The sequence below is a fragment of the Callospermophilus lateralis genome, chromosome X (genome assembly GCF_048772815.1).
Source record: "Callospermophilus lateralis isolate mCalLat2 chromosome X, mCalLat2.hap1, whole genome shotgun sequence".
Classification (NCBI taxonomy): Eukaryota; Metazoa; Chordata; class Mammalia; order Rodentia; family Sciuridae; genus Callospermophilus; species Callospermophilus lateralis.
In genome coordinates, this window is record NC_135325.1 from 42,484,545 (window position 1) to 42,554,830 (window position 70,286).

Genomic DNA, 70,286 nt, shown 5'->3' on the forward strand with positions numbered 1-70,286 from the left:
AGGTTAGTGTTAGTTTTATGGTTAAGATTAGGGTTAGGTTCAGCATTAGAATTAAGGTTAGTGATTGGATTTGGGTTAGTGTTACAATTAGGGTTATTTTTGGGTTATCTTTAGGCTTATGTTTAGGTGTAGGGTAAGTTTTAAGGTTACTGTTAGGGTTAGCGTTAGAGTTTGTGTTAGGGTTAGGGTTAGGTTTAGTGTAAGTTTTATTGTTAGGGTTTAAATTAGGATTATTGTTAGGGTTAGAGTTAGTGTTTGGACTAGTTTTAGGGTTTGGGTTATTGTTAGAGTTAGGGTTAGTGTTAGGATTAGAGTTATTGTCAGGTTTAGTGTTAGGTTTAGTATTAATGTAAGGATTAGGGTTAGCTTTAAGATTAGGATTTGGGTTAGTGTTAGAGTTAGAGTTAGTAATTTGGCTAGTTTTATGTTTTGGGTTATGGATAATGTTAGGGTTAGGGTTAGGATTAATGTTAGCGTCAGGTTTAGAGTTAGGTTCCGTTTTATTGTACGGGTTAAGGTTAGGTTTAAGGTTATGTTTTAGGTTAGTGTTAAGGTTAGGTTTCGTATTTTGATTAGGTTTCAGTTAGGGTTAGGGTTAAGGTTATTTTTATTGTTAGGGTTAGGGTTACTGTTGGCTTTAGTTAATGTTTAGGGTTAAGGTTATGGTACTCTTACGTATAGGATTAGTGTTAGGCTTAGGGTTAGGTTTACGGTTAGTGTTAAGTGTTTGGTTGGGGCTAGGGTTAGTGTTACATTTAGGGTTAGTTTTAGGGTTACGTTTAGGTATAGAGTAAGGTTTAGTGTTACTTTTAGGGTTAGGGTTAGAGTTCATTTTAGGGTTAGATTTAGAGTTCGTGTAAGTTTTAGGGTCAGGGTTAAAATTAGCGTGACGGTTAAAGTTATGGTTAGAGTTTTGGTTAGTGTTATGGTTACTGTTTGTGTTTTACTTAAGTTTAGGTTTAGGATTAGGTTTAGGATTAGGGTCAGGGTAAATTTAGGGTTAGGATTAGGATTAGGTTAGGGTTAGGGTAATGGTTACGCTTAGGGTTTATGTTAGGGTTAGTGTTAGTGTTAGGATTAGGGTTAGGGTTGTGGTTAGGATTAGGGTTACTTTTAGGTTTAGGGATAGTGTTAGCTTTAAGTTTAGATTTAGTGTTAGGATTAGGGTCAGCATTAGGTTAAGGTTTAGGTTTAGAGTTATAAGTAGAAATAGTTTTAGTCTTAAGGTTAGGGTTTGGGTTAGTGTAAAGTTTAAATTAGGTTAGGGTTGTGGTTAGAGTTAGGGTTATTGTTAGGGTTGGGGTTAGATTTGGGTTCAGGGTTTGTGCTAAGGATATGGTTAGGGTTAGGTTTAGGATAGGGTTAGTGTTTGGCTTAGGGTTTGTCTTAGGGATAGGTTTAGGGTTAGTGTACGGTTTAGGTTTAGAGTTGCTGTTAGGGTTTGGATTACGTTTAGTGTCAGGTTTAGAGTTAGGTTTTGTTTTAATGTAACTCTTAGGGTTAAGGTTTGGGTCAGTGTTAGGGTTAGGTTTAGGGATCGGATTAGGTTTCAGGTTAGGGTTAGGATTAAGAGTATTGTTATTGTTGGGGTTAGAATTACTGTTAAGTTTAGGTAAGGGTCAGGGTTAAGGTTAGGGTTAGTGTTATTGTTAGGATTAGGGTTTAGTTTAGGGTTAGGTTTACTGTTAGTTTTAGGTTTTCGGTTAGGTTTAGGGTTAGGGTTATTGTTAGGTTTAGGTTTAGGGTTAGGTTTAGGTGTAGAGTAAGGTTTAGGGTTACTGTTAATGTTAGGGTTAGATTTTCTATTAGGGTTAGGGTTAGTGTAAGTTTTAGGTTTTGGGTTCAATTTAGGGAGACTGTTAAAGTTATGGTTAGAATTTTGGTTAATGTTATGTATACTGCTTGTTTTTGAGTTAAGTTTAGGTTTAGGATTAGGGTTAGGATTAGGATTAAGGTAAATTTGGGGTTAGGATTAGGGTTAGGGTAGGGTTAGGGTTATGGTTAAGCTTAGGGTTTATGTTACAGTGAGTGTTAGTGTTATAATTAAAGTTAGGGTTGTGGTTAGGATTAGGGTTAGTTTTAGGTTTAGGGATAGTTTTAGCATTAAGGTTAGGGTTAGTGTTATGATTAGGGTCAGCTTTATGTTAAGGTTTAGGTTTAGGGTTATAAATAGAGTTAGTGTTAGTGTTAGGGTTAGGGTTTGGGTTTGTGTAAGGGTTAAGGTCGGGTTAGGATGGGGTTGGAGTTAGGGGTTTTTTTTAGTGTTGGGGTTAGATTTAGGTTCAGGGTTTGTTCTAAGGATAGGGCTAGGGTTAGGTTTAGAATGGGGTTAGTGTTTGGCTTAGGGTTCATGTTAGGAATAGGGTTAGGATTAATATAAAGTTTAGGTTTATGGTTATTGTTAGGATTAGTATTAGGGTTACAGTTAGGGTTCGCATTAGTGATTGATTTAGTGTTATAATTCTGTTTAGGGATACTCTTAGGGTTAGGATTAGGGTTAGCGTCAGGTTTTGAGTTAGGTTTAGTTTTAATGTAAGGGTTAGGGTTAGGGATTGGGTCAGTGTTAGGGTTAGGGTTAGGTATCATGTTAGGTTTTGGGATTGGGTTAGGATTAAGGTTATTGTTATTTTTAGCGTTAGAATTATTGTTAGGTTTATGGAAGGAATAGGGTTAAGTTTAGAGTTAGTGTAATTGTTAGAATTAGGGTTAGGTTTAGGGTGAGAATTACGATTAGTGATAGGTTTTGGTTTAGGTTTATGATTAGGGTTATTGTTTGAGTTAGGTTTAGAGTTAGGTTTATAGTTAGAGTTAGGTGTAGGGTAAAGTTTATGATTACTGTTAGAGTTTGTGTTCGGTTTAGGGTTAGGTTTAGTGTAAGTTTTAGAGTTAGGGTTAGGGGTAGGGTTAGTGTTAGGATTAGTTTTAGGATTAGGGTTAGTGTTAGGTAAGGGTTAGGGTTAGGGTGAGTTTAGGGTTAGGGTTATGGTAAGGGTTAGAGTTTGTGTTATGTTTAGGTTTAGGGTAGGGGTAGGGTTAGTGTTAGGGTTAGTGTTAAAGTTAGGATTAGTGTTAGTGTTAGGTTTATGTTTAAGGTCAGGTTTAGGGTTAGCGTTAGGTTATGATTAGAGTTATTGTTACTGGTAGGGTTAGGGTTAGGGTGACTGTTAGGGTTAGGGTTAGGATTAAGGTTAGTGTTAGGTTTAGGGTTAGTGTTATGGTTAGGGTTAGTGTTATTATTAGGATAAAGATTAGGGTTAATTTAGGGTTAGGATTAAGTTAGGGTTAGGGTTATTTTTAGGATTAGTGTTAGGCTTAGGGCAAGGGTTGGGGTTAGATTTCGTGTTAGGGATAAGGTTAGGGTTAGGTTTAGTTAGGTTTACGGTTAGGGTTATGGTTCATGTTAATGTTGGGGTTAAGGTTAGTTTCAGATTTAGGTTTAGTTTTAGAGTTAGGCTTAGTTTTGCTGTTAGGTTTAGGGTTAGATTAGTGTTATATTTAGGTTTAGGTTTAGGGTTAGACTTAGTGTTACTGTTAGGGTTAGGGTTAAGGTAATGTTTAAGGATAACATTAGGGTTTTGATTACAGTTAGTATTGCTTTTAAGGTTTTGGTTATGTTCAGTGTTAGGTTTAGAGTTATGTTTAGGGTTAAATTTAATGTTTGGTTTAGGGTAAGTTTTATGGTTAGTTTTACGGTTATGGTTAGGGTATGTGTTAGGTTTAGTTTTAGGGTTAGGGTTAGGTTAGGGTTAGGGTTAGGGTTATTGTTAGTGTTAGGTTTAGAATTAGGGTTTGTGTTAGGATTAGGTTTAGGTTTAGTGTTAGGGTTAGGGTTAGGTTACTATTAATGTTAGGGTTAGGGTTAGGTTACTGTTAATGTTAGGGTTAGGGTTAGGTTTAGGTTTAGTTTATGTAAGGGTTAGGGTTAGGTTTTGGGTTAGTGTTAGGGTTAGGTTAACGGTTTGGGTTATGGTTTATGTTAGGGTGAGAGTTGGAGTTTGTGTTAGGGTTAGGGTTAGATTTAGGTTTAGCTTTATGGTTAGTATTAGGTTTACCATTAGTGATAGGTTTAGGGTTAGTGTTAGAGTTAAGATTAGGCATGGGGTTAGTGTTAGTGTTAGGAATAGGTTTGGGTTTAGTGTTAGTGTTAGGTTTAGTGTAAGGGTTATTGTTAGGTTTAGGGTTAGGTTTAGGCTTATGGTTAGTAATAGGGTTAGTGTTAGTGTTAGGGTTAGGGTCAGTGTTAGGGTTACAATTAGTGTTAGTGTTAGGTTTAGGGTTAGGTTTAGGTTTATGTAAGGGTTAGAGTTAGAGTTAGGTTAGGGTTCAGGTTAGGTTTATTGTTAAGGTTAGGGTGAGGTTTAGTGTCAGAGTTAAGGTTAGGTTTAGAGCTAATGTTAGGGTTAGGGTTAGGGTTAGTGTTAGGGGTAGGGTTAGGTTAGGTTTAGTATTAGTGTTAGTGTTAGTGTTAGGGTTATTGTCAGGGTTAAGTTTAGGTTTAGGGTTAGTATTAGGGTTAGTTTTAGGATTAGGGTTAGTGTTAGGGTTAGATTTAGGGTTGCTGTTAGGTTTAGAGTTTGGGTTAAGGTTATGGTTTGTGTTAGGATTAGGGTTATGGTTAGTGTTGGGGTTACAATTAGGATTAGGGTTAGGGTAAACTTTAGGTTTAGGGTTAGGCTTGACATTAGAGTTAGTGTTAGTGTTAGAATTAGTGTTAGGGTTATTGTTAGATTTCGATTTAAGTTTAGAGTTAGTGTTAGTGTTAGAAATAGGGTTAGTGTTTGTGTTAGGTTTAGGGTTTAGGTTAGTGTTAGCTTAATTTTTTTTATTGGTTGTTCAAAACATTACAAAGCTCATGACATATCTTCTTTCATACATTTGATTCAAGTGAATTATGAACTCCCATTTTTACCCCAAATACAAATTGCAGAATCACATCAGTTACACATTCACAATGTTTACATAATGCCATATTATTGACTGTTGTATTCTGCTGCCTTTCCTATTCACTACTATCTCCCTCCCCTCCCCTCCCATCTTCCCTCTCTACCTCATCTGCTGTTGTTTAATTCTCTCCCTTGTTTTCCCACCCTCTGCCCTCACAACCTCTTATATGTAATTTTGTGTAACATTGAGGGTCTCCTACCATTTCCATATGCTTTCCCTTCTCTCTCTCTTTCTTTCCCCCCACTTGTCTCTGTTTAATGTTAATCTTTTCCTCATGCTCTTCCTCCCTGTTCTGTTGTTTATTGCTCTCTTTATATCAAAGAAGACATTTGGCATTTGTTTTTTAAGGATTGGCTATCTTCGCTTAGCATAATCTGTTTTAATGCCATCCATTTCCCTGCAAATTCTATGATTTTGTCATTTTTTAGTGCTGTGTAATACTCCATTGTGTATAGATGCAACATGTTTTTTTTAATCCATTCATCTATTTAAGGGCATCTAGGTTGGTTCCACAGACTAGCTATTGTGAATTGTGCCACTATGAACATTGATGTGGCAGTATCCCTATAGTACGCTCTTTTTAGATCCTCAGGGAATAGTCCGAGTAGGGCGATAGCTGGTTCAAATGTTGGATCCATTCCCAGTTTTCCCAGGAATCTCTATACTGCTTTCCAAATTGGCTTCACCAATTTGCAGTCCCACCAGCAGTGTACAAATGTACCCTTTTCCCCACATCCTCACCAACACTTATTGTTGTTTGACTTCATAATGCCTGCCAATCTTACTGGAGTGAGATGGTATCTTAGGGTGGTTTTGATTTGCATTTCTCTGACTGCTAGAGATGGTGAGCATTTTTTCATGTACTTGTTGATTGATTGTATGTCCTCCTCTGTGAAGTGTCTGTTTAGGTCCTTGGCCCATTTGTTGATTGGGTTATTTGTTAACTTATTGTTTAATTTTTTGAGTTCTTTGTATATTCTGGGTATTAGCGCTCTATCTGAAGTGTGAGCAGTAAAAACTTGTTCCCAGGATGTAGGCTCTCTATTTACCTCTCTTATTGTTTCTCTTGCTGAGAATAAACTTTTTAGTTTAAGTAATTCCCATTTGTTTATTCTTGTTATTAACTCTTGGGCTATGGGTGTCCTATTAAGGAATTTGGAGCCCAACCCCACCGTATGTAGATTGTAGCCAACTTTTTCTTCTCTCAGACGCAGTGTCTCTGATTTGATACCTAGGTACTTGATCCATTTTGAGTTAACTTTTGTGCATGGTGAGAGAAAGGGATTCAGTTTCATTTTGTTGCATATGGATTTCCAATTTTCCCAGCACCATTTGTTGAAGATGCTATCCTTCCTCCATTGCATGCTTTTAGCCCCTTTATCAAATATAAGAAAGTTGTACTTTTGTGGATTGGTTTCTGTGTCCTCTATTATGTACCATTGGTCCACCTGCCTGTTTTGGTACCAGTACCACGCTGTTTTGTTACTACTGTTTTGTAGTACAGTTTGACTCTGGTATCGCTATACCTCCAGATTCACACTTCCTGCTTAGAATTGCTTTTGCTATTCTGGGTCTTTTGTTTTTCCATATGAATTTTATGATTGCTTTATCTATTTCTGTGAGAAATGCTATTGGGATTTTGATTGGCATCGCATTAAACCTGTACAGAACTTTGGGTAATATCGCCATTTTCATGATGTTAGTTCTGCCTATCCATAAACAGGGTACATTTTTCCATTTTCTAAGATCTTCTTCTATCTTTCTCTTTAGGGTTCTGTAGTTTTCATTGTATAAATCTTTCACCTCTTTTGTTAGGTTGATTCCCAAGTATCTTATTTTCTTTGAGGATATTGTGAATGGAGTGGTTTTCCTCATTTCCATTTCAGAAGTTTTGTTACTGATATACAGGAATGCCTTTGATTTATGCGTGTTGATTTTATATCCTGCCACTTTGCTGAATTCATTTATTAACTCTAGCAGTTTTTTTGTAGACCCTTTTGGGTCTGTTATATATATTATCATGTCATCTGCAAATAGCGGTAATTTAAGTTCTTCTTTTCCTATTTTTATGCCTTTAATTTCTTTTGTCTGTCGAATTGGTCTGGCTAGTATTTCAAGAACTAAATTGAAAAGAAGTGGCGATAGAGGGCATCCCTGTCTTGTTCCAGATTTTAGAGAAAATGCCTTCAGTTTTTCTCCATTTAGGATGATGCTAGCCTGAGGTTTAGCATAGATAGCTTTTAAAATGTTGAGGTAAGTTTCTGTTATCCCTAGTTTTTCTAGTGTTTTGAACATAAAGGGATGCTGTACTTTGTCAAATGCTTTTTTCTGCATCTATCGAGATGATCATGATTCTTGTCTTTAAGTCTATTGATGTGGTGGATTACATTTATTGATTTCCGTATATTGAAGCAGCCTTGCATCCCAGGGATGAATCCTACTTGATCATGATGTACAATTTTTTTGATATGCTTTTGTATTCGATTTGCCAGGATTTTATTGAGAATTTTTGCATTCAAGTTCATTGGAGATATTGGTCTGTAGTTTTCATTCATTGAAGTGTCTTTGTCTGGTTTCGGGATCAGGGTGATGTTGGCCTCATAGAATGAATTTGGAAGAACTCCTTCTTTTTCTATTTCTTTTTTTGCTTCCTTTTATTTTTTTTATTTTATTGGTTGTTCAAAACCCTACAAAGCTCTTGACATATCATATTTCATACATTAGCATACATTAGCTTCAAGTGAGTTATGAACTCCCTTTTTTACCCCAAGTACAGATTGCAGAATCACATGGGTTACACATCCACATTTTTACATAATACCATACTAGTAACTGTTGTATTCTGCTACCTTTCCTATCCTCTACTATCCCCCCTCCCCTCCCCTCCCATCTTCTCTCTCTACCCCTTCTACTGTAATTCATTTCTCACCTTGTTTGGTTTCCCATTCCACTTACAACCTCTTATATGTAAATTAGTATAACAATGAGGGTCTCCCTCCGTTTCCATGCAATTCCCCTTTTCTCTCCCTTTTCCTCCCACCTCATGTCTCTGTTTAATGTTAATCATTTCTTCCTGCTCTTCCTCCCTGCTTTATCTTAGTTGCTCTCATTATATCAAAGAAGACATTTGGTATTTGTTTTTTAGGGATTGGCTAGCTTCACTAAGCATAATCTGCTCTAGTGCCATCCATTTCCCAGCAAATTCCAAGATTTTGTCATTTTTTAGTGCTGCGTAATACTCCATGGTGTATAGATGCCACATTTTTTTAATCCATTCATCCATTGAAGGGCATCTGGGTTGGTTCCACAATCTAGCTATTGTAAATTGTGCTGCTATGAACATCGATGTGGCAGTATCCCTGTAATATGGTCTTTTAAGGTCTTCAGGGAATAGTCCGAGAAGGGCAATAGCTGAGTCAAATGGTGGTTCCATTCCCAGCTTTCCCAGGAATCTCCATACTGCTTTCCAAATTGGCCGCACCAATTTGCAGCCCCACCAGCAATGTACAAGAGAACCCTTTTCCCCACATCCTCGCCAGCACTTGTTGTTGTTTGACTTCCTAATGGCTGCCAATCTTACTGGAGTGAGATGGTATCTTAGGGTGGTTTTGATTTGCATTTCTCTGACTGCTAGAGATGATGAGCATTGTTTCATGTACTTGTTGATTGATTGTATGTCCTCCTCTGAGAAGTTTCTGTTCAGGTCCTTGGCCCATTTGTTGATTGGGTTATTTGTTATCTTATTGTCTAATGTTTTGAGTTCTTTGTATATTCTGGATATTAGGGCTCTATCTGACGTGTGAGGAGTAAATATTTGTTCCCATGATGTAGGCTCCCTATTTACTTCTCTTATTGTTTCTCTTGCTGTGAAAAAACTTTAAGTTTAAGTAAGTCCCATTTGTTGATTCTTGCTAATAACTCTTGTGCTATGGGTGTCCTATTAAGGAATTTGGAGCCCGACCCCACTATATGTAGATCGTAGCCAAATTTTTCTTCTATCAGACGCAGAGTCTCTGATTTGATATCAAGGTCTTTGATCCATTTTGAGTTAACTTTTGTGCATGGTGAGAGGAGGGGGTTCAGTTTCATTTTGTTGCATATGGATTTCCAGTTTTCCCAACACCATTTGTTGAAGATGCTATCCATCCTCCATTGCATGCTTTTAGCCCCTTTATCAAATATAAGATAGTTGTAACTTTGTGGATTGGTCTCTGTGTCCTCTATTCTGTACCATTGGTTCACCCGCCTGTTTTGGTACCAGTACCATGCTGTCTTTGTTACTATTGCTCTGTAATATAGTTTGAAATCCGGTATCGCCTTACCGCCTGATTCGCACTTCCTGCTTAGAATTGCTTTTGCTATTCTGGGTCTTTTATTTTTCCATATGAATTTCATGATTGCTTTATCTATTTCTACAAGCAATGCCTTTGGGATTTTGATTGGCATTGCATTAAACCTATATAGAACTTTTGGTAATATCGCCATTTTGATGATGTTAGTTCTGCCTATCCATGAACAGGGTATATTTTTCCATCTTCTAAGATCTTCTTCTACTTCTCTCTTTAGGGTTCTGTAGTTTTCATTGTATAAATCTTTCACTTCTTTTGTTAGGTTGATTCCCAAGTATTTTATTTTTTTTTTTGAGGATATTGTGAATTGAGTGATTTTCCTCATTTCCATTTCAGAAGTTTTGTTGCTGATATACAAGAATGCCTTTGATTTATGCGTGTTGATTTTATATCCTGCTACTTTGCTGAATTCATTTATTAGTTCTAGTAGTTTTTTTGTAGACCCTTTTGGGTCTTCTAGGTATAAAATCATGTCATTCACAAATAATGATAATTTAAGTTCTTCTTTTCCAATTTTTATGCCTTTAATTTCTTTCGTCTGTCTAATTGCTCTGGCCAGTGTTTCGAGAACTATATTGAATAGAAGTGGTGATAGAGGGCATCCCTGTCTTGTTCCAGATTTTAGAGGGAATGCCTTCTATTTTTCTCCATTCAGAATGATGCTAGCCTGAGGCTTAGCATAGATAGCTTTTACAATGTCAAGGTAATTTCCTGTTATCCCTAGTTTTTCTAATGTTTTGAACATAAAGGGATACTGTACTTTGTCGAATGCTTTTTCTGCGTCTATCGAGATGATCATATGGTTCTTATCTTTAAGTCTATTGATGTGGTGAATAACATTTATTAATTTCTGTATATTGAACCATCCTTGCATCCCAGGGATGAATCCTACTTGATCATGGTGCACAATTTTTTTGATGTGCCTTTGTATCCGATTCGCCAGAATTTTATTGAGGATTTTTGAATCTAGGTTCATCAGGGATATTGGTCTGTAGTTTTCTTTCTTTGAGGTGTCTTTGTCTGGTTTCGGAATCAACGTGATGTTGGCCTCATAGAATGAATTTGGAAGAGCTCCCTCTTTTTCTATTTCCTGAAATAACTTGAAAAGTATTGGTATTAATTCTTCTTTAAAAGTTTTGTAAAACTCCGCTGTATACCCATCCGGTCCCGGGCTTTTCTTGGTGGGTAATCTCTTGATTGCTTCTTCAATTTAATCCCTTGATATTGGTTGTTCAAATTGTGTGTATCCTCCTGACTCAGTCTGGGCAAATAATATGTCTTAAGAAATTTATCGATGTCTTCACTATCTTCTGTTTTATTGGAATATAGGTTTTCAAAATAATTTCTAATTGTCTTCTGTATTTCTGTAGCATCTGTTGTGATATTGCCTTTTTCATCCCGTATGTTAGTAATTTGAGTTCTCTCTCTTCTTCTCTTCGTTAGCATGGCTAAGGGTCTGTCAATCTTGTTTATTTTTTCGAAGAACCAACTTTTAGTTTTGTTGATTTTTTTCAATAGTTTCTTTTGTTTCAATTTTGTTGATTTCAGCTCTGATTTTAATTATTTCTTGCCTTCTGCTGCATTTGCTGTTGTTTTGTTCTTCCTTTTCTAGGGCTTTGAGATGAAGTGTGAGCTCATTTATTTGTTGGTTTTTCTTTTTTTTGAGGAATGACCTCCAGGTGATGAATTTCCCTCTTAAAACTGCTTTCATTGTGTTCCATAGATTCCGATAAGTTGTGTCTGTATTTTCATTTATCTCCAAGAATTTTTTGATTTCCTCCTTTATGTCTTCTGTGACCCCTTGATCATTCAGTAACATATTGTTCATTTTCCATGTGATATAGGATTTTCCCATCCTTCTTTTATCATTGATTTCCAGTTTTATTCCATTATGATCAGATAAAATGCATGGTATTATCTCCACCCCTTTATATTTACTGAGGGTTGCCCTATGGCATAATATATGGTCTATTTTTGAGAAGGATCCATATGCTGCTGAGAAAAAAGTATATCCACTTGATGATGGTTGATATATTCTATATACGTCAGTTAAGTCTAGGTTATTGATTGTGTTATTTAGATCTATAGTATCTTTATTCAACTTTTGTTTGGAGGATCTGTCCAATGGTGAGAGAGGTGTGTTGAAGTCACCCATAATTATTGTGTTGTGGTCTATTTGACTCTTGAACTTGAGGAGAGTTTGTTTTATGAATGTTGCAGCACCATTGTTTGGTGCATACAAATTGATAATTGTTATGTCTTGATGGTGGATGGTTCCTTTTAACAGTATATAGTGTCCTTCTTTATCCCTTTTGATTACCTTAGGTTTGAAGTTGACTTTAGTCAATATGAGAATGGCCACTCCTGCTTGCTTCCGAGGGCCATGTGAGTGGTATGATTTTTCCCAACCTTTCACCTTCAGTCTGTGTATGTCTTTTCCTATCATATGAGTCTCCTGAAGGCAGCATATTGTTGGATTTGTTTCTTTAATCCAGGTTACTAGCCTATGTCTCTTGATTGGTGAATTTAAGCCATTAACATTTAAGGTTACAATTGAAATATGGTTTGTACTTCCAGTCATGTTTATTTATTTATTTATTTTAGATTGGCTAGTTTTTCCTCTTTGGTTATATTTCTCCCCCTTTACTGAGATACCTCCCACTGTTAGTTTTGGGCACTATTTTTGAATTCCTCTTCTTGTAGTATTTTGCTCAAGATGCTTTGCAGTGCTGGTTTTCTGGCTGTGAATTCTTTTAGTTTTGTTTATCCTGAAAGATTTAATTTTATTCTCAAATCTGAAGCTTTATTTTGATGGATACAGTATTCTTGGTTGGAATCCATTATTTTTCAGCATTTGGAATACGTTGTTCCAGGATCTTCTCGCTTTCAAAGTCTGTGATGAAAAATCAATCGTTAACCTAATTGGTTTACCCCTGAATGTAATCTGCCTCCTTTCTCTCGTAGCTTTTAATATTCTCTCCTTGTTCTGTATGTTAGCTATCTTCATAATTATATGTCTTGGAGTTGGTTTATTATGGTTTTGGATGTTTGGGGTCCTCTAGGCTTCCAGGATTTGGCAGTCCATTCCATCTTTCATCTCTGGGAAGTTTTCTAGAATTATTTTATTTAATAATTTATTCATTCCTTTGGTTTGATCCTCTGTGCCTTCTTCTATCCCAATGACTCTCAAATTTTTTTTTGTTTTTTTTGAGATCCCATGTCTCTTGGATAGATTGCTCATGAGATTTAAGTATCTTTTCTGTGTTGACTATATTCTTTTCAAGTTTATAAACTTTGTCTTCATTATCTGATGTTCTGACTTCTACTTGATCTAGTCTATTTGTAATATTCTTGTTAGAGTTTTTAATCTGGTTTATGGTTTCTTTCATTTCTAAAATTACTGTTTGGTTTTTTTTATAGAATCTCTATCTCCCAGTAAAGCTCATTCTTTGCAGTTTTAATTTGTTTGTTGGGTTCGTTTTCAAAATATACTTTCAATGCTTGGACTTGCTGTCTCATGTCTTCTCTAATATTCCGTTCCATCTGAGTTAGGTATGCCTTGACTTCTTTCCCTGTCCATGTTTCTGATGCTTCTAGGTCCTCCTGTAGGTTTAAGTTGTCCTGCATTGTTTGTAGTCCTTTTTTCCCTTGTTTTTTCATGTTGTTCATGTTACTTTCCAGCTCTGTTTGACTGCTTTGTAACTGCTTTCTCCTATACATTTGTTTTGGCTTTGTATATCTCTGTTGTCTCTCCTTTGTGGTGGGAGATTATGTCTAGAAATGTTGGGCTTTATTGTACTTTAAAGCTGATTCATTCAATTCATAAAAGGCTTCCAGGTTCTGTATGCACATAGTGATTTGTGGTTTGTTCTTAGGACTATATGTTTAGGTTAGGTACTATGATGGTACACGGGTTAAGGACTATATGTTTAGGTTAGGTACTATGATGGTACGCGGGTTAGTATGTCTTGGCTACTTTCGAAGATTGCTCTACTGAAGGTGGATACTAACAGGCAATTGGATCAGGGTGTTCGTAGTAGCTAGGTATTTAGGAGCCCTATAGACAGCCTCGAGACATTCACCTATTTGCATTTAGACAATTACACGTAATTGAAGACGTAATGCTTGGGATGAAAGTTGGGGGTAGGGGAATGAAGGTGCTCTTAAAACTAAAGAAGGAGAGAGAGATAGATAGATTAGAGGAGAATAAAAAGAACAATAAAACTTGAAATGGGAAAGAGAGAGATAAGGAAAAGGGGAGAAAGGAATAGAGAGAGAAGAAGGAAGAAAATATTGAAGTCTTAGAGATCCATTTTCTTCTCTTCCAGTAGGGAGAGCTGTGCCCTCCAAGCGGAGCTTCTGCTCTCATCCTGCCCATAGCAATCCCTGTAAGGCATCTCCTGGGAGTCTCTCAGACTTGTCAGTCCAGAGCGGTTTCACTTCTCTGGCCCTTACCCCCCTTCCTTCTGTCAGCCATCCAGCCAGGTCCTGTTCACCAGAAGTGGTTCCCCAGAGATCTAGTTACACTTGCAGCCCCACCGCGTGTCCCATTTAAGCCCAAGTGCTGTGGTAAACTGGCGGCTAAGACCTTGGGAGTCACTGCTGGTGATTTGGGGGGTTGGGGGTCGGGGATCCCCTTTGCTTCCCTACAGACACGACCCCTGTGAGGACCATGAAGTTTTCTGGCTGCTTGTATCTGGATGGGGAGGGAGTCACACACCTGCTAAAGTGGATTCTGCTGGGAAGGAATTCCGTCGGCTGAACTCCGATGACGTCACCTCTCTGCTATGGCGGGCCCGAGGCTTCTTGCCTTATTGTCAGGATCAGTGTCACTGATTAGAGTTAGGGATAAACTCGAACTAGGGCTAGGCTTAAGGCGAGGTGTAGTGATAGGTTTTGTGTAAGGGTTAGGGTAAGAATTAGGGATACGTCTAGTGTCAAGTCTAGGATTATGTTTTGGTTAGGGTTAGGGATAGGGCTTTGGCACAGTTTTGTTTTGCAGGTAGGGCTACTTTTAGAGTTAGCCGTAGTGTTAGTCCTAGTTGTATGGTGAGGTTTAGGCTTAGATTTATTGTTATGGTTAGATATAGGTTTAGGGCTATGGCTTGGTTTAGACCTAAGGTTAGTGCTAGTGTTAGGATAATTAACAGATAGAGTCAGAACTAGAAATAAGACTAGGGTGAGAGTTAAAGTTAGTTTTAGGGCTAGGGTTGGGACCTAAGGTTAGTGCTAGTGTAAGGATTATTAACGGATAGAGTCAGAACTAGAAATAGGACTAGGTTGAGAGAGTTAGTTTTAGGGTTAGGGTTAGAGTTAGTTTAAGGGATAAATTAGGGCTAGATTTAGGCTAAGATTAGTGTTAGGGTTAGGCCTAGCGTTAGGGTTAAGATTAGGGGAAACTATGGCATTATAACTAGGTTTAGTGCTAGGGCAAGGGTTAGAATTAGGGTTAGGGCTTGGGTTAGGTTTAAGGCTATGTTAAGTCCTAGGATGAGGATTTGTGTTAGAGCTATGGCTTGGATTAGGAATAGGGCTAATGTCAGGTCTAGATTTATTGTTAGTGTTAGTTTTAGGGTTAGATTATAGCTCAGTCTAATGTAAGGGTTAGGTTTATTTAAGTGTCAGGTTTATTTTTTGGATCAGAGTCCAGGTAGGGATTGGTTTAGGTTAAGTTTTAGGGTTAAGGATTGAATTAGCTTTAGGGTTAGGATTACAAATAGGGTAATGTATAGGATTAGGTTTAGGGTTCAGGTTAGTTTTAGAGTAATGTATCAGGTTAGTGTTAGCAATAGGCATAGCGTTACTCCTAGGGTTAGCATATGAGTTAGGCTCATCTTTAAGGTAATGGATAGTGTTAGAGCTAACTTTAGGTCTAGAGATAAGGTTACAATTAGGGCAAGGGTTTGGGTTAGGCCTAGGGTTAGTGTCAGGGATAGTTCTAAATTAAGTATTAGCATTTGAGCTAGGGTTAGGTCTTGGGCTAGGGTTAGAATTAGAGTCAGTGCTAGGGTTAGGGTTATGTTTAAGGTAAGGGTTAGAGTTTGAGCTAGGTTGAGGGCTAGGGCTAGTGTAGGATTAGGCTTAGCTCTGTGGTTATGGTTAGGGTTACAATTAGGGCTAGGTTTAGGTACAGGATACGGGCTAAGTTTTGTGTGAGGTTTACTGATAACATTAGGACTATGGGAAATATAAGAGCTAGGAATATGTTTATGGCTAGTTTTAGGGTCAGGGTTATGGATATGTCTAGTGTTAGGGTTAGGTTTTGGGTTAGGTTAAGTTTTATAGGTAGAGTTTGTTTAGGGTGAAGTGTCATTGTTCAAGATAGGGTTATGTTTAGGATGAGTTTCAGAATTACGACTAGCATTGGGTCTAGAGATACGGTTAGTTTTTATGTTAGGTTAATGGTTATTGTAAGGGCTAGTGCTATGTTTTTGTTTAGGGCTAGGGCTAGATTTATGACTATATTTAAGATTAGGTTTTGTCTAGTGCTAGTGTTACTGTTAGGTTTAAGTATAGGTTTACCAGTATGGGAAGTGTTAAGATTTGGTTTAGTGTTAGGGTCAGGTTTAGACTAAGGTTAGTATTAGGGTCAGAATACAGGTCAGGGTTAGGGTTAGGTTTAGAGTTAGAATGAGGGCTAGGATAAGACTAGTAACAGAGTTAGGGTTTGGGGTAGGCTAAGGATTAAGTTTAGGACTAGGGTAGCATTATGGAGAGGTTTTGGCTTAGGAAAAGGGATAGGGTTTAAGGTAAGGTTAAGGTTAAAGTTAGGTTTAGGGCTAGAGTTAGGGTTAGGGTTAGAGATAAAAATAGAGTTAGGTCTAGGATTCGGGCTAGGATTTGTTTTATCATTAGGGCTACGGCTAATGAAAAAACTAGGTTTCTGTTTAGGGTTAGTTCTAGGGTTAGCGTTAGGGCAATGCTTAGAGCTAGGGTTAGTGTTAGGGGCCGAGTTAGGTTAAGGTTATTTCTAGGGTTAGGGTTAGGATTCAAATGAGGGCTAGGTTTAGTGCTAGGTGTATCTTTAAGGTTTGGTTTAGGGTCAGGGTTAGGGTTATGGCTCGGTTTTCTTTTAGGGTTAGGGTAGATTTAGGGCTAGTTTACTAATTAGTATTAAGATTAAAGCTAGTGTTAAGGTAAGGTGTATACTTAATTTTAGTTTTAGATGCAGTTTGAAGCCTTGGACTTAAGTTTTGGGCTAGGAATAGGGGTAGCCTTTGGGTTATAGTAAGATATGTGTTTACAACTACGGATAGAGCTAGGAGTAGAGTTAGAGTTAGTCTTAGGGATAGGGATAGGATTAGGTTTAGTGCTAGCGCTAAATTAGGTCTAGGATTAGTGCTAGGGTTATTGTTAGATTTAGGACTAGGTTTATGGCTATGGTTAGGATTAGCATTAGGGTTAGGGTAAGGTAAGATTTTAAAGCTATGTATAGTGCTAAGACAAGGGACAAAATTAGGGTTAGGCTAGGGTTAAAATTAGGGTTAGGATTAAGTATAGGCTTAGAACTAGGATTAGAGCTAGGGTTAGGTCTAATTTCAGGTCTAGGTTTAAGGTTAGGCTAGGGTTAGTGATACGGTTATGGCTCAGTTTTGTTTTAGAAATAGGCCTAAGGTTGAGGCTAGTCTTATGATTAGTAATAGTGTTAGGGCTATGATAGGGTGAAGTTTAGGCTTAGATATATTTTTATGGTTAGGTCTAGATTTAGGGCTATGGCTAGGGCTAGTGATAGGGTTATGGTAATTGATAGGGTTAGAACTAGAAATAGGGCAAGGGCGAGAGTTTGAGTTATCCTTTGGGCTAGGATTAGGGGTAGGTTTAGGGTTAGGGCTAAATTAGGGCTAGGACTAGCGCTAGGGTTAGTGTTAGGGTTAGGCCTAGCATTAGGGTTAGTGTTAGTGTTAGGGTTAGGATTAGATTTACGGGAAGGGATAGAGTTATAGATAGCTTTGGGGCTATGGCCGGGGTTAGAATTAGGGTCAAGGCTAAGGTTAGGGATTGGGTTAGGATTAAGGCTAGGTTTATGGATAAGCTGAGAGTTTATGTTAGGGCTAGTGCTAGAATTAGGGCTAGGGCCAATGTCAGGTCTAGGTTTATGGTTAGTATTAGTTTTAGTGTTTGATTATTGCTATGTCTAGTATAAGGGTTAGGTTTAGGGTAGGGGACAACATTAGAGCTAGGTTTATTATAAGGGTCAAGGTCCGGGTAGGGTTTGGTTTAGGATAAGATTTAGGGTTAATAACTGTATTAGCGGTGGGTTATGATTAGGGTTAGGGTAATGTATAGAATTAGGTTTAGAGTAATGGATAGGGTTAGTTTTAGTGATAGGGTTATCGTTAGGCCTAGGGATAGCATTTTGGTTAGGCTAATATTTAGGGTAATGGATAGGGTTATAGGTAAGGTTAGGGCTAATGTTAAGGTTAGGATTAGCGTTAGGTTTAGGGTTAGGCCTAGGGTAATGTTAGGGTTAGGTTTAGGGTAAGTGTAGGCATTTGAGCTAGGTTTAGGGCTAGGGCAAGGGTTAGGGTTTGAGTCAGGGCTGGGGTTAGGTTTAGGTTTAGGGTTATGTTTAGACTAAGGAGTAGAGTTTCATGTACGATTAGGGCTAGGCTGAGGGTTAGCATTAGGGTTAGTTCTAAGGTTATGGTTCGGATTATGATTAGGGCTAGGTTGAGGTCAAGGATAAAGACTAGGTTTTGTATGATATTTAGGGATAATTTTAGGGCTATGGGTAATGAAAGAGCTAGGAATATGGTTATGGCTAGTGTTATGGTCAGGGTTATGCATAAGTCTAGTATTAGGGTTAGGTTTTGGTTTAGGACAAGGTTTAGAGCTGGGGTTTTTCTTAGGTTAAGTGTCATTGTTGGGTTAGGGTTAGTTTTATGGTTAGGGCTACAATTAGGACTAGTGTTTGTTCTAGTGATTGTTTTTCTTTACGTTAGGTTAAGGGTTATTGTTAGGGCTAGTGCTAGGTTGTTGTTTAGGGTTAAGGCTAGATTTATGACTCTATTTAGGATTAGGTTTTGTTTAGTGCTAGTGTTACTGTTAGCTTTAGGTTTAGGTTTACCAGTAAGGATAGTTTTATGGTTCACTTTAGGGTTAGAGTCAGGTTTAGATCTAGGGTTCGTGTTAGGGTCAGGGTAGGATTAGGGTTAAAGTAGAATGAGGCATAGGTTTAGGACTAGTAATAGAGTTAGGGTTTTGTGTAGGCTAAGAATTAAATTTAGGACTAGAGTAGCATTAGGGAGAGAGTTTGGCTTAGAGTAAGAGATAGGGTTAGAGCTACTGTTAAGTTTAAGGATAGAGTCAGGGCTCAGATTAGGCTAGGATTTGTGTTAGCATTCAGGCTATGGCTAATGAAAGAACGAGGATTCCAATTAGGGCTAGTTCTTGGGTTAGCATTAGGGCAATGTTTAGAGCTAGGGGTACTGTTAGGGTCCAACTCAGGGTCAGGGTTATTTCTTAAGTTAGGGTTAGGACTCAAATTATGGCTATGTTTAGGGCTAGGTATAGGGTTAGTGTTTGATTTACATTAAGGGTTAGGGTTAAGATTATGGCTGATTTTTTATTTTAAAGAGAGAGAGAGAGAGAGAGAGAGAGAGAGAGAGAGAGAAAATTTTTTTTTAATATTCATTTCTCAGTTTTCGGCAGAAACAACATCTTTGTTTGTATGTGGTGCTGAGGATCGAACCTGGGCCTCATGCATGCCAGGTGAGTGCACTACCCCTTGAGCCACATCCGCAGCCCTGGCTCAGTTTTGTTTTAGGGCTAGGGTAGGGTTAGGGCTAGTTTTCCAATTAGCATTAGATTTATGGCTAGTGTTAAGGTAAGGTTTGAGCTTAAGGTTAGGGATTACAAACAGGTTTAGGGCTAGGGTGATGGTTAGAGTCTGGTTTAGGGCTCGGGAGAGGGCTAGGTTTTGGGTTACAGTAAGGGATAGGTTTTGAACGAGGGATAGGGCTAGGGCGAGAGTTAGAGTTAGTCTTAGGGCTAGGGATCTAAATAGGTTTATTATTAGGGTTAATTTAGGGTTAGGATTAGCCCTAGGGTTAGTGTTAGGTTTTGGCCTAGAGTTAGAGCGAGGGTTAGGGTTAGGGTTAGTGTTAGGGTTAGGGTAAGGTATGATGTGACAGCTACATTTTGGGCTAGGGCATGGGATATAATTAGGGTTAGGGCTCTGGTTAAAGTTAGGATTAGGATTAAGGCTAGTTTTAGGGCTAGAATTAGGGGTAGGGTTTGTGCTAGGGTTAGGGCTAGGATTAGGTTTAGGACTAATGTAAGTTCAAGGGTTATGGTTAGGGATAGTTTTACGTTTAGGTTTATGGCCAGATCTATTGTAAAGATTACGTTGATGGTTAGGGTCAGGTTTACAGCTAGGGGTATTATTAGGGTCAGAGTCAGGGTTAGGGTATGGATTAAGTTAAGGTTTAGGGTTAGGTCTAAAATTAGCAATTGGGTTAGGGTAATGTATATGGTTAGTTTTCAGTTTCAGGTTAGGTTTAATATAATGGACAGGGTTAGGGTAAGGCACAGGGTTAGAGTAGGCCTAGGGTTAGAATTTGGGTAAAGATATGGTTGAGGTAATAGATAGGATTAGAGCTACAGTTAGGACTAGAGTTATGGTTAGGTTAGGGCTATGGTTAGGGTTAGGCCTAGGGTTAGAATTTGCTTAGGGTTATGGTTAGGGTAATGGATAAAATTATATCTAGGTTGAGGGCTAGTGTTATGGTTAGGAATAGGCTATGGTTCGGTTTAGGTTTCGGGTTAGGGCAAAATTTAGGTTTAGGGTTAGGGTTAGGTTAAGTGTTAGGGCTAGGGATAGGGTTAAGGCTATGATTAAAACTAGGGTTAGAGCTCGGAGTAGGGCTAGGTTTTGGGTAAGGTTAGAGCTAGTGTAGGACTATGGCTAATGTAAGAACTAGGGTTACGATTAGGGCTAGTATTAGGGTTAGCATTAGGACTAGATATAGTGTTCATATTAGGGTTAGGTTTAGGGAGATCATTAGAGATAGGGTTAGTGTTAGGGTCAGAGTAAGGATTAGTGTTACTTTTAAGATTAGGGATAGGACTCGAATTATGGTGAGGATTAAGGCTAGGTGTAGAGTGAGGATTTGTGTTAGGGTTAGGGTAAGAATTAGGGATAGTGCTAATATCAGGTCTAGGGTTGCTTTTAGGTTAGGGTTAGGGTTGGGGCTATGACTCAATTTTGTTTTAGAGCTAGTGTTAGGGTTAGGGCTAGTTTTGGGATTAGGGACAGTGTTAGGGCTAGTAGTAATGTGACGTTTAATCTTATATTAATTGTTATGGTTAGATCTAGGTTTAGGGCTAGGGCTATGGTTAGGGCTAAGGTTAGGGCTTGTGTTACGGTTATAATAACAGATAGGTTTAGAAATAGAAATAGGGCTAGGGTGAGAGTCAGAGTTAGTCTTAGGGCTAGGGTTGGGGTGGCTTTAAAGTTAGGGCTAAATTAGGGTTAGGATAGGCGGTAGGGTAAGTGTTAGGGTTAGGGCTAGGTTTAGGGTTAGTGTTAGTGTTAGGGATAGGTTTAGGTTTAGGGAAATGGATGGGGTTATAGCTAGGTTTAGCGATAGGTTGAGAGTTAGAATTAGGGATACGGCTAGGTTAGGGTTCGGGTTTTGATTAAAGCTAGGTTTAGGGCTAGGCTGAGGGTTTGTGTTAGGGCTAGGGCTAGGATTAGGGCTAGGGCTAATGTCAGGTTTAGGGTTATGGTTAGGGATAGTTATAGAGTTACTTTATGCTAGGTCTAGTGTAAGGATTACGTTTAGGGTAAGGATCAGGTTTAGAGCTTGCTCTATTATTAGTGTCAGAGTCCAGGTAGGGTTTGGTTTAGTTTAAGGTTTAGAGTTAAGGGTGGAATTTGCGTTAGGGTTAGGTTAGACTTAGGGTAATGGGTAGGGTTAGGTTTAGGGTTCAGGTTAATTTTAGAGTAATGGAGAGGTTTAGTGTTAGCAATAGGGTTAGTGTTAGGTCTAGGGTTAGTATTTGAGGGTAGGCTTATATGTAGGATAATGGATAAGGTTAGAGCTAAGGTTAGTGCTAGGGTTAAGGTTAGGATTAGGGCTAGGGTTAGGTTTAGGTCTAGAGTTAGTGTCAGGGTTAAGTTTAGGGTAAGTGTTAGGGTATGAGATAGGGTTTGGGCTACGGCAATTGTTAGGGTTAGAGTCAGGGCTAAGATTATGTTTAGGATTACAATTAGGGCTAGGTTTAGGGATAGGATAAGGTTAGGTTTGTATGGTGTCTATGGCTAGCATTAGGGCTATCAGTTAGGGTTAGGGTTAGGGTTAGAATTAAGGCCAGAATTAGGACTAATGTGGGTCTAGGGATAGGGTTAGTCTTTGGGTTAGGTTAAGGGTTATTGTTATGGCTAGTTCAAGGTTTTTGTTTAGGACTAGGGCTAGATTTATAACTATTTAGTGTTAGATTTGGTCTAGTGCTAGTGTTACTGTTAGGTTTAGGTACAGGTTTACTGGTAGGTGAGGGGTAGGATCTGTATTAGGGTTAGTGTGAGGTTTAGTTCTAGGGTTAGTGTTAGAGTCAGAATGAGCGGCAGAGTTTGGATTAGAGTTACAGCTAGGATGAGGGCTAGGGTTAGGACTAGTAATAGAGTTGGGGATTGGGGTAGGCTAAGGATTAGTGTTAGGACTAGGTAACATTAGGGTAAGGGTTTGTCTTAGGGAAACTGATGGGTTTAGAGGTAGGATTAGGGTTAGGGATAGGTTTAGAGCTACGGTTAGTGTTAACGTTAGTCTTAGGGTTAAACCTAGGGTTAGAGCTTGGATTAGTGCTAGAATTTGTATTAGCTTTAGGGCTATGGCTAATGAAAAAACTTGGTGTCTGATTAGGGCTATGTGTAGGGTTAGCGTTAGGGCAATGTATAGAGCTAGGGTTAGTGTTAGGTTCCAAGTAAGGGTCAGGGTTACTTCTAGGGTTAGGTTTAACACTCAAATTATGGCAAGGTTTATGGTTAAGGTTCAGGGTTATTATTTGGTTTAGGTTAAGGGTTATGGTTAGGGTTATGGCTCAGTTTTGTTTTAGGGCTAGGTTAGGGTTAGGGCTAGTTTTCCAATTAGCATTAGGGTCAGGGCTATTGTTAGGTTGAGCTTTAGGCTTAAGGTTAGGGTTAGATCCACGTTTAGGACTAGGGCAAAGGTTAAGGCTAAAGTTGGGGATAGGGATAGGGTTAGAGTTTGGGCTATGGTAAGGGATAGATTTAGAACTAGGGATAGAGCTAGGTTGAGAGTTAGTCTGTCTTAGGTCTAGGGATAGGGTCAGGTTTAGGGTTAGGGCTACATTAGAGCAAGGATTAGTGCTAGGGTTAGTGTTAGGTTCAGGCCTAGGTTTAGTGCTAAGTTTAGAGTAAGTTATGATGTTAGAGTTACGTTTTGGGCTAGGTCAAAAGATAAAATTAGGGATAAAGCTATGGTTAAGATTATGGTTAGGATTAAGGCTAGGATTAGTGCTCGAATTAGCGCTAGGTTTTGTGTTAGGGTTAAGTCTAGGATTAGATCTAGGGCTAATGTCAGGTCCAGGGTTATGGTTAGGGATAGTTTTAGGGTTAGGTTTATAGCCAGATCTACTGTAAAGATTGAGTGTTAAGGTCAGCTTTACAGCTAGGGTATTATTAGAGTCAGAATCAGGGTTAGGGTATGTGTTATGTTAAGGTTTAGGGTTAGGGATCAAATTAGCATTAGAGTTAGGGTAAGGGATATGGTTAGGTTTAGGGTTCAGTTTAGGTATAGGGTTATGGACAGCCTTAGGTTTAAAAATAGTGTTAAGGTTAAGCCTAGGATTGAATTCAGTTATGGTTATGGTTAGGGTAATGTATAGAATAAGAGCTACAGTTAGGGCTACGGTAATTGTTAGGTTAGAGCTATGGTTATTGTTATGCCTAGGGTTAGAATTTGGTTAGGGTTATGATTAGGGTAATAAATAAGATTAGAGCTAGGGTTAGGTCTAGGGTTATGATTAGGATTAGGGCCATGGTTCGGGTTAGGTCAAGGTTTAGTTTTAGAGTTAGGTTTATGTTAAGTGTGAGGGCTAGGGTTAGGTTAGGGATAGGGTAAAAGCTAGGGTTAGGGCTCAGATTATGGTTAGGTTTTGTGTTAGGTTACGGATAAGGTAGGAGTACGGCTATGGTAAGAACTAGTTAAGATTAGGGCTAGTATAAGAGTTAGAATTAGTTCTGGTCTAGTGTTTAGATTAGGTTTAGGTTTAGGGAAATGATTAGAAATAGGGTTAGTGTTAGGGTCAGAGTCAGGATCAGTGTTACTCAACAGTGTTAGGCATAGGACTCGAATTAGGGCTAGGATTATGGCTAGGTGTAAGGTTAGGGTTTTTGTTAGGTTTAGGGTAAGAATTAGGGATAGGGCTAATGTCAGGTCTAGAGTTACCGTTAGGCTAGGGTTAGGGTTAGGGCTATGGTTCAGTTTTGTTTTAGAGCTAAGGCTAGGGTTCGGGCTAGTTTTAAGATTAACAATAGTGTTAGGGATAGTGGTAGGGTGAAGTTTAGACTTAGAATTATTGTTATGGTTAGATCTAGGTTTAGGGCTAGGGCCTGCATTAGGGTTAAGGTTAGGGCTAGTGTTAGGTTTATGGTAACGGATAGGGTTAGAACAAGAAATAGAACTGAGGATCTATTAGAATTATTCTTTCGGCTAGGTTTAGGGGTAGGTTTCGTGTTAGGGCTAAATTAGGACTAGGATAAGCGCTCGGGTTAGTGTTAGGGTTCGGCCTAGGTTTATGGTTAGTGTTAGTGTTAGGGTTAGGGTTAGATTTAGGGGATGGCATGGGGTTATAGCTAGGTTTAGAGCTAGGGTATGGGTTAGAATTTGATTTAGGGCTAGGGTTAGGGTTTGAGTTAGGATTAAGGCTAGGTTTAGTGCCAGAAATAGAGTATGTTTTAGGGCTAGGGCTAAGATTAAGGCTAGGGCTAAGGTCAGGTCTAGGGTTATTGTTAGGGATAATTTTAGGGTTAGGTTATGACTAGGTCTAGTGTTAGGATTACGTTTAGATTAAGGGTCAAGATTGGAGGTAGGTGTATTTTTTGGTTGAGGGTCCGGTAGGGTTTGGTTTATTTTAAAGTTTAGAGTTAAGGGTTGAATTTGCATTAGGGTTAGGGTTAGAGTTAGGGTAATGGATAGGGTTAGGTTTAGGGTTCAGGTTAATTTTAGAGTAATGGATAGGGTTAGTGTTAGCAATAGGGTTAGTCTTAGGTCTAGGGTTAGCATTTGAGATAGGCTTATCTGTAGGTTAATGGATAAGTTTAGAGCTAAGCTTAGTGCTAGGGTTAAGGTTAGGATTAGGACTAGAATTAGCTTTAGGCCTAGGATTAGTGTCAGGGTTAGGTTTAGGGTAAGTGTTAAAGTATGAGCTAGGGTTAGGGCTAGGGCGATGGTTAGGTTAGAGTAAGGGCTAAGGTTAGGGGTAGGGTTAGTTTTATGATTAGGGAAAGGATTAGAGTTTGAGCTAGGTTTAGGACTAGGGCGAGAGTTAGGGTTAGGATTAGGTCTAGGGTTATGGTTAGGGTTATAATTAGGGCCAGGTTTAGGGATAGGATAAGGGCTAGGTTTGTGCAATGTTTATGGCTAGCATTAGGGCTATGGGTAATGTAAGAGCTCTGGTTATGCTTATGGCTAGTTTTAGGTTTAGGGTTATGGATAACTCTAGTGTTAGGATTAGGTTTTGGGTTAGGATAAGGTTTAGAGCTAAGGTTTGTGTTAGGGTAAGTGTCAATGTTTGGGTTAGGATTTGGGCCAGAATTAGGAATAGTGTTGGGTTTAGGGATAGGGTTAGTCTTTGTGTTAGGTTAGGGTTAGTGTTAGGGCTAGTTCAAGGTTTTTTTTAGAACTATGGCTAGATTTAGGACTCTATTTAGGATTAGGTTTTGTCTATTGCTAGTGTTACTGTTAGATTTAGGTATTCGTTTACTGGTAGGCGTAGAGTTAGGATCTGGTTTAGGGTTAGTGTCAGGTTTAAATCTAGGGTTAGTTTTAGGGTAAGAATAAGTGTCAGGGTTTGGGTTAGGGCTAGAGCTAGAATGAGGCCTAGGGTTAGAACAAGTAGTAGAGTTAGGTTTTGGGATAGGCTTAGGATTATTGTTAGGACTAGGGCAGCATTAGGGTGAAGGTTTGGCTTAGGGTAAGTGGTAGGATTAGAGGTAGAGTTAGGATTAGGGATAGGGTTAGGGATAGGAATAGGGTTAGGGTTAGTCTTAGAGTTAAACCTAGGATTAGGGCTCAGATTAGTTCTAGGATATGTGTTGGCATTAGGGCTTCAGCTAATGAAAGAACTTCGTTTCTGATTAGGGCTAGTTCTTGATTTAGCATTAAGGAATGTTTAGAGCTAGGGTTAGTGTTAAGGTCTGAATCAGAGTCAGGGTAATTTCTAGGGTTTGTGTTAGGATTCAAATTAGGGCTAGGTTTAGGGCTAGGTGAAGGGTTAGATTTGGGTAAGTTTAAAAGTTAGGGTTATGGTTTTGTTTTGTTTTAGGGCTAGGGTATGGTTAGGGCTAGTTTTCAAATTGGCATTGGTGTTAGGATCAGTGCTAGGGTTAGTCTTCACTTTAGGCCTTTTAGGGCTAGGGTTAAGGTTCGCGTTATGGTTACAGTAAGGTATGATGTTACAGCTATGTTTTATGCTAGGACAAGGGATAAAATTAGTGTTAGAGCTAGGGTTAAGATCAGGGTTAGGATTAAGGCTAGGCTTAGAACTAGGATTAGGGCTAGGGATAGGGCTAATGTCAGGTCTAGGGTTAAGGTTAGGGTAGGGTTAGGGATACGGCTATGGCTTAGTTTTGTTTTAGAACAAGGCCTAGGGTTAGGGATAGTTTTATGATTAGTGATAGTGTTAGGCTAGTGGTAGAGTGAAGTTTAGGCTTAGATTTATTGTTATGGTTAGATCTATGTTTAGGGCTATGGCTAGGGTTAGGGCTATGTTTAGGCCTAGTGTTGGGTTATGGTAACAGATAGGGTTAGAACTAGAAATAGGGCTAGGGTGAGAGTTTGAGGTAGTCTTTGGGCTAAGGCTAGGAGTAGGTTTAGGGTTAGGTCTAAATTAGGACTAGGATTAGTGCTAGGATTACTGTTAGGGTTAGGCCTAGGATTAGGGTTAGTGTTACTGTTAGGGTTTGGATTAGGTATAGGGGAAGGGATAGGGTTATATCTAGGATCAGGGATAGGGCAAGGGTTAGAATTAGGGTTAAGACTAAGGTAAAGTTTTGGGTTAGGATTAAGACTAGGTTTAGGGCTAGGCTGAGGGTTTCTCTTAGGGCTATGGCTAGGATTAGGTCTAGGGCTAATGTCAGGTCTAGGTTGATGGTTAGTATTAGTTTTAGTGTTAGGTAATGGCTATGTCTAGTGTAACGTTTAGGTGCAGGGTAAGGGTCAAGTTTAGAGCTAGGTGTATCATTACAGTCAGGGTCCGGATAGGGATCGGTTTAGATTAAGTTTTAGGGTTAATGCTTGAATTAGTGGTGGGTTATGGTTAGGGTTAGGGTAATGGATAGAATTAGGTTTATGGTTCTTGTTAGGTTTAGAGTAATGGATAGGTTTAATGTTAACGATAGGGTTATCGTTATTCCTAGGGTTAGCATTTTGGTTAGGCTTTTCTTTAGGGTAAAGAATAGGGTTAGTGCTAAGTTTAGGGCTAGAGTTAAGGTAAGGATTTAGGTTCAGGTTAGGGTTAAGCCTAGGTTTAATGGTAGGGTTAGGTTAAGGGTAAGTGTAGGCATTTGAGCTAGGCTTAGGGCTGGGGCGAGAGTTAGGGTATGAGTCAGGGCTATGGTTAGGTTTAGGTTTAGGGTTAACTTTAGGCTAAGGATTAGAGTTTGAGCTAGGGTTAGGGCTAGGTTGAGGGTTAGCATTATGGTTAGGTCTAAAGATATGGTTAGGGTTATTATTAGGGCTGGGTTTAGGGCTAAGATAAGGGCTAGATTTTGTGTGGTGTTTAGAGCTAACGTTAGGGCTTTGGGTAATGTAAGAGCGAGGGATATGGTTGTGGCTAGTTTTAGGGTCTGAGTTATGGATAAGTCTAGTGTCAGGGTTAGGTTTTGGTTTTGGATAAGGTTTAGAGCTAGGGTTTCTATTAGATTAAGTGTCATTGTTCGGTTAGTTTAAGTTTTAGGGTTAGGACCATAGTTAGAATCTAGTGATAGCTTTAGTCTTTACGTTAGGTTAAAGGTTATTGTTAGGGCTAGTGCTAGGTTTGTGTTTAGGTCTAGGGCTAGATTTATGACTCTATTTAGGATTAGGTTTTGTCTAGTACTAGTGTTACTGTTAGGTTTAGGTTTAGGATTACTGGTAAAGATAGTCTTAAGGGCTATTGTTAGGGCTAGTGCTAGTTTTTTATTTAGGGCTAGGGCTAGATTTATGACTATATTTAGGATTAGGTTTTGTCTAGTGCTAATGTTACTGTTAGGTTTAAGTATAGGTTTACCGGTATGGGAGGTGTTAGGGTTTGGTTTAGTGTTAGGGTCAGGTTTAGACTTAGGTTAGTGTTACGGTCAGAATACAGGTAAGGGTGAGTGTTAGGTTTAAAGTTAGAATGAGGGCTAGGATAGGACTAGTAATAGAGTTAGGGTTTGCGGTAGGCTAAGGCTTAAGTTTAGGACTAGAGTAGCATTAATGTGAGGGTTTGGCTTAGGGAAAGAGATAGGATTTAGGGTAGGGTTAGGGTTAGGATTAAGTTTAGGGCTCGAGTTAGGGTTGGGGTTAGAGATAAAAAATAGAGTTAGGTCTCGGATTTGGGCTAGGATTTGTCTTATTAGGGCTATGGCTAATGAAAGAACTAGGTTTCTGTTTAGGGTTAGTTCTAGGGTTAGCGTTAGGGCAATGCTTAGAGCTAGGGTTAGGGTTAGGGGCCATGTCAGGGTCAGGGTTATTTCTAGGATTAGGATTAGGACTCAAATGAGGGCTAGGTGTAGGGCTAGGTGTAGCTTTAAGGTTTTGTTTAGGTTCAGGGTTAGGGTTATGGCTTGGTTTTGTTTTAGGGTCAGGGTAGATTTAGGGCTAGTTTTCTAATTAGTATTAGGATAAAGCTAGTGTTAGGGTGAGGTTTATACTTAATTTTAGTTTAGATCCAGGTTTAAGCCTTGGGCAAAGGTTAGGGCTAAGTTTGGGGTTAGGGATAAGGCTACCTTTGGGTTATGGTAAGCGTTGGGTTTAGAAATAGGGATAGAGATACGGCAAGAGTTAGAGTTAGTCTTTGGGATAGAGATAGGATTAGGTTTAGTGCAGGGATAAATTAGGGTTAGGATTGGTGCTAGGGTTAGTGTTAGATTTCGACCTAGGTTTGGGGCTAGGATTAGGGTTATCATTAGGGTTAGGGTATGGTAAGATGTTAGAGCTATGTTTAGTGCTAGGACAAGGAATAAAATTAGGGTTAGGCTAGGGTTAAAATTAGGGTTATGATTAAGTATAGGTTTAGAACTAGGATTAGAGCTAGGAATAGGACTAATGTCAGGTCTAGCGTTAAGTTTAGGCTAGGATTAGAGATAGGGGTATGGCTTAGTTTTGTTTTAGAAATAGGCCTAAGGTTGGGGCTAGTTTTATGATTAGCGATAGTGTTAGAGCTAGTGTTAGGATGAAGTTTAGGCTTAGAGTTATTGTTATGGTTAGATCTAGGATTAGGCCTATGGCTAGGGTTAGGGCTAAGGTTAGGGCTAGTGATAGAGTTATGGTAATGGATAGGGTTAGAATTAGAAATAGGACAAGGACAAGTGTTTGAGTTAGTCTTATGGCTAGGGTTAGGGGCAGGTTTAGGGTTAGGGCTAAATTAGGGCTAGAAATAGAACTAGGATTAGTGTTAGGGTTAGACCTAGTGTTAGGGTTAGTGTTAGTGTTAGGGTTAGGATTAGATTTAGGGGAAGGCATAGGGTTATAGCTAGCTTCAGGGCTATGGCAAGGGTTAGAATTAGGGTTAGGGCTAAGATAAGGCTTGGGTTAAGATTGAGGCTAGGTTTAGGGTAAGCTGAGTGTTTATGTTAGGGATAGGGCTAGGATTAGGGCTAGGGCTAATGTCAGGTCTAGGTTTACGGTTAGTATTAGTTTTACTGTTAGGTTTTGGCTATGTCTAATTTAATGGTTAGGTTTAGGGTAAGGAACAGGTTTAGAGCTAGGTGTATTATAAGGATCAGAGTCTGGGTAGGGTTTGGTATAGGTTAAGATTTAGGGTTAATGCTTGTATTACAGCATTTCTAGGATTAGGGTTAGGACTCAAATGAGGGCTAGGTGTAGGGCTAGGTGTAGCTTTAAGGTTTTATTTAGGTTCAGAGTTAGGGCTACGGCTTGGTTTTGTTTAGGTTAGGTTTAGGGTGATGCATAGAATTAGGTTTATGTTTCCATTTATTTTAGAGTAATGGATAGGGTTAGTGTAAGTGATAGGGTTATCATCAGGCCTAGGGATAGCATTTGGGTTAGGCTTATATATAGGTTAATGGATAGGATTAGAGGTATGTTTAGGGCTAATGTTGAGGTTAGGATTAGGGTTAGGGTTAGGCCTAGGGTTAATGTTAGGGTTAGGTTTAGGGTAAGTGTAGGCATTTGAGCTAGGGTTAAGGCTAGGGCGAGGGTTAGGGTTTGAGTCAGGGCTGGGGTTAGGTTTAGGTTTAGGGGTATGTTTAGACTAAGGATTAGAGTTTCAGCTAGGATTGGGGCTAGGGCGAGGGTTAGCATTTGGGTTAGGTCTAAGGTTATGGTTAGGGTTATGAACAGGGCTAAGTTTAGTGCTAGGTTAAAGCCTAGGTTTTGTGTGATATTTAGGGATAACGTTAGGGCTATGGGTAATGTAAGAGCTAGGGATATGGTTAAGGCTAGTGTTAGGGTCAGGGTTGTGGATAGGTCTAGTGTTAGGGTTAGATTTTGGTTTCAGATAAGGTTTAGAGCTAGGGTTTATATTAGGTTAAGCATCATTTTTGGGTTAGGGTTAGTTTTATGGTTAGGGCCACAATTAGGACTAGCATTTGGTCTAGTGATAGGTTTAGTCTTTACGTTAGGTTAAGGGTTATTTTTAGGGCTACTGCTAGGTTTTTGTTTAGGGTAAGGCTAGATTTGTGACTCTATTTATGAATAGGTTTGGTCTAGTGCTAGTGTTACTGTTAGGTTTAGGTTTAGGTTTACCGGTAGAGGTAGTGTTAGGGTTTGGTTTAGGGTTAGGGTCAGGTTTAGATCTAAGGTTAGTGTTAGGGTTAGAATAAGATTCAGGGTTAGGTTTACAGTTAGAGCTAGAATGAGGGCTAGGTTTAGGACTAATATTAGAGTTAGGATTTGGGGTAGGCCGAGAATTATGGTTAGGACTAAGGTAGCTTTAGAGTGAGTGTTTGTCTTAGGGTAAGGTATAAGTTTAGAGGTTCTGTTAGATTTCGGGTTAGGGTTAGTGTTAGGTTTAGTGTTAAACATAGGATTAGGGCTCAGAATAGGGCTAGGATTTGTGTTAGCATTAGGGCTACAGCTAATGAAAAATAGAATTTTGATTAGGGCTATGTCTGGGTTTATCATTAGGTTAATGTTTAGAGCTATGGTTACTGGTAGGGTCTAAGTCAGCGTCAAAGTTATTTCTAGGGTTAGGATTAGCACTCAAATTAGGGCTATGTTTAGGGCTAGGTGTAATGTTAGCATTTGGTTTAGCTTAAGAGTTAGGGTTAGGGTTCTTGCTCCATTTTGTTTTAGGGCTAGGGTAGTGTTAGGGCTAGTTTTTCTATTAGAATTAGGATTAGGACTAGTGTAAGAGTAAGATTTAGGGTTACAACCAGGTTTAGGGCTAGGGTGAAGGTTAGGGCTAGGATTAGGGCTAGAGATAGGGATAGGGTTTGGATTATGGTAAGGTATAGATTTAGAAGTAGGGGGAGACTTAGAGTTAGTTTTAGTGCTACAGATAGTGTTAGGCTTAGGGTTAGGGCTAAAGTGTGGCTAGGATTAATGCTATGGTTAGTGGTAGGTTTAGGCCTAGGTTTAGGGCTAGGGTTAGGTTTAGTGTTAGGGTTACAGTAAGGTATGATGTTACAGCTACATTTAGGACTAGGGCAAGGAATAAAATTAGAGTTAGGGCTCATGTTAAAATTAGGGTTAAGACTAAGGCTAGGCTTAGGTATAGTACTAGGGCTAGGAGTTTGTTAGGGTTAGGGCTCGCATTAGGGATAGGGCTAATGTCAGGTCTAGCGTTATGTTTAGGTATATTTTTAGGGTAAGGATTATGGCCAGGTCTATTGTAATTGTTAGGTGGAGGTTTAGGTACTGGTTTACAGCTAGGTTATTAGTAGAGTCAGATTCAGGGTTAGGGTATAGGTTAGGTTAAGGTTTAGGCTTAGGGCTCAAATTAGCATTAGGGTTAGTGTTAGGGTTAGAATAATGGATATGGTTAGTTTAGGGTTTAAGCTTAGATTTAGAGTAATAGACAGGTTTAGGGTTAGGGATAGAGTTAGGTTTAGGACTAGGGATAGAATTCGGTTAGGGTTATGGTTAGGGTAATAGATTAGGTTAGAGCTGCAATTAAGGCTAGGGTTATGGGTAGGTTAAGGCTATGGTTACATTTAGGTCTACGGTTAGAATTCGGTTTGGGTTATGGCTAAGGTAATAGATAAGTTTAGAGGTAGGGATAGGGCTAGGATTATGGTTATTATTAGAGCGATGGTTTGGGTTAAATTTTGGGTTAGGACAAGGTTTAGGTTTATGGCTGGGTTTAAGTTAAGTGTTAGGGCTAGAGTTAGTCTTAGGGATAAGGTTAAATCTAGGGTTAGGGCTCTGATTAGGGCTAGGTTTGGGGTTAGGTTAGGGCTATGTAGGACTACGGCTAATGTTATTACTACGGTTATAATTAGGGCTAGTGTTAAGTTTAGCATTATGTCTAAGTCTAGTGTTTATATTAGGTTTTGGTTTAGGTGATTGTTAAAGATAGAGTTAGTGTCACCATCAGAGTCAGGATAAGTGTTACTTATCAGAGTTAGGGATAGACTCGATTAGGGCTAGGGTTAATGCTAGGTGTATGGTTAGAGTTTGTTTAAGGATTAGGGTAAGAATTTGTGAAAAGACTATTGTCATGTCTCGGATTATGGTTTGGTTAGGGTTAGGGTTAGGGTTTTTGCTCAGGTTTTTTTTTCAGCTATGGCTAGGATTAGGGCTACTTTTAGGATTAGCAATAGTGTTAAGGCTAGTGGTATGGTGAGGTTTAGGCTTAGATTTAATGTTATGGCTAGATCTAGGTTTAGGGCTATGTCTAGGTTTAGGGCTATGGCTAGGTTTAGGGCTAAGTTTAGAGCTAGTATTAGGGTTATGGTAACAGAGTTAGAAGTACAAATAGGGCTAGGGCGAGAGTTAGAGTTAGTCTTGGGCTAGGGTTAGGGTTAAGTTTAGGTTTAGGGCTAAATTAGGTCTAGATTTAGGGCTAGGGTGAGTGTTAGGGTTAGGCCTAGGGTTTGGGCTAGGGTTAGGGATAGTGTTAGATTTAGGGTTAGAGTTAGGGTTAGGGAAAGGGATGGGCTTTTAGCTAGGTTTAGGGCTAGTGGAAGGGTTTGAATTAGGGTTAGGACTAGAGCTAGGATTAAGGCAATGTTTAGGGCTAGGATGAGGATTTGTGTTAGGACAAGGGCTAGTATTAGGTCTAGGGATAATGTCGGGTCTAGATTTATGGTTAGTGTTAGTTTTAGAGTTACGTAATGGCTAGGTCTAGTGTAAGGGTTAGGTTTAGGGTAAGGGTCAGGTTTTAATTAGGTGTATTATTAGGGACAGGGTCTGGGTAGAGTTTGGTTTAGGTTAAGGTTTAGGGTTAAGAATTAAATTAGCATTAGGGTTAGGGTTAGATTAATGGATAGGCTTAGGTTTAGGCTTCAGGTTAGATTTAGAGTAATGAATAGGATTAGTGTTAGCAATAGGGTTAGCATTGGGCATAGGGATAGCATTTGAGTTAGGGTTATCTTTAGGTTAATGAATAGGTTTATATTTAGGTAAGGACTGGGGATAAGGTTAAGATTGGGACTAGATTTAGGGTTAGTCCTAGGGTTAGTATCAGGGATAGTTTCAGGGTTATGTTGAGGGTAAGGGTTAGAACTTGAGCTACGATTAGGGATAGGGCACAGGTAAAGTTAAGTTAAGGTCTAGGGTTATGGTTACAGTTACAATTAGGGCTAGGTTTAGGGCTACAATAAGGCCTAGGTTTTGTGTGAGGTTTAGGGCTAGTGTTAGGGCTATCGAAATGTAAGAGCTAGAGAAATGGTTATCGAAAGTTTTAGGATCAGGGTTATGGAGAAGTCTAGTGTTAGGGTTAGGATTTTGGTTAGGATAAGGTTTAGAGTTAGGTTTTGTGTTAGGTTAAGGGTCATTGTTCGGCATAGGGTTAGGTTTAAGGTGACTGCCAGAATTAGGACGAGCATTGTGTCTAGGGATAAGTTTGGTTTTATGTTAGGTTTATGGTTATTTTTAGGGCTAGTGCTAGATTTTTGTTTAAGGCTAGGGCTAGATTTTTGACTATATTTAGGATTAGGTTAGTTCTAGTCCTAGTGTTACTGTTAGGTATAGGTATAGGTTTACTGGTAGTGGTAGTGTTGGGGTCAGTTTAGTGTTAGTGTCAGGTTAAGACATAGGGTTAGTGTTAGGGTCAGAATAAGGGTCAGGGTTAGTGTTAGGGTTAGAGGTAGAATGAGGGCTAGGATAGGACTAGTAATAGAGTTAGGGTTTGGAGTAGGCTAATAATTAAGATTAGGACTAGGGTAGCATTACTGTGCAGGTTTGACTTAGGGAAAGTGATAGGGTTTGAGATAGGTTTAGGGTTAGGTTTAGGTTTAGGGCTAGGGTTAGGCTTAGGGTTAGGGTTAATGTTAAGGTAAGAGTTAGGGTTAGGGTGAGGTTTAGGGTTAGTGTTAGGGTTATGGATAGGGTTATGGTTAGGTTTAGTGTCAGTGTTAGAATTAGGGTTAGTATTAAGATTAGTGTTATCGATAGGGTTAGTGTTAGGTTTAGGGTTAGGTTTAGGTTTAGGGGTATGGTTAGGGTTAGGGTTTGTGTTAGAATTAGGGTGTGGGTTAGGTTTATGATTACGGTTTGTGTGGGGATTAGGGTTAGGGTTGGGGTTAGGGTAGGGTTATGGTTAGCATTAGAGTTAGGGTTAGGGTTAGGGTTAGGTTTAATTTTAGGGTTAGGGTTAGGGTTGGGGTTTGGGTTAGGGTTAGAATTAAGTTTAGGGTAAGCTTTAGGGTTAGGGTTAGGATAAAATTTAGGGTGAGGATAGGCTTCGGTTTGTTAGGGATGCAAATCAAGTCAAGATGGTGCCTGGCAGTTGCCAGCAGGAGTGGTTTTTGAAGCAATGCAAGGGAGCCATTAAGATGATGAGGATTACTTATTAGCTAACTGCTGTATCTAGAAGATGTTAATTGAGTCAAGCTGTGTGTAATTTATTAAGTATATATACCTCTGCTGTCCAGCAGAGAAGTGGCTCCTGCTAACTTGGGTGCCTGCTACTTTGAGTTCTCACTCATTTCCCACTGAGTTCACCTGCAATTATGTAGTTCCCACTTCAACCTTCAAGTTGCTTGTCACCTCCCAGTTATTTGTGCCCAGCCAGAGTGTGGCAAATGGTGGCCCATATGGGGGAACTCCAGAACGCCCGGGGGTAAGTGACAAGGTAAGCTGCCTGTCCCTAGAAATATATAGGACTGGAGGAAAGCTGCTCACTCCTGAGGAAGGAGATTGGGCGAGAGGATGAATGGCCATTTCAAGAAAATAGAAAAATTGATACAATGAATTTTTGTTCCATTTTTGTCTCTTTTTGGTTCGGTTTTGTTTTGTGTTATCTTGTTGGGTTGCGTTACATTTGTAGCAGAAATATGGGATCAGAAATTAGTAAAAAACAAGCTGAAAGAGTATTAAGTAAATTGCTAGAGGAAGGAGGTACCCCAGTAAAACCAAGAACACTTAGGGCGTATTCTGATACGACAAAAAAATGTAGCCCATGGCTTCTTAATGAGGAGTTGTGAATATATTACAAGGGGACTATCATGGTGAAGATTAAGGTAGATAGAAAAGAAAAACCCAGGACCTCTGCCAGTTGGCACATTGCCTTTGTGGACATTGATAAAATCTTTTTTGCTTAGTCCAAGGCCTTCAGTTCAGACTATGGTAGAGGAAGGGGAAAACATATTATATCAAGTAAAAGAGAAGGTCTATCGAGCTAGTCAGACAGAGGAAAAAATGTTTAGAGGAAGAAGGGCTATCGGGGTAAAGTTACAACAGGAGGCTGCTATTAACACTTTTCCATCACCAGAGGGCATAAGTATTCAACCAACAGCTCCACTTATGGAGACAACATATTCTGGGTGGCCCCCAACCCCCATAGTTGATAGATGGGATCCAGAGACAGGACCTCGAAGATTAGCATGCCCTGTATTTGAGGAGGCAATAGGGCAGTGAATTCACCATGCTTTAGATTTCAAAACTGTGAAGCAGCTGAAAGAGGCAGTAACAACCTATGGTCCTCAAGCACCTTTTTCTGTAAGTATGGTCGAATCCATTAACAACTTGAACATGACACCAGCAGATTGGGCTAGCATGTGCAAAGCTGTGCTAAATGGAGGATAATATTTGCTGTGGAAGGTTGCCAAACAGCAATTTTGTATGGAGATGGCTAGGTGAAATGCAGCAGCCAGTTATTCTCAGAGAAATCTAAATATGTTGCTAGGAGGGGGACCTTATGAGGGTCATCAGCAACAAATTAGATATGATCCTGCCATATACTCACAAATCGCTTCAGCTGTGGATAAGGCATGGAAAATTTTACACTGACATGGAGATTTACAAGGTCAATTATCTAAGGTAATACAAGGAACTAATGAAGCTTATGCTGAATTTGTAGATAGGCTTATACAAACAGCTACCAGAGTCTTTAGGGATGCAGAACAAGCGATGCCATTGGTGAAACAGCTATCCTATGAACAAGCCAATAGATGGTGTAGGGAGGCCATTAGACCATGGAAACATAGAGAGTTCAATACATATATTTAATTATGTAGAGACATTAATGAACAGGGGCAAGTCTTGGCAGCTGCAGTACAATAGACTTTAGGTGCCAGGCCAAAAACATGTTATAATTGTGGTCAAGCAGGACATTTTAGAAGGAATTGCCCCATAGGAGGAGGGTTTAATAAAAATGGGTATGATCAAAGGGGTAGAATACCGTGTATTTGCCCACAATGTCATAGATGGAGACATGGGGCTTATGAATGCCATCCTCAGATTACTGTAGAGGTTACTCCATTGTAAAAAAACGGACAAGGACCAGGTGTTTACCCATGATATCATGGAGGAAAACATTGGACTCCATTGCCAAAAAACGGACAGGTAGGCCCAATGCTCCGGGGCCCATGACCACAAATATATGGGGCATTGGTGGAACCCAGCAACGCCATCAGGGTAGTGCCCAGGACACATTATTCATTAGATTCCTTATCAGACAAATAAGAGGGAGCACAGGGTTAGGCATCTGCGCCTACACCAGAGCAGTAATAACTCCAGAGATGGGAGTTCAAATCATTCCCACATTGGTAAAAGGACCTCTTCCCCAAGGAACAGTAGGCTTATGATTAGTATGCAGTTCTTCTACTCTAAAAGGACTTAGGGTAAGTCCTGGGGAAATTGATCCCAATTATAATTAGGTTTAGGGTTAGTGTTAGGTTTAGAGTTATGGTTATTGTTAGGTTTAGGGTTAGAATTAGGTCAGTGTTAGGGTTAGGTGAGGGTTAGGGTAAGGCTAAGTGTTAGGGTTAGGTTTAGGGTGAGGAACAGGGTAAGGGTTAGGGTTATGTTAGGGTTTGTGTTTGGGGTAGGGTTACAGTTAGGGTTACGGTTACGGTTACAATTAGGGTTAGTTTTTAGGGTTAGTTTAGGGTTAAGGTTAGGGATAGAATTAGTGTTAAAATCAGCATTAGGTTTTGGGTTACGTTTGGTGTTAGTGGTAAGATTATATTAGGGTTATTTTTAGGGCTATGGTTAGGGTTAGCTTTGGTGTTACCATTAGTATTAGGGTTAGGTTTAGGTTTAGTGTTATGGTTAGCATTAGGATAAGAGTAATGGTTAGTGTTAGTGTTAGCGTTAGACTTAGGGTTAGGTTAAATGTTAGCGGTAGTGTTAGGGTTAGGATTGGGTTAGGGTTAGTGTTAGTTTTCGGGTTAGGGTTAGGGTTAGTGTTAGTGTTTGAGTTAGGGTTAGGGTTAGGGTAAGGTTTAGGGTTAGCATTATTGTTAGGGTTAGGATTAGGGTTAGGATTAATATTAGGGTTAGGGATAGGAGAGGTTTATGTTTAGTGTTAAGGTTAGGGTTAGGCTTAGGGTTGGGTTAGGGTTAGATTTATTGTTAGGGTTTCATGTTAGGGTTAGTGTTAGTTTTAGTGTTAGGGTTTGTGTTAGTGTTAGAGTTTGGGTTAGGGTTTGGGTTACAGTTAAGGTTAGGGTTACAGTTAGTGTTAGAGTTTGTATTAGGTTTAGGGATAGGGTTAGGTTTAATGTGAGTATTATGGTTAGTGTTTGTGATAGGATTAGGTTTGGGGTTAGTTTTTAAGTTTGGTTTAGGGTTAGTGTTAGAGTTAGGGTCAGGGTTGGCTTTAGGTTTAGTGCTAGAGTTAGTGTTTAGGTTAGTGCTAGGATTTGTGTTAGTGTTAGAGTTTAGGTTAGGGTTTGGGTTACAGTTAAGATTAGGGTTACAGTTAGTGTTAGAGTTTGTATTAGGTTTAGGGATAGGGTTAGGTTTAATGTGAGTATTATGGTTAGTGTTTGTGATAGGATTAGGTTTGGGGTTAGTTTTTAAGTTTGGTTTAGGGTTAGTGTTAGAGTTAGGGTCAGGGTTGGCTTTAGGTTTAGTGCTAGAGTTAGTGTTAAGGTTAGTGCTAGGATTTGTTTAAGGGTTAAACTTCATGTTATCACTAGGTTTACGTTTAAGTTTAGGGTTAGAATTAGGGTTAGGGTTAATATTAGTGTTAGGTTTAGGGTTAGGGTTAGGTTTAGTGTTAGGTTTAGGGTTAGCTCTAAGGTTAGAGCTGGGCTTAGGGTTAGTGTTAGGGTAGCGTTAGTGTTAAGGTTAGGGTTAGTGTTAGGGTTAGGGTTAGGGTTAGGGTTTGTGATAGGGTTAGGGTTAGGTTTATGTTTACTGTTAGGTTATGTTTAGGTTTAGGGTTAATGGTACGGTTAGGGTATTAGTTTAAGTGTTAGGATTAGGATTTGGTTTAGTGTTAGGATTAGGGTGAGGGTTAGGGGTTAGGGATCCTGTTAGGGTTAGGTGTAAGTTTACGGTTAGGATAAGGGTTACTGTTACTGTTAGAGTTAGGATAACGTTTAGGATTAGTGTTTGGGTTAGTGTTAGAGTTAGGTTTAGGGTTAGTGTTAGGGATATGGTTAGAGTAAGTGTTAGATTTAGGGTTACATATGTAGTGAGGTTTAGTGTTAGTTTTAAGGTTAGGGTTAGTGTTAGTGATAAAGTTAATGTTAGGTTTAGGGTTAGTGTTAAGGTTAGAGATAGTTTTAGGGTTAGGTTTAGTGTTAGCGTAAGGGTTAGAGTTAGGATTAATGTTACTTATAGATTTAATTTTGGGTTTAGGGTTAATGTTAGGTTTAGGGTTAAATTTGGTGTTAGATTAGTGTTAGGGTTAGGGGTAGGGTTAGGTAAAGGTTAGGGTTAGGTTAGGTTTAGGTAAGGGTTAGGGTTAGAGTTATGTAAGAGTTAGGGTTATGATTTGGGATAGGGTTTGTGTTAGGGTTAGAGTTAAAGTTAGGGTTTGTGTTATGGTTAGGGTTATGGAGTGGGTTAGTATTAGGGTTAGGGTTAGGGTAGGGTACGTGTTATGAGTAAAGTTAGGGTTCATGTTAGGGTTAGGTGTAGGTTTACAGTTATGGTTAGGTTTAGAGTTCTGGTTACGGTTAAGATTAGCGTTAGAATTAGTGTTTGCGTTAGATTTAGAGTTAAGTTTAGGTTAAGTGTTAGGGATAGGGTTAGAATTAGGGTTTGGGTTAGGGTTAGGGTTAGGTTTACAGTGAGGTTTAGTGTTAGTGTTAACGTTAGGGTTAGGTTTAATGTTAGGATAAGGTTTAGCGTTAGGTTTAGGATTAGGTTTCTGTTATAGTTAGGTTTAGGGTTAGGGTTTCTGTTAGGGTTAGCATTAGGGTTAGGGCTAGGTTTAGGGTTAGGGTTAGGTTTAAGGTTACTGTTATGATTCATTTTAGGTTTAGGGACGCAGTTTGCGTTAGTGTTAGGGTTACGTTTAAGGTTTGGGTTAGCGCTAGTGTTTGATTTAGGATTACAGTTAGGTTTTGGATTAGTGTTAGTTTTAGGGTTATGGTTAGTGTTAGGTTTAGCGTTTGGAATAGGTGAGTGTTAGGGTTAGGGTAAGGTTTAGGATTATGATTAGTGTTAGGGTTAATGTTAGGGTTAGGTTTAGGTTTAGGGTTACGCTTAGGGTTAGGGTTAGGGTTAATGTTAGGTTTAGGGTTCAGATTAGGCTTTGATTTAGGGTTAGGGTTAGGATTAGTGTTTTGCTTAAGTTTAGAGTTAAGTTTAGGGTTTGTGTTAGGTTTACAATTAGAGTGAGTGTTATGGTTAGGTTTAGGTTTAAGGTGAGGTTTAGGGTTAGTGTTAGGTTTAGCGTTAGTTTTAGGGTTAATTTGAGTGTTAGGGTTAGATTTATTGTTAGGGTTAGGGTTAGTGTTAGAGTTTAAGTTAGAGTTAGGTTTAAGGTTAGTGTTAGAGTTAGCGTTACAGTTAGGGTTATGGTTAGTGTTGCAGTGTTCTTTAATGTTAATGTTAGGGTTAGTGTTATGGTTAGTGCTATGGTTATGGTTAGGGTTTGTGTTAGGTTTAGATTTATGGTTACGATTAGGAAAAGTGTTGGGTTTTAAGTCAGTGATGGGTAAGATCGAATTGCAATGGTACCAACCTAAGACAAGAGGCTGACGCCTTGAGGTCAGCTCATCCGATAACGGATAAGGACCATATGTACTATTGGACAACCTAAGGCAGGCACGGTCCCTAAGCCACATCCTTGTTGTTTAAACAGAGAGGGGGAGATGTTGAAAGCCACAGCCGAAGGGGCCCCAGCAAACTTTCAGACTGCCAGCTGATGATTGGCTCACAGTGGTGCCAGCAACATCTAGCTGATTGGCTCCTCTGCAGTGATGCTCATTGGAGATGCGCATTGAGCTGTTTCCCCGCCCTTTCAGACTACCAGCTGATGATTGGCTCACAGCGGCCCCAGCAACATCTAGCTGATTGGCTCCTCTGTGGTCATGCTCATTGGACTGTTTCCCTGCCCTATCAGGCCACGGAGCTGCTCATTGGGGGACTTTTTTGGCTCCGCCCACACGACCCAGCCAATAGGCCTCAAGAGCAGAAGGATTGTGGGAGGTGGAGAGGCTGGGGGTTGGGGGAGTGGCTTGTGGGAAGCCGGTGGTGGCAGTTGGGCTCTGAGCGTCTTTCCTGAGGAGCTGTTTTGTTTGGCGTGTGTGGTTCTAAAAATAAAGTTAGTGTATTTTGACAAGTGACTCCTGAATTGTGCCCAGCCAGACCACAGCAGGTTTTGGGGTGTGATTAGGATTAGTGTTAGTTTTAGGGTTAGGATTAGGGTTTGTGATAGGGTTATGGTTAGATTTAGGGTTAGTGTCAGGGTTAGGGTTAGGTTTAGGGTTAGGACTAGTGTTAGGGTTAGAAGTAGGTTTAGATTTTGTGTTAGGATCAGGGTTAGGGTTAATGTTAGGTTAATTCAAATGCTAGAATTAGGTTAGTGTTAGGATTAAGGTTCATTGTACAATTATTTAGGTTCATTGTTAAGGTTCATTGTAGGGTTAGGGTTAGTGTTAGGGTTAGGGTTATGTTTAGGATTAGGGTTAGTGTTACATTTAGTGTTAGGGTTAGGGTTAGTATCAGTGTTTTGGTTAGGGTTAGGCATAGGGTTAATGTTAGTTTTAGGGTTAGAGTTAGGGTTAGGATTAGTGTTAACCTTAGGTTTAGGGTTTGTGTTAGGTTTAGGGTTAATTTTAGAGTTAGTGTTAGGGTTAGGGTTAGAGTTAATGTTAGTGTTAGGTTTAGGGTTAGGGATAGGGTTAGAAATAGTGTAAGGTTTTGGGATAAATTTAGGTTTACTGTTACGGTTACGGTTAGGGTTAGTGTTACTGTTAGTGTTAGTGTTAGGCTTAGGGTTTGTGGTAGTGTTAGGTTTAGGGTTAGGGGTAGGCTTAGGGTATGGTTTAGGGTTAGAATTACTGTTAGATTTAAAATATTGGTGATGTTTAGGGTTAGGGATTGGGTCAAGGTTATTGTTAGGGTTAATGTTGGGGATAGGGTTATTGTTTGTGTTCATGTTAGGGTTAGGATTTGTTTTAGGATTTAGCATTAGGATTATGATTGGATTATGGTTAGAGGTAGTGTTAGGGTTAGTGTTAGGGTTAAATGTAGGGTTAAGATTAGTGTTAGAGTTAGGCATAGGGTTAGTGTTAGGATAAGGGTTAGGGTTAGGCTTGGGGTTATGATTAAGTTTTGTGAGAGAGTTAGGTTTTGGGTTAGGGTTAGGGATAGCAATAGGTTTACTTTTAGTGTTATTGTTAAGGTTAGGGTTAGGGTTAGTGTTAGGTTTAGGGTAAATTTTAGGGTTAGGTTTCATGTTAGTTTTAGGGTTTGTTGTAGGGTTAAAATTAGGGTTAACGTTAGGGTTAGGTTTATGATTAGGGTTAGGGTTATTGTTAGATCTAGGGTTAGGGTTAAGGTTAGTGTTAGTGTTACAGTTAGGGTTAGGGTTAGGGTTAAGGTTAGGTTTGGAATTAGGGTTAGTGTTAGGGTTAGGTTTAGTGTCAGAATTAGGGTTATGGTTAGGTTTATGGTTAGTGTTAGAGTTAGATTAAGGGTTCGGGTTCAGGTTCGGGTTAGTGTCAGAATTAGAATTAGGGTTAGGTTTAGGGATATTGTTAGGGTTAGTGTTAGGAATAGGATTATGTTTTGTGTTAGGGTTAGGGTTAAGATTTGTGTTATGGTTTGGTTTAAGGTTACGGTTGGATTATGGTTAAAGTTAGGGTTAGGGTTAGTTTTAGGGTTAGTGTTAGTTTAAGGGTGGGAAAAGGGTTAGTGTTAGTGTTAGGGTTAGTTTTAGTGTTAAGTTTATGGTAAGGGTTACAGTTAATAATTGGGTTAGTGTTAGGTTTAGGGTTATTGTTAGAGTTAGTGTTAATGATAGGGTTAGGATTAGGATTAGGGTTACCATTAGGGTTAGGGTTAGGTTAAGTGTTAGGGTTATTGTTACGATTAGGGTTAGGATTAGGTGACTATTAGGGTTAGGGTTAGGTTAAGATTAGGTTTATGGTTTGGGTTAGGGTTTGTGTTATGGTTATGGTTAGGATTAGGGATAGGGTTAAGGTTAGAGGTAGGGTTTCAGTTAGGTTTTCAGTTGGATTTCATGTTAGGTTTAGGGTTAGTGTTAGGGTAAGTGTTAGGATTAGTGTTAAGGGTGAGCATTAGGGTTAGGATTAGTGTTTGGTTTAGGGTTAGATTTAGGATTAGTGTTAATGTTAGTGTAGGGTTAGGGTTAATGTTATGGCTAGTTTTAGGGTTAGTTTAAGGTTAGGGTTACAGTTAGGTTAAGGTTAGTTTTAGGTTTGGGGTTAGAGTTAGGGTTCATGTTATTGTTACAGTTAGGGTTAGGTTAGGGTTAGGGTTAGGGTTAGATTTCTGATCGTATTAGAGTAAGGTTATCATTACTGTTAGTTTTAAGTTTATAGTTAGGTTTAGAGTTAGGGTTAGGGTTACAGTTAAGGTTATGGTTAGTGATAGGGTTAGGGTTTGGGTTAGTGTTAGGTATAGGGTTCAGTTTAGGGTTATGGTTAGTGTTAGGGTTTGGTTAAGGGATAGGTTTAGGGTAAGGATTAGGGTTAAGTTTAGGTTTAAGGTTAGTTTTAGGATTAGGGTTAGAGTTTGTGTTAGGGTTAAAATTAGGGTTAGTTTTAGTGTTAAGGTTAGAGTTTGGGTTAGTGTTAGGTTTTGTGTTAGTGTTTGAGTTAAGTTTAGGTTTAGGGTTAGTGATAGGCTAAATTTAGGGTTATAATTAGGGTTAGGGTAGGGTTAGGGTTGTGGTTAAGGTTAGGGCTTATTTTATGGTTAATGTTAGTTTTAGGATTATAATTAGGGTTGTGGTAAGGATTAGGGTTAGTTTTAGGGTTAGAGATAGTGTTAAGGTTATGATTAGTGTAAGTGTTAGTGTTAGGATCAGTGTTAGGGTAAGGTTTAGGTTTAGGTTTAGGGTTACAATTAAAGTTAGTGTTAGTTATAGGGTTAGAGTTAGGGTGAGTGTTAGGGATAGGGTTAGTGTTAGGTTGGGGCTAGGTTAGGCTTAGGTTTAGTATTAGGATTAGGGTTATGTAAGGGTGAGGGTTAGTTTTGGGTTTAGAGTTCTTGTTAAGGATAGGGTTAGGGTTAGGTTTAGGATAGGGTTAGGGTTTGGCTTAGGGTTCGTGTTAGAGTTAGGGTTAGGGTTAGTGTTAAGTTTAGGTTTAGGGTTAGTGTTAGAGTTTGAGTTAAGGTTATGGTTAGAGTTATCGTTAGTGTTTGGTTTAGTGTTATAATTAGGTTTAGGGTTACTGTTAGTTTTAGGATTAGGGTTCTTTTCAGGTTTGGAGTTAAGTTTAGTTTTAATGTAAGGGTTAGGATTCAGGTTAGGGTTTGGATTAGGGTTTGGGTTAGTGTTAGGGTTAGGTTTAGGGTTCGGGTTAGTGTTAGGGTTAGGGTTTGCGTTAGTGTTAGGGTTACACTTAGCGTTCAGGATAGGTTTCTGTTTAGGTATAGGGTTAAGTGATATTGTTAGTGTTAGGGTAACTGTTAGGTTTGGGTTAGGGTTAGGCTTAGTGTTATGGTTAGGATTAGGGTTAGATTTTGGGTTAGAATTATGGTTAGTGATAGGTTTTGGTTTAAGTTTATGATTAGGGTTACTGTTAGGGTTAGGTTTAGGGTTAAGTTTTGAGTTAGGGTTAGGTTTTGGGTTAGGCTTGGTTGTAGGGTAAGGTTTACTATTACTGTTTGGGTTAGCGTTAGAGTTCGTGTTAGGTTTGGGGTTACGTTTATTGTAAGTTTTACGGTTAGGGCTAGCGATAGTGTTTGGGCTTGTTTTAGGGTTAGGGTTTTGGTTAGAGTTACGGTTAGGGTTAAGATTAGAATTAATATCAGGTTTAGAGTTAGGTTTAGTTCTAATGTAAGGGTTAGGGTTAGGTTTAGGGTTAGGGTTTGGGTTAGAGTTAGGGTTAGGTTTAGGGGTATGATTACAGTTAGTGTTACTGTTAGGGTTTGGGTTAGGGTGAGTGTTACGTTTAGAGTTAGGGTTATGGTTAAGTTTAGTATTAGGTTTAAGGTTAGTGTTATAGTTAGGGTTACAGTGATGATTAGGATATGGGTTAGGTTTAGGTTTAGGTTTAGGGTTAGGTTAGGGTTAGTGTTAGGGTTATCGTTAGTGTTAGGATTAGCATTAGGTTTTGTGTTAGGATTAGGATTAGGGTTAGTGTTAGGATTAGGGTTAGGGTTAGGTTTAGGGTTAGGCTTACTTTTAGTGTTACGGTTAGGGTTAGAGTTAGGTTTAGTTTTAATGTAATGGTTAGGGTTATGTTTAGGATTAGATTTTGGGTTAGTGTTAGGGTTAGGGTAAGGGTTCGAATTGTGGTTTATGTTAGGTTTAGGTTTATGGTTAGGATTTGTGATAGGGTTATGGTTAGAGTTAGATTTAGCTTTATGGTTTGTATTAGAGTTACCATCAATGATAGTTTTAGGGTTAGTGTTAAGTTTAAGGTTATGTTTGGGGTTTGTGTTAGGGTTAGGAATAGGTTTTGGTTTTGTGTTAGTGTTAGGATTAGTGTTAGGCTTAGTGTTAGGTTTAGGTTTAGGTTTAAGCTTAAGGTTAGTTATAGGGTTAGTGTTAGTGTTAGGGTTAGAGATAGGATTAGAATTAGTATTAGTGTTAGGGTTAGGGTTAGGTTTAGGTTTATGTAAGGGTTAGATTTAGAGTTAGGTTAGGATTATGGTTAGTGTTAGTGTTACAGTTAAGTTTAGTTTTAGAGTTAGGGTTAGGTTTAATGTTAGTGTTAGAGTTAGGCTTAGGGTTAGGGTTAGGTTTAGTGTTAGGTTTTGGATTAGGGTTAGGGTTAGTGTCAGAGTTAAGTTTAGGTTTAGGGCTAGTGTTAGGTTTAGGGTTAGGGTTAGTGTTTGGATTAGGGTTAGGTTTAGGTTTAGGGTTAGGATTAGGATAAGCTTTAAGTTTGGTTTAGGATTTGGGTTACTGTTAGAGTTAAAGTTACAGTTAGGGATAGGGTTTGTGTAGGGTTATGGTTAGTGTTTTCGTGAGGTTTAGGATTAGGTTTTGTGTTAGGGTAACTGCTTAGTTTAGTGTTAGATTTATGGTTGGTTCTAGGGTTAGGGTTATTGTTAGGGTTAGGCTTAGGGGTAGGGTTAGGTTTAATGTTAGGAATAGAGTTAGGGTTTGTGTTAGTGATAGGATTATGGATAGGGTTAGCATTAGGTTTAGAGATAGGGTTAGGTTTAGGTTTAGATTTAGGTTTAGAGTTAGTGTTCGAGTTAGGATTAAGTCTAGGGTTAGGGTTAAGCTTAGTGTTAGTGTTAGTGTTAGGGTTAGGATAATTTTTAGGGTAAGGTTTAGGGTTAGGTTTAAGGTTACAGTTAGAATTAGTGTTAGTGTAGGGTCAGGGTGAGAGTTAGTGTTAGAAATAGGGTTAGGGTTGCTGTTAGGGTTAGGGTTAGGATATGTCTTAGGGTTACAGAAAGGATTAAGTTTAATTTTCCAGTTCCAGTTAAGATTAGGGTTAGTGTTAGGCTTCGGGTTAGGGTAAGGTTAGTGTTAGCGTTCAGCATAAGGTTAGGGTTAGGGTTAGTTTTAGAGTTACGTTTAGGGTTAGGTTTAGTTAGGGTTAGGGTTAGGGTTCGTGTTCAGGTTTAGCTTAGGGTTAGTGTTTGTTTTAGGTTTAAATTTAGGGTTAGCTTTAGGGAAGTGTTAGGGTTAGTGTTAGGATTATAGTTATGTTTAGGGTTAGTGTTAGGATTAGCGTTATGTTTAGGGTAATTTTAGGGTTAGAATTAGAATTATTGTTAGGGTTAGAGTTAGGGTTAAAGTTAGGGTTAGTGTTCAAGTTAGGATTAGGGTTAGGCTTATGGTTAAAATTATGGTTGCTGTTGGGTTTAGAGTTAGGTTTAAGGTTATGGTTTGTGTTAGAATTAGGGTTATGGTTAGTGTTAGGGTTATGGTATGGATTAGGTTTAGGGTAAAATTTAGGGTTAGTATTAGGGTTAAGTTTAGATTTAGTGTTACTGTTAGAATTTGGATTAGGGTTAGTGTTAGTTTAAGTTTCATGTTAGAGTTAGTTTTAGTGTTTGAATTAGGGTTAGGGTTAGTGTTTGGTTTAGGTTTTAGGTTAGTGTTACCTTTAGGGTTAGAATTTTGGTTAGGGTTATGTTTAGCTTTATGGTTAGGGTTACGATAATGGTTACGATTAGGGTTAGAGTTTGATTTAGGGTTAGGGTTAGGTTAGGATTAGGGTTAGGTTTAGGGTTAGTGTTAAGGTTCGGGTAAGGTTTAGTGTTAAAGATAGGGTTTAAGTTAAATTAGGGTTAGGTGTAGGTTTATTGTTCGTGTTAGGATTAAGGTTAAGGTTTGTGTTAGGTTTAGGTTTAGGGTTAGTGTTAGAGTTAGGCTTAGGGTTAAGGTTATAGTAATGTTAGGGTTAGGGTTAGTGTTAGTTTTAGGATTAGGCTTTCGGTTAGGGTTAGTGTTAGTGTTAGGTTTAGGATTACATTAAAGTTTATTATTTGGGTTAGGGTTAGTGTTAAGTTTCAAGTTAGGGTTAGTGTGAGGTTTAGGGTTAGTGTCATGGTTAGGGTGAGCTTTAGTGTTCGGGTTAGGGTTGTGGATACGTTTAGAGTTAGGGTTAGTTTAAGGTTAGGGTTTAATTTAGGGTTAGTGTTAGGGTTATGGTTAGAGTTAGTGTTACAGAGAGGGTTAGTGTTAGGGTTATGTTCGGGTTAAGATTAGGGTTAGGGTTCGTGTTAGGGTTATGGTTATGGTTAGTGATAGGTTAAGGTTTAAGGTTAGGGTTAGAGTTAGGGTTAGGCTTAGGGTTGGTGTTAGGGTTAGGTTAGGGTTATGGTTAGGGTTAGGGTTAGGGTTAGGGTTTAGGTTTGTGTTAGTTTTACGGTTAGGGTTAGTGTTAAGTTCAATTTAGATTTAGAATTAAGTTTACTGTTATAGTTATGGTTAGGGTTAGATTAGGTTTAGGGTTAGGATTAGGGTTTGTGTTAGGGTGAGTGTTAGTCTTAAGGTTAGGTTTAGGGTTAGGTTGAGCATTAGTGTTTGAGTTTAGGTTATATTTATGTTTAGAGTTAGTGTTGGAGTCTGAATTAGGGTTAGTATTAGGTTTAGCATTTGGATAAGTATAAGGGTTAGAGTTAGAGTTAGGTTTAGGGTTAGGGTTAGGGTTAGGGTTAGGGTTAGGTAAGGGAAAGGCTTAGGTTACACTTAGGGTTATGATTTGGTAAGTGTTTGTGTTGAATTAGGGTTATAATTTGGGTAAATGTTTTTGTTAGAATTAGAGTTTGGGTTAGGGTTAATGTTACATAAGAGTTGTTGTTAGGGTGAGTATTAGGGTTAGGATTCAGCAAAGCTTAGGTTTAGGGTTATTGTTATTGTTATTGTTATTTTTAGGGTTAGTGTTATGTTTAGGTAAGGGTGAGGTTTATAGTTAGTGTTTAGGGTTAGGGTTATGGTTAGGATCAGGTTTAGGTTTAAGGTTAGGGTTTGGGTTAGTCTTAAGTTTAGTTTTAGCATTAGGGTTAGTGTTAGTATAAGTGTTAGTGTTAGGTTATCGTTTGTGATAGAGTTAGGATTAGGTGTAGGATTTGTTTTATGGTTAGGGTTAGGGATAGTTTTATGGTTAGTATCAGGGTTAGAATGAGGCTTAAAGTTAGTTTTACGATAAGGTTAGGGTTAGGGTTAATGTTAGGGTTAGTGTTAGGGTTAGGGTTAGTGTTAGGGTTAGGGTTTCATTAGGGTTCAGGTTAGTGTTCGGTTTGGGTTTAGGGGTAGGGTTATGGTTTGTATAGCATTAGGTTGAAGGTAAGACTTAGAGTTGAGATTTAGGTTTGAATTAGTGTTAGGGTTAGAGTTAGGATTAGGGTTATGGTTGTGTAAGGGTTAGGGTTAGAGTTACCTTAGGGTTAGTGTTATGGTTTGGGTTAGAGTTTTTGTTAGGGTTAGGGTTAGGGTTAGGATTAAAGTTACATTAGGGTTAGGGTTAGGTTTGTGTTAGGGTTAGTGTTAGAATATGGTTTATGTTTCATGTTAGCGTTAGGGTTAGGTTTAGGGTTAGTGTTACATTTAGAATAAATGTTATTTTTAGGGTTGGGTTTAGGGTTGGGGTTAATGTTAGTGTTAGGGTTAGGGTTATTGTTAGGGTTCAAGTTAGGTTTAGGGTGAAGGTTTGGGATAGGTTAGGGTTACTTTTGGTGTTAGGAGTAGGATTAGGGTTAGTGTTACTGTTAGGGTTAGGTTTAAGATTGGGGTTAGTTTTAGGATTACAATTAGGATTATGGTTAGGGTTAGTTTTGGGGTCAGAAATAGAGTTAGGGTTAGGATTCAGGTTATGTTTAGGGTTACTTTTAGAGTTAGGGTTAGATATAGGGTTCGGGTGAGTGTTAAGTTTAAGTTATGGTTTGTGTTAGGGTAAGTGTTATGGTTAGGGTTTGTGTTAGGGTTAAAGTTAGATTTAGGGTTTGGGTTATGTTTAGTAAGTGAGTTAAAGTTAGAAGTAGGGTTAGGGTTTGGGTTAGTTTTAGGGTTACAGGTAGGTTAGGGTTAGTGTAAGAATTAGGGTTAGGGTTACTGTTAGTGTTAGGGTCAAGGTTAAAGTTAGGGATTGGTTTAGTGTTATGTTTAGCATTATGATTAGGGTTAGGGTTAGGGCTAGTGATAGGGATAGGGGTGGGTTTAGGGTTAGTGTTAGGATTAGGGTTAGGGTTAGTGTCAGGTTTAGTGTTAGGGTTTGGGTTTAAGTTAGGAAACAGTTAGGGTTAGTGTTATGTTATGGTTAGCGCTATGATTTGGGTTAGGGTTTGTTTTAAGGTTATGGTTAGGTTTAGGGTTAGGCTTACTTTAGGCTTAGGGTTAGGGTTAATTTAGAGTTAGGGTTAGAGTTAGGATTAGGGTTAGTGTTACTTTACCATTAGGGTTAGTGTTAGGTAGATAGTTAGTGTATAGGGTGAGGTTTATGGTTAGTGTTTAGGTTAGGTTTAGGCTTGGGTTTAGGGTTATGTTTAGGGTTATATTAAGGTTAGGGTTTGGTTTAGGATTTCTGTTAGTGTTAAGGGTAGAGTTAGTGTTACAGTGAAGGTTAGTGTTAGGGATAGGTTCCGCTTAATTTTAAGGTTGGGTTCGTGTTTGGGAGAAACTTAGGGTAAGTGTTAGGTTTAGGTTTATGGTGAGATTTAGAGTTAGAGTTAGTGTTATTGTTATTTTAGGTTAGTTTTATGGTTAGGGTTAGGGTTAGTGTTATTGTTAGAGTTAGGGTTAGGATTAGGTTTAGGGTTAGGTTTCGAGTTATGGTTAGGGTTTGGTTAGGGTTACGTTAAGGTTAGGGTTAGAGAAAGTGTTCGTGTTAATGTAAGGGTTAGGGTTATTGTTAGGATTAGGTTTAGGATTAGGGTTAGGGTTAGTGATAGGGTGAGGTTTAGCTTTACAGTTTGGGTTAGGGTTATATTTAGGTTTTGGTTTGGTGTGAGGATTTGGGTTAGTGTTAGTGTTAGCTTTAGGGTTAGGGTTTGGGTTAGGTTTAGGGTTAGGTTTATTGTTACGATTACAATTAGGGATAGGGTTATATTTAGGTAAGGTTTAAGTTTAGAGTAGGGTTACCGTTAGGATTAGGGTTAGATTTAGGGTGAAGTTAAGGGTTAGTAGTGCGGTGAGGTTTAACATTAGGATTAGTTTTAGGGTTAGGGTTAGGGTTTTGTTAGGTTTAGGGTTATAGTGAGCCTTATGGTTAGGGCTATGGTAAGTGTTAGTGTTACATTAGTGTTAGGGTTATGGTTAGGGTTAACACTACTGTTAGGTTTAGAGTTAGGGTTAAGTTTAGGTTTATTGATAGGCTTAGCGTTGGCATGTTTGTATTAACATTTGGGTTAGGGTTAGGGTTAGATTTAGTGTTAGGTTTAGGGTTAGGGTTAGTAAAAGTTTAGGGTTAGGGTTATGGTTTGTGTTAGGGTTTGTTTTAGGGTTACGATTAGGGTTAGGGTTACATTAGGGTTAGTGATAGTGTAAGGCTTACAGTTAGGGTTAGGGTTAGTGTTAGGGTAAGTTTTAAGGTTGGTGTTAGATTTAGGTTTAGGTTTAGTATAAGGTTTTTTTTTGTTAGATTTAACATTATTGTTAGGGTTAGTGTTAGTTTTAGTTTTAAGGATAGGTTTAGATTTAGTTTTAGTTTTACATTTAGGGTTAGGTTTAGGTTTAGGGTTTGTGTTAGGTTTAGAGTTAGTGTTAGGGTTATGCTTAGGGATAGGCTTATGGTTAGTGTTAGAGTTAAAGTTAGGGTTAGGGTTAGGGTTAGTTTTAGGGTTAAGGTTATGGTTTGATTTAGGGTAAGGTTTAGGATTTGTGTTAGAGTTATGGTTACAATTTGTGTTACTCTTAGTGTTAGTGTTAGTGTTAGGGTTAGGGTTATGGGTAGTGTTAGGGTTAAGGTTAGGGTTTGAGTAAGAGTTAAAGTTAAGGTTATGGTTACGGTTATTGTTATGGTTAAAATTAGGAGTATGGCTAGGGTTAGGGGTAGGGGTATGGGTAGGGATAGGGTTAGTGTTAGTTGTAGGTTAGGGTTAGGGTTAGGTTTAGGTTTAGGTTGAGGGTTAGATTTAGGTTGAGGTTTAGGGTTAGGGATAGGATATGTGATAGGTTTAGCTTTAGGGTTAGGGTGAGTGTTAGCGTTACGGTGAGGTTTAGTGTTAGGGTTAGCGTTAGGATTAAGGTAGGTTTAGGGTTAGGCTTAGGGTTAGTGTTAGTGTTAGGGTTAGGGTTAGTTTTAGTGTTTTGTTTAGGTCTAGAGTAAGGGTTAGTGTTAGGTTCTGGGATAGGTTTAGGTTAGTGTTAGCATTAGGGTTAGTGTTAGTGTTAGGGTTACAGTTAGGGTAATTGTTATGGTAATGGTTAGGATTAGGGTTAGCTTTAGGGTTAGGGTTAGTGTTAGCTGTAGCTTTAAGTTAGGGTTAGTGGTAGGTTTAAGTTTAGGGTTAGGTTTAGGATTAGATTTAGGTTTAAGATTAGGTTTTGTGTTTGGGTTTTGGGTTAGGGTTAGTGATAGGGTTAGGTTTAGGGTTAGGGTTACAATGAGTGTTAGGGTTAGGTTTAGGGTAAGGTTTAGGATTAGTGTTAGGGTTAGGGTTAGGTATGGGTAGGGTTAGGGTTATGGTTTGGGTTATGGTTTGTTTTACGGTTATGTTTAGGGTTAGGGTTACGTTAGGGTTAGTGTTAGGGTAAGTGTTAGAGTAAGGTGTAGGGTTAGTGTTAGGGTTAGGTTTAGGGTTAGGGTTAGTTTTAGTGTTAGTTTTAGGATTAGTGTTAGTGTTAGAGTTATGGTTGGGGTTAGTGTTAGTGTTTTGATTAGTTCTAGAGTTAGGGTTAGTGTTAGGTTTTGAAATAGGTTTAGGTTAGTGTTAGAGTTAGGGTTACTGTTAGGGTTAATGTTTGGGTAATTGTTAGGATTAGTGTTAGTTTTAGGGTTAGGGTTAGTGTTAGCTCTAGCATTAAGTTAGGGTTAGTGGTAGGTTTAGGTTTAGGGTTAGGTTTACGATTAGATTTAGGTTTAAGATTAGGTTTTGTGTTTGGGTTAGGGTTAGGGTTAATATTTGGCTTATGGTTAGTGTTAGGTTTACTTTTAGTGTTAGTGTTAGAGTAAGGGTTAGTGTTAGTATTAGGGTTAGGGTTAGGGTTCGGCTTAGATTTAGTGTTAGGAATAGGGTTAGCTTTCATGTTAGGGATAGGGTTCGGGTTGGGTTTATGTTTAGTGTTAGGTTTAGGGTTAGGGTTAGGTTAGGGTCAGTGTTATGGTTTAGGTTAGGGTTTGTGTTAGGTTTAGGGTTAGAGTTAGTGTTAGTGTTAATGTTAGGGATGGTTTAGTGTTAGTATTAATGTTAGCTTTAGGGTTAATGTTAGGTTTAGGGTTATGTTTTGGTTAAGGGTTTGGGTTAATGGTATGGTTATGGTTTGGGTCCGTATTAAGGTTAGGGATAGTGTTAGGTTTTGATTTTGGGTTGGCCTTATGGTTAGGGTTAGGTTAGCGTTAGGGTTAGGTTAGTGTTATGGTAATGGTTTTGGTTAGGGTTAGTGTTTGGGTTAGTGTTAGGTTTAGGGTTAGCATTACAGTTAGGGTTAGTTTTAGAGTTATGGATAGGGTTAGCTTTAGGGTTAGTGTTAGTGTTAGGGTTAGGGTTAGCGTCACATTTAGGGTTAGTTTTAGAGTTAAGGTTAGCTTTAGGTTTAGTGTTTGTGTTAGGATTAGGTTTACTGTTAGGGTTAGGGTTAGGTTTAAGATTTGTGTTAGGGTTAGGGTTAGATTTACAGTTTGGTTTCGTGTTAGAACTAATGATAGGGTTATTGTAAGGATTAGATTTGTGTTAGGATTAGTGTTAGGATTAGTATTATGGTTATGTTTAGGGTTAGGGTTAGTATTAGTGTTGGGGATAGGGTTACAGTTAGGTTTAGGGTTAGTGTTAGGGTAAGTGTTAGAGTTAGGGTTAGGTTAGGGTGAGGTTCAGGGTTAATGTTAGGTTTAAGGTTACTGTTAGGTTTAGGGTTACAATTAGGGGTAGGGTTAGGGTTAGGGTTAGTGTTAGGTTTAGGAGTATGGTAGCATTTGTGTTAAGGTGAAATTTATGGTAAGATTTAGGGTTAGTGTCTGGGTTTGGGTTAGGCTTAGGATTCAGATTAGGCTTAGAATTAGGATTACAGTTAGGGATAGAGTTAGGGTTGGAGTTTGGGTGATTATTAAAATTAGGGTTAGGATGAAGTTTAGTGTTAGGTATAGGTTTAGGGTTTGTTTTATGGTTAGATTAGGTTTAGGGTTAGAGTTACAATTAGGATTAGTGTTAGGTTTAGTTTAGAATTAGGTTTAGTTTTAGATTTAGTGTTATGTTAGGATTAGAGATAGGATTAGGGTTAGGGTTAGGGTTAATTTTAGTGTTAAGTTTAGGGTTAGTATTAGTTTTAGGGTTAGAGTTCTCTTTAGGGTTATGGTTAGGTTTAGAGTTAGGGATAGGGTTAGAATTGCAGGTAGGTTTAGTGTTAGGTTTAGGGGTAGGGATAGTTATAAGATTAGTGTTAGGGTTTGGGTTAGGGTTAGGGTTAGGTATGGTGTAGGGTTGAGGTTAGGTTAGAATTAGGGTTATGGTTTGGTTTAAAGTTTGTGTTCAGTTTAGGGTTAGCTTAGTGTTAGGGTTACAGTTATGGTTAGGGTTAGAACTAGACTTAGAGTTAGTCTTAGGTTTAGTGTTAGGGTTATTGTTAGGTTTAGGGTTAGGGTTAGGTTTAGCTTTAGGTTTAGAGATAGGTTTAGGGTTAGGTTAGGGTTAAAGTTAATGTTCAAGTTAGTGTTAGGGTTAGGGTTAGGGTTAGGATTAGGGTCAGTGTTATGGTTAAGATTAAGTTTTGTGTTAAAATTAGTGTTTTGGATAGAGTTAGAGTTAGGTTTTTGGTTAATTTTAAGGTTACTGTTAGCTTATGGTTAGGTTTAGGAGAGTTTTAGGGTTAGTGTTAGTGTTACGATTATTATGGTTATGGTTAGTGTTAGGGTTAGGTATAGGGATAGGGTTAGGGTTAGTGTTAGGTTTAAGTATAGGTTTAGGGTTAGTGTTAGGGTTAAAGTAAAGGATAGTGTTAGAGTTAGTTTTAGGGTTAGTGTTATGTTTAATTTTAGGTTTAGAATTAGAATTCATGTTAGACTTAGAGTTAGATTTAGTGTTAACATTAGGGTAAATGATAGGGCTAGGGTTAGGGTTAGTGTTAGTGTTAGGCTTAGTTTTAGTGTTAGGGTTAAGGTTTGTGTTAGTGTTAAGTTTAGGGTTTGTGTTAGGCTGATGATAAGGGTTAAAGTTCATGATAGGTTTTGGGTTATGGTTAGGGTTTGTTTTACAGTTAGGGTTACGGTTATGCTAGGGTTAGTGTTAGGGTTAAGGTTAAGGTTAGGATTAGTGATGGTGTTAGTTTTAGGGTTTTAGTTAGTGTTAGGTTAGGGTTAGGGTTAGGGTTAGGTTAAGGTTCGGTGGTTTAGGTTTGGGGTTTGTATTACTGTTAGGATTAGGTTTAGGGTTTGTTTAAAAGTTAGGGTTAAAATTAGTGTTAGGATTAGAGTTAGGTTTATGTTAAGATTTAGGGTTAGGTTTAGGGTTATAGTTAGAATTAGTGTTAGTGTAAAGTTAGGGTTAGGGTTAGTGTTAGGATTAGGGTTAGAGTTAGTGTTAGGGATAGTGTTAGATTTGTGTTAGGGTTACTGATAGGGTTATGTATAGGGTTATGGTTACTGTTAGTGTTAGGCTTAGGATTAGTCATAGCCTTAGAGTAGGTTAGTGTTAAGGTTAGTGTTAAAGTTATTGTTATTGTTAGAATTAGGTTTAGGGTTAGGGTTAGGTTAGGGTTAGGGTTCTGATTAGGTTTTGGTTGGGGTTAGGGTTACGGTTAGGGTTCATGTTAGTTTTGGGCTTAGCATTAGTGTTGGGTTTAGGTTTAGGGTTTGGGTTATGGTATGGATTAGGGTAAGGGCTAGCATTAGTGTTTGGTTTAGGGTTATAATGGGGTTTACATTTCGTGTTAGTGTTAGGGTTAGGGTTAGTGTTAGGTTTAGAGTTTGGGTTACAGTGAGGGTTAAGTTAAGTGTTAGGTTTAGGGTTATTTTTAGGGTTAGATTAGGGTTTGGGTTAGGTGTTAAAGTTAGGATTAGATTTACTGTTAGGGTTAGGGTTAGAGTTAAGGTTAGGGTTTCTGTTAGGGTTAGGGATAGTTTTAGATTTAGGGTTAGTGTTCAGGTTGGGGTTATGGTTTGGGTGATGGTTAGGCTTAGTGTTATGGTTAGGTTTAGGGTTTGTGTTAAGGTTACGGTTAGGTTTAGTGTTAGGGTTAGTTTTGGTTTTGGGATTTGGGTTTGGTTAGTGAAGCATTAGTATTAGGGTTATGTAGAATTTAGGGTTATGGATACTATTAGGGTTATGTTTTGTGTTAGGGTTATGATTAGTTTTATGTTTAGGATTATAGTTATATTTAGTGTCAGAGTTTAGGTTAGGTTTTTGGATAGGATTATGTTAGGGTTAAGGTTAGGGATAGGGTTAGGGTTAGGTTAGGTTTAGTGTTTGTGTTAGGTTTTGTGTTGGGGTTAGTTTCAAGATTAGGGATAGTGCTAGCTTTTGGTTTAGGGTTAGGTTTAGGGTTAGTGTTAGGGTTAGTGTTAAAATTAGGGTTACTTTTAGTGTTTGTGTTAGGGTTATTGTTAGGTTTAGTTTTAGTGTTAGGGTTAGGTTGAGGGTTAGGTTTAGGGATATGGTTAGGGAGAGTGTTAGGGGTTAGGATTATTTTTTGGTTTAGGGTTAGGGTTAGGTTTAGGGGTAGAGTTAGGTTTAGTATTAGGTTTAGTGTTGGGGTTAGGATTGAGTTCGTGTTAGGTTTATGTTTAGGGTTAGGTTAAGTGTGAGGTTTAAGGTTAGAGTTAGTGTTAGGTTAGGGTTGTGGTTAGTGTTAGTGTTATGGTTAGGTTTAGGATTAGGGATCGTGTTATGATTTGTTTTAGGGTTAGTGTTAGGTGTATGTTTAAGGTTAGGATTAGGGTTACTGTTACCGTTAGGGTTAGGGTTAGGTTAGGGTTAGGGTTAGGTTTAGGGTTAGTATTAGTGTTTGGGTTAGGGTTAGGTTTAGGGTTATAGTTAGGTTTACGGTTAATCTTAGGTTTAGGTTTACCGTTAGTGTTAGTGTTAGGGTTAAGATTAGCATTAGTGTTTCTGTTAGGGTTAGGGTTAGGGTTTGAGTTAGTGTTAGGGTTCATGTTTGGGTTAGTATTAGGTTTAGGGTTAGGGTTAGGGTTAGTGTTAGGGTTAGAGTTAGGGATTGGGGTAAATTAAGGTTTAGAGAAAGGGTTAGGTATAGGTTTCGTGTTAGGGTTAGCGTTAGGATTAGGGATAGTGTTGATATAAGGGATAGGTTTAGGGTCAGGGTTAGTGTTAGTTTTAGATTAAGCATTAGGTTTAGTGTTATGCTTAGTGTTAGGGTTAGTATTAGGGTTAGGGTTATGTTTAGTTTTAGGGTTAGTATTAGGTTTAGGGTTAGTGTTAGAGTCAGGGTTAGGGTTAGTTTTAGTGTTAGGGTTAGGTTTCGTGGTAGAGATTGTGTTAGTATTACGGTTAGAATTTTGGTTAGTGTTCATGTAGGGTTAGTTTTAGGGTTAGGATTAGTTTTAGGTTTGTGGTTAGGGATAGGGCTAGGTTTATTGTTATGATTAGGGCTAGGTTTAGGGTTAGGACTAGTGTTTGGGTTAGGGTTACAGTTATTGTTACGGTTAGGGATAGGTTATGGTTAGAACTAGGCTTATTGTCAGTGTAATGTTTAGAAATTGAGTTAGTGTTAGGGATAGTGTTAGGGTTAGTATTAGGATTAGGTTAAGGGTTCGTGCTAGGTCTAAGGTTAGGTTTCGTGTTAGCTTTAGTGTTAGATTTAGATTGAAGTTTAGGGTTAGGGTTAGGTTAATGTTACAATTAGGTTTAGGTTTACGGTTATGGTTAGGGATAGGGTTTGGATTAGGGTTAGGGTTATGGTTAGGTTAGACTATTTATGGTTAGGGTTAGGTTTAGGGTTATCATTAGTTCTAGGGTTAGGGTTTGGGTTAGTGTTAAATTTAGGGTAAGGGTAAGGGTTAGTGCTACGTTTATGGTTAGGGTTAGTGTTTGGTTTACGGTTAGATTTAGGGTGAAGTTTAGGGTTAAGGTTATAGTTATTGTTAGAATTATGTTTAGGTTTCGGATTATGTTAGGGTTAGGTTTAGGGTTAGCGTTAGTGTTAGGGTTAGAGGTAGGGTTTGGGTTAGTTTTAGGGTTAGGTTCTTCTTATGGTTAGAGTTAGGTTTAGGGTTAGGTTTTTGTTATGGTTAGGGTTAAGTTTCGGGTTAGTGTTAGGGTTATGTTTAGGATTACAATCAGAATTTGGGTTAGTGTTAGGGTTAGGGTTTGTGTTAGGGTCAATTTTGGGGTTAGTGTAAAGGTTAGTGTTATGGTTATTTTTAGGGTTGGGGTTAGGGTTAGTTTTTTTGGTTTGCATTAGGGTTAGTGTTAAGGTTAGGTTTAGGGTTAGAGTTAATGTTAGGGTTAGGGTTAGGTTTCGGTTTAGGGCTAGGGATAGTGTTAGGGTTAGGGATAGGGATAGAGTTAGTGTTTCAGTTAGGGTTAGGGTAAGGTTACTCTTAGGGTTAGGGGTAGTGTTAGGTTTAATGTTAGTTTTAAGTTTAGTGTTATGTTTAATCTAAGGTTTAGTGTTAGAGTTAGGGTTAGGGTTAGGGTTAGGGATACGGTTATTTTTAGGGTTAGGGTTACAATTAGATTTAGAGTTAGGGTTAGGGTTAATATTATGGTTAGGGTTAGGTTTAGGGCTAGTGCTAGTTTTATGGTTACGGTTATGAATAGATTACTATTAGTATTACATTTAGGGTTAAGGTTAGGGTTAATGTTAGGTTTATGGTTTTTGTTTGTGTTATGTTTAGGGTTAGCGTTAGTGTTAGGGTAAGGTTTAGTGTTAGTGTTAGTTTTACAGTTAGGTTTTCGATTAGGGATAGTTATAGGCTTAGGGATAGGGATGGAGTAGTGTTTTGGTTAGGGTTAGGTTGAGTTTAGGGTTATTGTTAGGTTTAAGGTTAGTGTTAGGGTTAGTGTTAAGTTTAAAATTAGGGATTCTGGTAGGTTTAGGCTTAGGTTTAGTGTTAGAGGTAGGGTTAGGGTAAGTGTTATGGTTAGAGTTAGGTTTAGCGTTAGTGTTCGAGTTAGATTTAGAGTTAGGGTTATGCTTAGGGTTACTCTTAGTGTTTGGTTTAGGGCTATGATTTGGCTTCATGTTAGGGTTAGGGTTTGTTTTTGTGTTTACTGTTAGATTTGAGGTTAGGGTTTGTGTTACATTTAGGTTTAGGGTTAGTCTTAGGGTTTGGTTAGGTTTAGGGTTAGGATTAGTGTTAGGGTTACAATTAGGGTTAGGGATAGGCTTAGTGTTAGGGTTATGGTTAGGGTTAGGGTTAGTGTTACTCGTAGATAAGGGTTAGTGTTAGGTTTAGGTTAGAAATAGTGTTATGGTTATGAATAGGTTTAGCGTTAGAGTTAGAGTAAGATTTAGGGTTAGGTTTAGTTTTAGAATAAGGGATAGGTTATGGTTAGGGTTCAGGTTAGGCTTAGTGTTAGGGATAGGATTAGTGTTTGTATTAGGAATAGGGTTAGGGTTACAGATTGTGTTAGGATTAATTTTAGGGTTATGGTTAGGGTCACAGATAGGATTAGGGTTAGATTTATGTTTAGGGTTAGTGTTATAGAAAGTGTTAGGGTCATGGTTAGGTTTAGACTTATGGTTAGTTTTAGGGTAAGGGCTAAGTTTAGTGTTTGTGTTAGTGCTTGCATTAGGGTTAGGTGTAGTGTTAATGTTATGTTTACGGTTAGGTTTAGGTTTAGTGTTAGTGATAGGGTTAGGGTTGGGGTTAAAGTTAGTGTTAGGTTTAGGGTTAGGGTTAGTGTTAGGATTACTTTTAGTGTTAGGTTAGGGTTTGATTAGTGTTAGGGTTAGAGTTATTGTTATTATTAGGGTTAGATTTAGTGTTAGGGTTATGGTTAGAGATAGGCTTTCGGTAAGTTTTAGGTTTAGGGTTAGAGCTATGGTTAGAGTTAGGGTTAGGGTTAGTGTTATGATTAGTCTTAATGTTAGGCTTAGGGTAATGGTTAGAGTTAGTGTTGGGGTTAGTTTTATGTTATGTGTTGAGATTAGGGCTTCTTTAGGGTTAGGGTTAGGGTTATGATTAGTATTCATATTAGGGTGAGGGTTAGGTTTGGTTTAGGGTTAAGGTTTGTGTTAGGGTTAGATTTAGTGTTAGGGTTAGTGTTAGAGTTTTTGTTATGTTTAGGGTTAGAGTTAGGTTTAAGGTTAGTTTTAGGGTTACAGTTAAGGTTAGGGTAAGTTTAGGGTTAGGTTAGGGTTAGGGTTAGAGTTAAATTATGCTTAGGGTACTAGTTAGGGTTATGGTTTATTGTAGGGTTAGGGTTAGAATTAGTGTTAGGATTAGTGATAGGGTTAGGCTTAGGTTTAGGCTTAGTGTTAATGTTAAGGATAGGGTTAGAGTTAAGGGTATGGATAGTCTTAGGTTTATAAATAGGTTTAGGGTTAGTGTTAGGGTTAGGTTTAGGGTTATATTTAGTGTTATGTTTTGGTTTAGGAATACGGTTATTTTTAGGGTTAGGGTTACAATTAGGTTTAGTGTTATTATTAGGATTAGGGTTAGCGATAGGATTAGAATTAGGGTTTGGTTTAGTTTTAGAGTTAGTTTTAGGTTTTGGTTTAGGGTTAGTATTATGCTGAGTGTGAGGGTTAGTGATAAGTTTATGGTTAATATTATGGTTATGTTTATAGTTACGGTTAGGGATAATGTTAGGCTTAGTGTTAGGATTAAGGTTAGAGTTAGTTATAGGGTTAGATTTTGGTTTAGGGTAGGGTTTAGGATTATGGTTAGTTTTAGTGTTAGGGTTAGGGTTAGGGTTATGTTTAGAATAAGTGTTAGGGTTAGGGTAAGAGTTAGTGTTAGGGTTTGTCTTAGGTTAGCATTAGTGTTAGGGTTTCTTTTACAATTAGGATTAAGTTTAGGGTTAGGGTTAGTGTTAGGTTACTGGTAGGGTTAGGATTAGGGTTAGGGTTAGTTTTAGGTTTAAGATTTGGGTTTGTGTTAGGTTTAGGGTAAGGGTTAGTGTTAGGGTTAGGGTTACGGGAAGGATTAGGGTTAAGTTTAGGTTTAGTGTTAGTGTTTGTTAGTGTTTGCATTAGGGTTTCTGTTGAGTGCCGCAGTCTTGCTGGTGATAAAATAACCGAGCAACCACACAGCCTTATAGGTCAAAACAGGAGCTCCTTTATTCTCCGCACTACTGCAAACGCTACGCATGCAGCCCTCCCCCCAGGACACACCACACACCAAATGGTAATCCCTCCTCCTGAAAATCCCTCCTCTGGCACTTCCCCAACCAATGGGAACTCTCCGGGAATCCCCCTAGAACTCCAAAGTAGCAGGAGAACTCCAAAGTAGCAGCCCGAAGTGGACAGCAGGGGTGTAATATGCAATTAAATACACAGCTTAACATAACCCTTATCATCTCAATGGCTTGCTGGCATCACCTCTCAACCACTGTGTTCTGGCAAAAAATGCCATGTGTCATTCCGACTCAGCTATGACTCTCAGCATCTCCCCCCTTCTGTTTAATTAAACACCAAGCATGTGGCTTAGAGACTGTGCCTGTTAGGCTGTCCAATACTACATATTGCACTTACCCATCATCGGATGAGCTGACTCAAGGGGTCAGCCTCCTGTCTTAGGTTGGTACCACTGCAATTGGATCTTTCCCGTTACTTACTGGTCCAGCATACAGCCATACTTGTAGATAGGCCTGTGCACCATTCGGGCAGTGAGGTTCTTTGACTCACCTCTGTTGGCCCCCAAATTTGGCCTTTGCACCAGTTTGGGGTAAGATTCTTTGCCTCACCTCTGTTGGTCCCCAAATTTGGACTTGGTGCTAGTGGGGAGGGTGAGGATCTTTGACTCACCTCTGTTGGCCCCAAATTTTAGTCCATCAGTAGCAGAAGAAAGGAAGATACATAAATGCCACAACACTAAGCCAATTGATGGCTCCTTTGGAAAAATTGTACCACCGGTGACACCATTAGCAAAGATATTACAGCATTATGACAATTCGCTGCACCAACAGATAGTTCACAATGTATACAAGTGATACATAATCCAGGCAAGTCCTGCAAGCAGTTCAAAGCAGAGGAATCTATCAATATGTCCATTTCTTCCCAAAGTAAATCGACTCCTTGATTGAGCATTACTTGTTGAGTTATTATTCATTGATGCATCAGTTTATACAGTTTACTGTGATAGCTATCGAAGAAGCTGTAGTTTGGTTTTATCTTTGTGTTCATCGGCACTGGGATGAAGATAGGAATTCTTGCAATGATGACTAAAATAAAAATATGTAATGTTTCAACAGGAACTAAGAAAACAATTTCCTGAACAATTTACATTATCCTGAACAGAATTATTAAATATAATGAAAAGGAAAATTGAAAGTAAACAAATAGATCTGTTAATCTCCTTATTTGTTCACATATTAAAACAATACTCAACAGCTGTTTACCCAATTTAAATTAAACGATTTAAATCATGTGAATAATAAAAATATTTGGATCCATTTTTTCATGAGTGCTCCTCATATATGATCTATGGACATACACACATACAGACATAAAAGAAAACACAAGTGTGCACAAATAACATACAACACATAAGACAATAATAAAGGCCTTGTAGCTTTACACAAGTGAAATCTCCATTGCAATGATTAAAAACTCCAGAGTTAAAAAATAAAACTTATCAGAAAAACATTAACCTAGGTCTGAATGAGCTCAAAAAATAAAAGAGAACTTTATGATGTGGGAAAAGGCAATAATAAAATAGATATTGAAAAAGACAACCTGGTTACCACCTGGGTTTGACTCTTTATTGAATATCCCATCCTTTTTCCTGTAACTTGCATAATGAGTCTGAAGGTATTTCCACAAACAAGCCCCAAGGTTTTTTACATTTGAAATAGGCTTTAATGGTGTTCATTATTCATTAGACTACAAGGGTAGGAGAACCACTGTTGCAGATGTAAGAATAGCCAAGCTGGAGTTCTGGATATCAGCTGTTATGGATTTGAGTCAAATCATCATCTTTTTGGTCTGTAGAACTCACTTTGGTTATTTTCTCTGGAATCCAAATTGGCTGCTGTTCTGCCTGTGGAAACACGGAAACAGAACCCCGACTCCAGACAATCACTGGGTCAGCACATTTTCATTGTTCTGTTAGAATATCCTTCCAAAGTACCTTAGGCTTATGTACATTTTTTGGACACATATGCTTTTCTACAGCACTTAGCCCTGATGAATCCAAATTTAAAAAGTTTAGAGTAAAATGGGTTATTTTAAGTTTATCTTTGGGGGATAGATACCCCTTTCCAATTCCCTCTTTTTGCTTTAATAAGTACATTTTAATAGTTTGATGAGCTCTTTCAACTATGCCTTGTCCCTGTGGATTGTATGGGATTTCTGTTATATGAGTAATGCCAAATGATGAGCAAAATTGTTTAAAAGAGGAAGAAGTATAACCAGGGGCATTATCTGATTTTAACTGTTTTTCAACTATCACAGTGGCAAAATTTTGTAAGCAATGAACTATAATATCTTTAGTTTTTTCTCCCGCATGAAGAGAGCCCATCAAAAATCCAGAAGAAGTATCAACTGTAACATGCAAATATTTTAATTTCCCAAATTTTGGCAAGTGTGTGATGTTCATCTGCCAAATGTGGTTAGGTATCAGTCCTCTAGGATTGACTCCAAGATTAACTTGTGGTAAAAAGGTCACACAATTTTGACATTGTTTTATTATTGTCTAGCTTGTTCCTTAGTTATTTTAAAATGCTTTTGTAAAGTATTAGCATTGACATGGAAACTTTTATGAAAATTTTTAGCTTCTTCTATTGTGGAGAAAATATGTATGTCATGTGTAGTTTTATCTGCTAAATCATTACCCAAACTAAGGGCTCCAGGCAATCCTGTATGTGCCCTGATATGTCCTATAAAGAATGGATCATTTCTGTCCCAGATTAGACTTGTATAGTGGAAAACAAAGAGAAAACTGTAGAGGAAGGGAAAATCCTACCAGCATCACCAAGGGATACTATAGCATTAACTATATACTGACTATCAGAAAATAAATTAAATACAGAATCTTTAAACATCACAAACCTTGTAATACTGCATTAAGCTCTACCTTTTGAGCTGATTGTTTGGGTACTAAAAATGTAAAAGTTTGATCAGGTTTAACTATTGCTGCTGTACCATTATTTGACCCATCAGTGAATATATTTGGAGAATTCATGATAGGTGTTTTTCTTGTCATTTTTGGAAAAATTACAGGATGCAATGACCAAAAAGACAATAAAGGATTAGATGGTAAGTGGTTATCAAATGAAACATTAAATTTGCACATGATTATTGCCCAAGTATTTAACTCATTAGCTAACTCATCAATTTGATTCATAGTATATGGAGTAATAATTTTATTGGGAGAAATTCCAAACACACCCTTTGCTGCTTTTATTCCTTTGAGTATTAATTGTCCTACAGCCTCAGGATGCCTAGTAAGAATAGTGTTAATTAAATAAGATAAATGTATCCAAAATAGTGAACCTTCTTGCCAAAATACTCCTCTAGGAAAATTTTTGTTTGTATTACAATAAATAATAAAAGCAAACATATAAATTCTATACAAATACATGTTTTCCATATATGTTTCAATAATTTTTAATGCCTTTCTTGCTTCTGGTGTTAACATGTGTGATGAATTTGGATCTGATGGACTGTGGTGAGCCGTTTCTGCAGATTATGGTCGCCATTGCAAGATGGCGCTGGCTCCACTGTGGTCTGTAACAAACAACTCCTTGTTTGGGAGAGTTGGTGCATAGTTTCTCAGCACCCTGTGAGAAAGTTCCACGTGGCAGCTTCTCATTGGGGCTTGGGATGCTTTATTAAGGCTGGGAGGGGCATCCGACGGGAGATTAGAAGAAATATCAAGGGCCTGAATAAACTGCTGAAAGAAGATTCCTGAGTTGCGTCTTCCTTGCGGGCAAGGGGTCACGACAAGTGGTGCTGAAAACCCGGGAACCAGAACTTTCAGCAGTCAGGGGTGGTGCACCAATTAGTCCCAGGTAATTGGGACCCGCAGGTAAAGCGGAGATCAGTCCCAGATTAATTGGGACCCGCGGTTAAAGTGGAGATTAGTCCTAGGTAATTAGGACCCGCTATCAAGGCGGCAGCTCCTCTGTAAAGCCAGAGAGAGCATTAAATCTTATTGCAGCTGCACTGTGTACTTTCGCTCTTACTTTCACTTTTGTTTGTTGTGTGTCTTTTGTTGTGTCATGGGTGCCGTATCTTCAAGTCCGCTTCTCCTGGCCCTAGATTACCTGTTACGTTCCAAGAGCCTAGAAGTGAAACGTAGTACTTTACAGAGATTTTTACAGAAGACAGATATTGCTGCACCGTGGTTTCCGTTCTGGGGCAGCTTTACTCTGCCTAGCTGGGATAAGTTAGGCACAGATCTTGACTTTGCTTCTGAGCAGGGCATATTAGAGGGTGGGGTGATACCCCTTTGGAAGATGATCCGTAGTTGCCTCGCAGATGGCAGATGTCAGGAAGCACTTACTAAAGGACAAGAAGTTTTAGAGCAATTACATGAAGAAAGATCAGAAATGGCAGGCAGTGAGGTATTTCAGGAGGGTGGGAGTGTGCGGAGCGAGAAACAGGGGAGGAAACAATTATCTCCGGCAGGCAGTGACGTATTTCAGGAGGATGGCAGTGTGTGGAGCGAGAAACAGGGGAGGAGGCGATTGTCTCTGGCACGGAGTGAAATATTTCAGGAGGAAGGGAATGTGCAGAGCGAGAAACGGGGAGGAAACGCTTGTATCCAGATCTCAGTACACTGCGCACACTCCCATGCAAAAGTGCGTCAAAAGAGAAGGACGATGAGGAGGAGGAGCTCGGGAGACTGTCTCGACAGCTAGGGAGTCTAACTATGGGAGAAGGGAACAAAAATAAACAGGAGCTCAGAAAAAAAAAAAAATATCCTCCGGACCCGCCGCCGTACGGTGGGGGTGTTTCGAGGAGAGCTTTCCATGCCCAAACACGGGGGCTGTTAACATTTTTACTGATGGTTCCAAGTCTGGAATGGGAGCTTATGTAATTAATGACTGTCCCCCTATCCAGCATCAATTTGCTCCTGGAAATCCACAATGGGTAGAACTACAAATTGTTATTGAAGTTTTTAAACAGTGTTCTTTTCCTTTTAATCTTATTTCGGACTCCAGCTATGTGGTACAAGCACTAAAAGTCCTGGAGGCCGTGGGAACTATTAGTGATGCCCACAATGTGTCTGTTTACTTTACTCAGCTTCAACAGCTTATCTCTAACCGCACTGCTTCTTTTTATCCAATGCACATCAGGGCTCACACCTCTCTTCCTGGTCCGTTATCCCAAGGTAATGCCTGTGCGGACTTAGCCACTAGAGGTCAATTGATATGCTTGGCTTCCTCCTTAGAGAGGGCTAAGTTGTTTCACCAAAACTTCCATGTTAATGCATTAACGCTGCGCAGGCGTTTTTCCATTTCAAGAGCGGATGCTCGGCAGATAGTATTGCAATGTCCCCATTGTGTCCCATTTCTTCATCCCCCTAATTATGGAGTAAACCCACGGGGATTAAAGCCATTGATTGTTTGGCAAATGGATGTGACACATATACCTGACTTTGGTAACCTTAAGTATGTGCATGTTTCCGTTGATACGTGCTCTGGAATTATCCATGCTTCTGCTTTATCGGGAGAAAAGGCACGTAATGTCATTACACACTGTTTAGAGGCATGGGCAGCATGGGGTGCACCTGCATCCCTTAAGACTGATAATGGACCTGCTTATACTGGCAGACAATTTACAGCTTTTTGTTCTACTATGGGAGTGCAACTTACTCATGGTTTGCCTTATAATCCTCAAGGACAAGGCATTGTTGAGCGTGCTCATCGTACCTTAAAGGAAACTTTACAAAAACAAAAAGGGGGAATAGGAGCTGAACACACTCCTAAAGAACGCCTGTCCTTAGCTCTCTTTACCATTAATTTTTTGAATTTGGATATTCATGGTCGCTCTGCGGCCGATAGACATGTGTCCCCTCAGCCCTCTGTGATTGGCTATGTTAAGTGGAAGGATGTTCTCACGGGCCAATGGAACGGCCCTGACCCCGTGCTGACATGGGCACGAGGATCTGTATGTGTTTTTCCCCAGGATCGTACGGAACCGTTGTGGGTCCCTGAACGCTTGACAAGAAGAGTCTCGACATCAACTGACCAGCAACAAGAGATACCACAACAATCCTGTGATGAGGATCTTCATTCTGCTAAGTGCTCTGGCTCTGGTGCTGGTGCCGATGGCACAGGCGACACCAATGCGGTGGTGAGCAGTGGCACGGGCCTGGCCAATGCCGATGCCGGTTCATGGTAATTCTAGTGTCCTCCCCACTCTTTTTTCAACCTCATGTGAGATGTCTGCTCCCTGTGCCTCTCCTAGAGGGGACATGGAGAGAATTTTTAATCAATCTCAAGTTAATCTCACAGGAGTTTTTTGTTTCAGCCTTAGAAACGCTAATTGCATTAGCCTTAAGACCAAAAATTTGACTAACTGGGAGGAACCATTGCGGTCCAATCAGGTCTCAGGAAGCATTATCAGTGCTGTATTGAGCAAGGTAGCTTCGGGGAAGCAATCAGGCTCAGAGACCCCTGCAAACAGCAGCTCTGCTCTTAACATAACTACCTTGGCTATTATCTCCGAGGTACTAATCCCAGTGCTTCCTTTTTCTAGTAGTATTTATAATGCCACTCATTTCAAGGCCTCTCCTTACTGTTCCCCTAATCTTGATTTCCCCCCAACATTTACGCCTTGTCAGGATCATTCTTGGGAGAAACATCAAGTTGCTAAAGGTTTCTCCCTTTCCCCCTCTCTTAATAGGTATGTTTATAACTTTAACAATAGTGCCAGCTCCTCTACAGGAGTAGGTTGGTCCTGGTTTTAATGGCTGATTTCCAATGAAAAGGGGGCTTCAGCCGATATTTCTGCACTGGCTCAGTTGCTAGGAGCCAAAAGTTGGCTGGCTAATATTTCTGGTACTGTTAGGGAAAGTGAACAAGGTAATAGACTTACATCTGTTTCATTCAACTCTCTGTTGTATAATGCCACATTGCCTCCTGCAATGGTCTGTGTCCAATCCCCCTTCTTATTCCTTTTGGCTGAGGCCACCTCGTCGGGGATGCTGGATTGTTCTCATACTACCTGTCTCTTATCTGAGTGTTGGAATGGTTCCTGGACTGTAGCAGTGATTATGAAAATTCCAACTTTTGTCCCAATCCCGGTCACTGCGGATCCTGATAAATTCCCTATTGTTGAGCTACTTAGAGTCCACAGAGATTTTGGGATCACAGCGGCTATAGTGACAGCCGTGGCGATATCTGCTGCTGCAGCGGTTACGGCCGAAGTGGCTATGGCCAATCAAGTACAAACTGCTGCCACCATTAATCAAGTTGTCCAACAAACTTCCACCATACTTAAATCCCAAAATACAATTAATCAACATATTTTGTCAGGGATTTTAGCTGCCAACCAAAGAATAGATTTACTCCAAGCTCAGGTAGAAGAATTGGCTGACTTAGTGCTTTTGGGTTGTGTTGACCAACGTGCACATTTATGCATAACCTCTGTCAGATTTAATGATTCCAGGAATGCTTCCCGCATCATTGGCGAATATTTGGCTGGAAATTGGTCCATGGAAGCGGAAGACATGATCCAGTCTCAACTAACCCAGATAGCTGTCTTGAATAACGCCCGTGTTGATCCTGTGACTTTGGGTCTATTCACCGATTGGATATCTTCTGCCTTTTCCTTTTTTAAAGAGTGGGTGGGGGTAGACATTTTTGGTGCAATGTGTTACTTCAGTATGTTTCTCTGTTTGTGGTTTCTCTGTCGCCTCAAGGCCCGCAATGCTCACGATAAGACTATGATCATCCAAGCTCTTGCAGCTTTAAAAAATGGCAATTCACCTCAAGTTTGGCTTGCACAGCTTAAACAGTAAATCTTTGACATGGTCGTTGCACCCCAAGTTATTATAACATTGCACTGGGATCGGCATGTCTTTCCTCGTTATTCTCTTAGTGTTGGAAAGCCCTTGCACTCTGCCAGTCTTGCTGCCATTGCACGCAGGTGGGTTTCCACACTAATGCTTCTCTATCGCCTTAAAGTCCGTGCCTTTCTTTCAGGGTGCTGTCAACTCGTTTGTCGTTGTGTGCAGCCACAGTTCAGCCTTAGCTGTCCCCCTTCGTCCACCTTCGTCACGATACAGGATGCGAGGCAAGGCACTGCACTTGAGTGATCCTTGAAGTGGACCTCAAGGAGAGCATGTCCTATTGCATGCGGGTTTGATGTCCACGCCCCGCCCCATGAAAAAAGGCGTCGGCTGATATGGCTTCAGATCTGGGGAAGGGCCCTCCTTAGGACTGAGCCATACTATGCAGCCACTTCTGCACAGTGGGATAGGACCTCTACTCTCGCCTGTATTGTTTTCAAAAAACAGAAGGGGGGAAATGTGGTGAGCCGTTTCTGCAGATTATGGTCGCCATTGCAAGATGGCGCTGGCTCCACTGTGGTCTGTAACAAACAACTCCTTGTTTGGGAGAGTTGGTGCATAGTTTCTCAGCACCCTGTGAGAAAGTTCCACGTGGCAGCTTCTCATTGGGGCTTGGGATGCTTTATTAAGGCTGGGAGGGGCATCCGACGGGAGATTAGAAGAAATATCAAGGGCCTGAATAAACTGCTGAAAGAAGATTCCTGAGTTGCGTCTTCCTTGCGGGCAAGGGGTCGCGACAATGGACCTTTTAGGATATCAAATAAAGGTCCCAACTCTCCTGTTGGCATGCCTAGATAAGGCCTTATACAATTTATGTCTCCTAATAACTTTTTAAAGTCATTAACTGATTTGAGTTGATCTATTCGTATTTGAATTTTTGGTGGAGAACAATGGTTGAGGATAATAGAACTCCTAAATAATTAATTGGAAGATTTAATTGCACTTTATCTATTGCTATCTCTAGATTATAATTTTTTAATAAGTTTGTAAGTACGGCAAAACATTCTAGCAATGTGTTTTTGTCTTTGTGTGCTAAAAACACATCATCCATATAGTGAAATATTTGTAGTTCAGGATTTTGATTTCTAAGTGGCTGGGTTGCTTTGTTAACTTAAATTTGACACATAGTTGAGCTGTTAGCCATCCCTTGAGGGAGTACTTTCCATTCATATCTCTGATCGGGACCTTCATGGTTTAGTGCAGGGACAGGAAATGCAAAACGTGGACTATCCTCAAGATGAATTGGAATTGAAAAAAAACAACCATTAATATCTATAGCTAAAACATACCAGGTTTTTGGAAAAGCAGACAATTGGGGAATCCCCAATTGAGAAGGTCCCATAATAACCATCTCGTTATAAATGGCTCTTAAATCTTGCAATAATCTCCATTTACCAGATTTTTTCATGAAAAATGGGAGTATTATGGGGAGATATGGAAGGTTGTATATGTCCCTCATCTAAGTGTTGCTTGAGCAGGTCATGGGCTACTTCTATCTTTTTTTTAGTCAGGGGCCACTGAGGAACCCATACTGGTCTTTCTGATTTGGAAGTAACTTTTATTATCTCAGTGACCCCTTCTGAAAACACAATCCATGTCTTGATCTATTTGAATTTGTGCTGTTATACCTTGTTCTTGTTCCCCTAATCTTTTTTTTTTTCTTACCTAAAACCTTGTCTAGCCCTAATAGTGGGCACATTAGGATTGGTGTTATTTGTTAATATCAAACCTAATTGATCTAGAACATCTTGTCCCCATAAATTTATAGGAAGATGATCCAATATATATGGCTGTACAGTCCGTTCACATCCTTCAGGATCCTTCCAATCTAATACCATTGCACTTCTATGGGGATTAGTCGCCACTCCTAGTCCTCAAAGCATTTGAGTGGCTTGTTGTAATGGCCAATGTTTTGGCCT